At 39.2% G+C, this 61,147-nt stretch overlaps 1 protein-coding gene across 1 annotated transcript; it reads right to left on the bottom strand.

Moving 5' to 3' along the window:
- Window positions 1-8,891: 8,891 nt before the first annotated feature.
- LOC139727140 (exportin-6-like) lies at window positions 8,892-60,746 on the bottom strand. The gene is made up of 25 exons (XM_071638123.1): window positions 60,592-60,746; window positions 50,959-51,049; window positions 41,485-41,597; window positions 40,423-40,620; window positions 38,321-38,480; window positions 37,505-37,639; window positions 36,333-36,789; window positions 35,647-35,773; window positions 31,597-31,709; window positions 30,647-30,755; window positions 28,672-28,764; window positions 26,754-26,823; window positions 25,185-25,344; window positions 23,946-24,038; window positions 23,095-23,248; window positions 22,049-22,195; window positions 20,285-20,477; window positions 19,103-19,258; window positions 18,331-18,445; window positions 17,054-17,113; window positions 14,795-14,906; window positions 14,157-14,318; window positions 13,175-13,273; window positions 11,664-11,894; window positions 8,892-10,393 (listed from the first exon to the last, which is right to left on the bottom strand). Exons 1-25 carry the CDS (start codon window positions 60,592-60,594, stop codon window positions 10,292-10,294), a joined length of 3,453 nt encoding a protein of 1,150 aa, XP_071494224.1. The 5' UTR covers window positions 60,595-60,746; the 3' UTR covers window positions 8,892-10,291.
- Window positions 60,747-61,147: the final 401 nt, after the last annotated feature.

The following is a 61,147-nucleotide window of genomic DNA, read 5'->3' as shown; positions in this document are numbered from 1 at the left end:
TTTTTTGCATCTCTCACACTTATAGAGACTGATATATTCAAACCATGTTCAGATGTATGTTAGCTAGTGTCTTATTACTTAGTATGACCACGATAGGATACATTACTTTAAAAAGGGGCATTCCAGATGATTTTCATAATTTCACATCATGTAGTACATAGTAAATCAACAGCTCCATGTATAAATTTGTGGAATTTACTGTGTAGTAGGGCAGATATGTAGCAAAAATTGGTCGAAATGCTCACTTCCAGTGGAAAGTATGAAATTTTGCATATAGGGGTATTTTGGGGCGCTGATTTCAAATATTGCCGGATCCAAGAGATCTGACCACGGGGTCGGCCACCATTTTGAATTCCAATATGGCCGCCATCACAAGACAAATTCAAAGATCCCTATCACCAGTTCTGAATGACCTGTTGCACCAAAATTTGGTACACATGAGCATTTTGACACATTGAATTTGATGACAGATTGATTTGGAGTGTCTAACAAACATCGAATGGCCACCATTTTGAATTCCAATATGGCCGCCTCGACGAAATATTCAAAATCCCTATCTCAATTTCTAAGTGGTGAGTGACGCTGAAATTAGGTGTAAACAAGTATTTTAACATACCGAGTTAAAATGTTAACTGATGTGATGTGTCTGACAAACGCAATGCCTGTTATTTTGAATTCCAATGTGGTTACGAAGACAAACATCATGACTAACATTCACGGGCATGTCAAAAAGTGCAGCAAAAAGGAAGCATAATGCACCTTTCACTGACGTCACAATGTAAATACAGCAGCGCGCACTCTATCAGCTACAAACGCGCGCTCAATCAGGTAGCCTAATTTAAAAACCCGAGATAGAGATTTTCAACACTCCAACATGGCAACTTTGTATAAAAATTAAAATTGGATGCCGTGCAGCTTGTTAGACATATCAAATAAGTCTGTTATTGAAGTCATCATATCACCACGCTTTTATATATCAAATTCCAATGGCTAATGTCATTCAGAACTGAAGATAGGGATCTTTGACAGCGTCCATATTGAAATTCAAAATGGCGGCCGACCCCGTGGCCAGATCTCTTGGATCTGGCAATTTTTGAAATCAGCGCCTCAAAATATCCCTATATGTAAAATTTCATACTTTACGCCGGATGTGAGCATCTTTTTCACATCTGCCCCACTAGTGGTTCTGAGCAGAGAAACAATGCTTTGAAAAACCTTAAACAAATTACACTGAACAAGGATGGTGACAAAGGAGGCTCATATATTTCAGAAATGTAGCAGTGTACACGTAGTTCCATTACAATACCACTTGCCTACAAGTTCACCTTCTTTTGCCTTGCCTTCTTTTGTTCTGCTTCCTTGAGCCCCAACTCATGCATTCTTATGGTGACCCTGCCATGTCATCATCCTCGCTCAATGCAACTTGTTACCAATTTTCAAAAATATTCTTATTCTTCATCCCAGTTGTCATTAATTCTGAAACTCCGTCCTCAGTATAACTAATTTATAGTTGTTCAAATGTAAAAATCTGAAAATCATCCAGAAGTCTCCTTTATCATTCATAACCTTACTCTTTCACCTTGTTATGAGTGGCAGCATGAAGAGCTATTGTTCTTGTTATTAAATTGTATGTACATCAGTGTTCTTGCAGCAAATTAATGCTCTCTGTTCAAAGTCAATGAACAATTCTTGTTTTTTTCACTGATTTTCAGAGAATATTATGTGTTTTGCATCATATGTCATTAAGTATAAAGTAGAGGTGTGAGTTGCAGTTATAAATGCTGCAATCCAAATTAAAAAGAACTTTAAATGGTGTATGTTCAGGCCAGTAATAAGGTTTATCTTACAATGAACTTGAGATGAATTGCTCAAAAGTGATTTCTGATTAGACAAAGTAGGGCATTGTTTTATGAAGCTGCCTGAATATATGAGAGCAACCCATGATAATGGATTTAATCATTCTTAACAGGATACACACATATACAGCTGTATATGGGACAGGAAAAATGGCAGTTATATGACCTACATGTCCTGTTCACCAAGTGCTAGACACTCTTAGGGGGTGTTGCAAGAAAGTCGAATTGCGATTAATTGCAAGTTTCTTGCAACACCCCCTAAAATTACCTCTACATGTATTATATCACAAATCTCGCTATATCCCATGTTGTTACAACAAGGTTCCTACATAGTGTTTTGCTTTTCATATCCTGATACAAAATTTCAGCATAACAAAGAGATTTCATTGGTCCAAAGTCAACTATTTATCATAAACAGGTCAAATCTCAATATACCCCCATTGTAGACACCCATGTGACCAGCAGTAGACAAGCACATAATAGGCAGAACAAAACATTACCTTCATGAATAGTTTTATTTTATAAGCCATGTACGTTACATGTATATACACTTTACATGAACATAATATTTATACATACAAGCATGTACAAGGGTTTTTACAAATGTGTTTATTTAAACACATCTTCAAATAAACATAGTTCTTAAAACCTCAGGTTTCTTGTGATGAACATAAAATTTTCAAATACAAATTTTCAAATGCAAATTCCCCCTCAACAGGCTCAAAAGACTTTGAAAGTTTGAGTCTAAAACGAATTGTCCACGAAATGAATAAAGTATATGTTTGTTTGCTGGAAAGTGAAGGAAAACAAATGCATTGCAATTTTTTAAGCTACTTACAATTTACTTGTGCCTTGGCAGTTTGGCATGTTACTTCCTTAAATGAATAACTCTATAAATTAGAATCCCTAAATATCTAGTTCACAGCCTTCACACACAAGGCTTTACCTGGTGAAATAAAAAGCATGCTTTTTTCAAAAATGTTTTTAATACTGAATGAAATGAATGTGATGTAACATTCTGTTACCTAATGAAATGTACAACAAAACGTCTGTGTAGACTGTATGTTAAAAACAAAAACCAAAAACATGTCTTGTTCACTTTGCCATTTTTTGCTAGCATGACACGTCTAAAGATGTCAATGCTAATGAACTACATGTAATTACAATACGTAGTACCATGTTTAGGATGGGATGAACTACAACAAAAAAAAGGCTTGTTCTATATCTTCTGTAACCCCCATCATATCAACACTAGTTTCTTGTATGCTAGCGCTGATCATTTGAGGATAATATCTATGACTCACATTGCAATTTCATTGTTGGTAATGTCAGAAGATAGTGTCTGAAAAAAACAAATGCATGCCATCACAAACCAGATGGCTATAAGAACCACAATGGCCAGTACAGTCATAATTCTTATTTCCTGCAAAATATTGACTAACTCTGAGTAAAAGTGACGGGCAGAGAATCTTCATAAATTGACCGGAACCTTCCTTCTTCCTAACTCTGCTACCATAAGTATTCAATGATGATTTTTTACTCTTACAGATTGTCTACAATTATTTTCTTCCTAACTCTGCTTCTGTAAGTATTTAATTACGATTTTTCACTCTTACATGTTATCTACAATTTCTAATAAATTGTCACAGTTTCCAATGTTATGACACCACTGCCTAAGCAAAACTATTTTTGCTAAATGGAGCTTACTGTTTTGTGAACTCCAAAGTAGCCAATTTGAAATCTTGAATCCGAGCTTTAATTCTCAATTTGAATATGCAAGACTATTACAATGCCATATTACTTAGGAGAAGAGAGGAAAAAATATGCAATTTATATTACAGAAAATACATGTGTCAGAGAACTGACCTTTGGGAGAGAAAATGAACTGGGCCCCGTTTTATCAAAAGATAAAATTGATTTTAAATTTCCTTACTACAAAGTCTGCCATAGACTTACAGTTGAAATCAACTATATAATCAATTTTAACTCTTCATAAAACAGGGCCCTGGTCTGGTATTCTGCCAAATAACTTTGATTTCAAAAAGGTGTCCAGTCTGTAAGGACAAACATTGACTTATGAATGCAATTCGTACCCACAAAAACAGAAAATAATACATTAACCTTTCACTACACAGAAGAGCAACAAATACATGGGAGTCACTGTAAAAGTTGAAATTTTTGCGGTGTTGAAATTTTCGCGCATTTCGCACAACCCGAAACTAGCGCGAAAATAAAAGCACACAAATATTTTTGTTTGCCATATGTTCCAGCAGTTGATGACTTGATTCTGCGCAATTAAAAACACGCGGAACTCTTCTTACCCCACCGAGCGCGAAAAATTAGTCGCGGGAAAAAATATCCACTTTTACAGTATGTTGAAATGTCAACTTCAAGTATGATTTCTTCAACTCTGTCCGGTATGCAGTTACCGGAAGCTGATTCAGAAACATGTTATGAGAAATTGTTACATCAGATAGTGTTGTCACATCTCAAAGCATACAAACAGGGTTCGATCTGGTATTTTACCAGTGGGTGCGATCCATCTGCCAGAGAACAGAACATCAGATACTACGGTCATTTGGCCACCTGTGCTACTTAGCGACAGCTTCTATTCTAATCCGGAAGGACTTGGCACCGACACAGCAAAGCGAAGTGTAACAATGGCACTTAAGGTACTAGCTACATATTGGTGGCTATGCCACAGCATCAGGTAAACTCACATTGCTTACATCCACACTAAGTACTGAGTAAAAACATGCTTTTATTTCGTTCATGGATGTTCATTTGAGGAATGTGCCATAATTAATCAGAACAACAAAAATATGAAAATGCATGCATACATCCCACATTGTATAACCTAATTTGCCTTTCTGTAATCACAACTGCACATGCCCCATATATAAGCAGTTCACAGAGAAATCACTGCCAATTGTCAATCATAGTGACACTACTGGTTTCTGCTTGATGTCACAATATGTAAAGACCCTAAAACTGTATAAAGGTGTTTGAAAATTGTAACTTCTATGAGCATCTGACTTTCTCACTGCTAAAAACTACATGTCTATGGATTTTGCTGAGCAGTCAACTTATTTGTTCGCTGTTTCCATTACGATCTTATCTATTGGTACTGTAGACAGGTCCTTAACAAGCTCATAGTGGAAAGGAGAACGGCATTGCAGTTTCATATGGGATGGGCTATTCAAGTACATGAAGTGTTACAATAAGGTTGTTTTCCAAGTCATCAGATGTTGCCATATTGTTCATGATTGCAGTGTTGCAAACATCAACTGCTTTTAGAAACTGATGTATGATATCAATGTTATCAAAAGCTCACTGACAATTTGTGTGAGCTCATGTTAATTAATTTACTATACCTTAGACTGTTTACCATGTTTAATAACATAACACCTTTCATCATTCCTGAAAAAGATCTTCAGCTACAGTATTGACTTGATTTTGTACTAGCTGTGTATTTCTTCCTTATTGTACACTGGTTTGTAAATAAATTGGAACACTAGCCTTTGTCATTACATGAATGAACATTTGCAAGTGTCTCTTTTATTTCATGATTTGAGTTTTGCTACACCCAATTCTTCATAATTTCACCAATGTAATCCTAATTTCTTTGAAATAGTTGTTGAGCAGAAGTCCTTGTACTGGAACTAAGATGGCAAATTCCTATTTAGAGACTATCATGTTAGTCACCAAATACATGTACAATTGTTTATTTTATTTATTTTTTTTTTGTATTAAGATACAAGCACATTCATTAATTTCTCTGAAGAAGCAAAAGTGATTTTGTCACAATTCTAAAATTCTCCTGCAAAATGCAGCCAGGGCACTGTCTCATAAACATTTTACAGAAATGGCTACGGACAATAACTTCACTTATTACGGTAGCAACAAAGCGACAACAAATCAGCACATTTATATTAAGTTTGATTATTGTAAAGTGCAGTAACTGCCTATCTTTCTATCAAAAGGACCTTGGAAAAGAGACTTCACATGATGCTATTAATCCCAGAATGTACCACAACATTTTCTTTTTCATACATGGATATTCACAAATTAATGATAGTTATTTAGCAGCAAGGGAAGCACTCTCTTACCAACAGATACCAATTCTGAATCACATCCAAAATTCCACACACCATGTTTTTCAATGACGTATTCAACTGCATTGGTACTTTCATCACATGCACCAAAATAGAGTTTTGATCCTTGCCCGTATATTTCTTGTTTTCTGTTTTTCACAAACTGGCGATACAGACTGCTACATTTGCACACACATTAACCAACATAAGCTCTGTTTGTATTTCACAACAAGACTTGCAGGAGCTGCTTACTGACAACTAATTACCATGACAACATGCTACAGCCAATCAGCTGAGACGATTCTAATTGCTGCTATGGCAGTCAAAACTCCTGTGAGTCATAAATTGCTACATGTCTTACATGAAACACGTTTTTGGTTGAACAAAGGTATACCAGGACAGATACCTAACACAAGCAAAGACATGACAGAGATACTACAAGTCGTATGGTGTTGGAACAGAGTAGGGAGGTGTTAGAGAAGGAGTGTAATCTCTATCCAACTACTGCAAATTTGTGAGTAGGCCCTATAGCATGACAACTGAATGCTTGGCATTCCATTGGCTTTGATGTTCCATGCTCCAAGCTGCTCTTCCATGAAGTTCTTTTATGGAGACGGTCGGACCAAATAAGAGGTTCTTGTTTTTTTTTTTCCAAGGAAATGTTTACGTCCTGTGTGGAACTTTTTGGTATATGTTACAGAACAAATCCTTTCAGCTTTTCTTCAAATCTTGTTATCAATACCCCAGGACTGAAAAAGTAAACATTAGTATTGTATAAAAAGTAAGGATTTAACCATCTTGTGCACATTTGTGCATAATATTGTTTGCCAGGTTTAGTACCTGAATGTGGAATCTTTCAGATTGAATAATTGGCTAAAGTGTGTTTCCACTTGTTTAATAGCATTTCAAAAGTTTAAAAAGTACAATTTTTTTCTGACCTTTGTTTGCGTGTCCTGTTCTCAACACACTAAATAATTGCAGCCAATAATACTGAAAAGACAGCAAACTGCTGCTTGTTGTGAATGAGGAATGATGCATACTTCAATAGAAGTGCTGTCTTTTGTTGAAGCAATTCATTAACACCTGCGGTGGATTTCTCTGTGGCACGGAGCATGGGTACAAAGGAGAGATTCTCGTTTCTTTTCCTCCTCTATCACCTCCCTAAACAGAGGCTAAAACTTCTGCAACTCTGCCACCAACACTATAGATACTCCAGTATTGCTGCCCTTTAACTTCATCACATGGGCAATTTTCTTTTCTCTTTTTGGCCAGTGAGTTCTTCTTTATGTTTTCTTTACAGACAGTATGGTAATATTGTCGATTCTACCTGTAAAATGTGATGTACTTATGGAAATGTGTATCCACCTGTGCCATATGCAACCAAATACTGTATATGCCAAATATTTTTGCAGGTGTAGTAGTTTCCTTATCAAGAACTGTAAGACATTTTCTTGCCTGGTTACTTGCATGCTCGAAAATGAGAGCAACTGAACGAAAAGCTTCTATCACGGATTCCTTTTAGGCTAGCAAAACTTGGGATTGTCCACCCTTCGGCACGAAAATTTTGTGAATATCAGTTGAAAGGAAGATATTACAGGACCTCGATATCAGTTGATCTGTAAATACTAAACTACTACAATATATATGGCATATACGGTAGACCCCGCAGGGTCGGATACCATGAAGGTCATATATTTGTGTACAACCAATATCTGTTGGAGCGCAGTGAAAGTTACTGAATAAGCTCGTTATCAAACACAGAACAGATACATGACTATGGCCTTCAGGTTACACACAAGCGGATGATATGAAATCGAATGCAGTATATTACCAATATGACACGAGATAGTAGGCATAGTAAGTTCAGAACATACCTGTGGTAAGAGATTTTATGTTTATGCATAAACTGGTATCCCTACCTCAAAGTTTGATACAATATTCCAAGCATCATGAACTCGACGAGCATTCACAATCTACCACCATTTCAAAATGGAGAGTTTGTATTACATACACAAATCCAGTACACTTTGATACCTTTGATACATTCTGCACTAGTCTTATGACAAGTAGCAGAAACAGTAAAGATTTCTGTATATTACTCATCGATGGCATTAAAACAAAAACTAAATTTCAATTAATGAAACACAATACCTCCTCAGTACTAATTTGGGACCGAGGCATAAAAAAATAAAGGATATGACATACGTTCTGCTATCCACAACTCTGGAAGACATCAGTTTCTTTAAAATTTCCTTGGCATAAATCAAGTAAAAACCACTATCTACCCTTGCCACTTCATACAGGGATCAGTGGTTACACCAACAGTCATACTTTCATTCAAAAGACCTCACCCAACTGTCAATGTATTGTGCAATACTGCATGCTTCGACAACATCAAGATGCATAATTATAAAATGCATATTGGACCAATTGTAGAGGGACAATGTTATGTATATTTTTTCATCATCTGTCTAAAACAGAAGAACAGAAAGTGGCGCATCTTACTCATTCTGACCACACATCTCATAAACCAGACATGGAATGCTTCATATGCATCTGGATGACATACACAACACCTCTCCTGGAAAAACAATGGTTGCCATGGTGTCCACATTAATGCTGCCCCAAGGTGTGGATGACTCTGTGGCTGGCCATTTGTGGGTGGTGACATGTAACAGCCAAAACCAACCATGCTTGACAGAATAATCAACTAAACATGAAAACTAACTTCACCTGCTGTCAATGACCTCTTTTTTGCATGTTTAAGATAGTTCTATCCACTTTTTCGCATGTGTAAGATCAGTTGCACAGAACTTGGGCTAACCTAGGGCTGCCTCCACTTCAGGCCACTTCAGGCCTTGTCAACTCTGAGACAGGAACCGTGTATACATGTACCAGCTTCCGAAAATGTACATGAGAGCATCTGGATTTGTGGCCTAAATCAATGTTTATTTTGCAAGCCCAGTGCACGCTCTATTCGCTTGACTGCTTTTGCACAGGCAGATTTCAAAGCTTTCCTTTCTTTGGGGATGGGCAAAAAGAGTCTTGTTTGGGGGCATTGACGGTTCTCAGAGAATTGTAGAAGAAACAGTTTAAGTGAACAATCAGCAGCACATACGTCTCTCCTTTTGGTATATTGGCTCATCATTCACACCAAAAAAAGTACTATTAAGTACAGCCTAGAAGACTACATTGCTCTCGTAATGGTACAAATTAGGTTCAGACACACCAATAGTATTTCCTAGCATCCCACATCCCACAGACGACAAAAGATCATTATGGAATGATGAAGCAGATCCTAATCAAATGATTGCTTGACAGCATGCACATGACTAGGCATTTATTTTGCCTAAAACATAATTTTGTTTATGACCGATCATTACCAAAGTATAATGACCAGTTGTCAGGATGCATAGTAGGTCTACATAAAATGTGTCATTTTCTTGGTAGTTTACTCGCGAAAATGTCTGGTGTGCAGCGAAATTTTATTATATGAGGATCTGCTTCATCATTTTATAAAGCAAACAACACACATCATTTTGTCAGGGCATTAGTATCATTACCCACACTCTGTACCTTTGAAACACTAGAGATGATAGCTGGACTGTTCCAAAGGTATCTTGTGTGGGTAATTCTTACTAATGCCCTCACGGATGGGATTTACTTGTACATTACTCAGTGGGAGATGGGCGCCAATCTGGAATCCACATCATTATTGCCTCGTTTGTCAGTGGGCTATGGAGCACTGCCATATACATGTTGCTGGGCAGACACAAACACTGACAGTCCCCAGTCTCTCATCATCCATCACCACAATACAAGGATCTCTATTTTAGATAGAGAGCACATTCATATGTCTCTCTATGCAGCATTAGTGATATATTAAAGTCTCTTCTCTACCTACAGCAATGGTGCTTCCATCTCTGCTAACACATATGATGCTCCTCAGGTGCTTTGTTTCAACCTTCACAATCCAAAGCAAAAACAAGACAAGAAAAAGAGACCCTTTGATTCCTGGTGAATTTTTGACATAAATGGCAACTGTCCTGCACGGTCAAAAGAAGGTGTTCCTGTTTTGACTTCTACGTCGCTCAGAAAATCAGGTAAAATTGAAATGGCAAAAGGTGGGGAAGTGTTGTTTGGCAATCAGCTTTCCACTTGACAGTCATGTGCATTCATGTGCACTCTTACATACGCACCTGGCGTGGCTTCGGCGCGAAGGTTCAAGCACAGAAGCTATCTGAGTCTACCGCTTTTTGTTTTTGCAGCTCTGGGGAAGGAGGCAACTCATGCCCTACTCTGCAAAACTTGAGCCATCACCTCCCCCCGATGGCTCCTGCGTCATAGTTTGACGGACCCTGCAGGGAGGGCCGAGTTGCACAACCTGTAGTAGCGGAGATCGCTGACAAACCGCTGCATGTTTTGACTGAATGATGGCAGGTCCTGAAAATGAATTGAACAAAAGTGAAGTCAATGCAATTGCGTGTGTAGTGATGCAAACTATGGAAATGATAATGATTTTCTTTTAACCTTAACTAGGCCGGGGGAGGGGGGCCCTCCGAGGCCCCCCCCCCCCAAAGTTCCACGCGATGTATCGCTATCGCGAAAAGCTATCGCCGCGATGTTTCATGACTTTTTTCTTTCGAGTCTCCCGCATCTTGACACAAAATTTGCGATGCCTGGGCGCGCGGTTCCGAAGTTGCGCATAAATATGTACATGTATGTCAGACCAAAAATTGCTAAAAAACGTGAATTTGTGTACAATTGCAATGCAAACTGTGCTCACAGGCAAATTTCATAAAAGCACGATTATTTTAGAGTATTATTGATTAAAATCAATTAGTAACATTTTTTTTTTGTTCGGAACAATGTCACTGACAAATCTCATCAAAAAAACAATGAAAACCATAAAGTCGAAAAAACAACGAAATACATAAGAAATTTAAAAAACAATAAAATACTTAAATCCGATGGCACAATTTTTTTTCTCTTACATTTGCTTAGGACACTAAAAAGAATATTTACACAAAAAATGTGCCTGTTTTCAGGTTTATTAAGTGATTTCAAGCATCATTATGCATAAATTAGCATAATTTAGCATAAATGATAATTTTTTTTTTAAATTAACTTGATGGTACTTTAGATTACGTCATAGGCAATGTGTGTGCCAATTTTCGTCGCGATCGCGCAGTCGACGGCCGAGATCTGGAGGGGAGGCCTGGGAGGCACCCCCCCCCCCAAATAGCCCGGCCTAGTTAGGGTTAAATCATTCTCAGCAAATCACAAAATGTGAAAGCCATTCACAGTAGTGGATTGGAAATCTGATTTTTTAAAAAAAAACAAAAAAAAACCCCAAGAAATAATGATAAAGAGAAGAGAGCATGACCTAACCACAGAGATACCAGTATTCTTATTAAAAATGGTTGCAAATCTTGGTTTTCTGTAAAACTGGAAACTGACTACTTTGCCCTTGTGGCTTTAATATGGTACAATAGGCAAGACCCTATGTGAATACTTGGGCAGTGATTTAAGGAAAGAATTTGCACCTTTTGCAATGCTGCATGAAAGATTTTCACACAAAAAAAGAGACTACTATGGGAAAATATGAAAATATCATCAACTCACTGCCATGGCCTAGGTGGGTCAACAGACAGATTTTGACAAAAGTGCAATCTCAAGAGTTCAAATCAACCAGTATTGTCCCCCCACTCACTTCTGCAATGCTGAAGTTGGTTTTGAGAATGGTCTTCTGGTTGGCGTCCAGGCCCTCCGTGCTGGACAGAAACTCTGGCAGGAAGACGCGGAAGAAGTTGTCGAAGTCGACGGACGCCATGTTGTACACCGTCACCATGGTTTCCTCCTGGAGGAGGTCATGTGACTTGTGGATCAGGGCCTGCAGCAGGACGTTCATGAACGGCGACAGCATCAGGGTCTTGAAGATTTTCTGTGGGAGAAAAATACAGACAAAGCAAAGCACTGGGAGTTAGATGGAACAGTAAAGAAACTGGGGACTGATATTTGTCCTATGGGGTCTAAGGCAATTACCCCTTGGGTACTTACCCCATACCCTTCCCTCTCCTCTGTTAACCCTTTGGCCCGAATTGACGAAGGTGGTACAAATGAAACCATGGTTTAAACCATGGACAAAAACCATGGAGCGCCAAGTGTCGCATGGAATATTTCGTTACGAAATCAGTCATTTGGTCAATGAAATGATTATCTTGTAACGAAATGACAACATCTTGTTACTAAATGAACGATTCGTCCATGAAATGACAATTTCGTTAACGAAACGGTCATTTTCTCGACGAAATGACCAATTCCGTAACGAAATATTCCGTGCGACACTTGGCGCTCCATGGTTTTTGTCCATGGTTTCATTTGTACCACCTTCGTGAATTCGGGCCTTTGTGTGCTTTGAGTGTCGGTTGGCACAACACAACCCATAGCACTGTACACACTGCCATAAGTCCCTGGCACTAAAAGGATTAAGTCTATCTATGTAGGTATACGATTCATAATATGAAAGAAAAAATTTCAGTGATGTGGAAAAGTAAGTTGGACATCAGATCCAACATCTTTATGTTTTAATACATTTAAATGCTGGGTGCCAACCAAGAAGTGGAAGCAGGTCTTCAAGATAATACTGTCCCCGTGATTATATGACCAAATAACGCAAAAAAAAGGAATTCTGTCTTTTTTATTATATTTCTATATAAAGGAAACCCCCCTTGCAAACTCAGAACACCAATGATAAATGGAGTAGCAATTTGTCAAACATTATGGCTGGAAGTCACAAAGCTAGTGAAAATCGAGTCCATGGATTATGCAAATTTCAATTGTGGCGTGTTACATGTCCCGTGTCCAAACAGACATCCAGTGATAAACACGTGTGGATGTGCTCACATGCAAGGCACAAATATAATGGTCGTCTTATGCTTTAAACATCCATTTTATACTTGTTTACCATCTATGGACCAAGGTAAACCATGGATTAGATTTAAACTATGCTTGTGAGTAAAGGCCCAAAACTTGGAAGATGCTGAGTACACTTCTTTTTTTTCTTATCAATTACAATTTAATCGCATTACACAGACAGGCGATTCTTCTCTCAATTCAGAAATGCATTGTTTATTTGTCAATGGGTCGTAGATGCCAACAAAGCTTGGATGCAAATCCATGATCACTGTGACCCAAGGATATAGCGAGGGTAATCTGGCTCACCTTCTGGTAGAGCTTGAGCTTGGCATTGAGAATTTCCAGGGCCTCCAGGTTTTGTCTAAAGACTGAGATGTCAGGCTGGAGGAAGGACTGTCCAAACGCCTGTGGGAGGAGGACAAACAGACAAGAAATAGACGGATAGCTGGACAAACATGGCAAGTGAGGGAGAGATATATAAAGAGACAGGGCAATACAAGCAAAATGGAGTGAAACAGAATGAAAAATTCTCTCACATTAGCATACCTGCCAACATTTCAAGATGAAATATCTTACTCGTGGATTGCAAAAATCTTATTTTATATGCAAACTGAAGTTAAAAATCTTACTTTCAGTCAAATCTTCAGAAAATACACATGAAAGGTATATCTACATTTTTTTTTAAATCTTATTTCTCTGATAGAAAATCTGATTTTGCTATTTTTAATGTAAAAAATCTTACTGAATCTGATAAAATCTTATTAGTTGGCAAGTATGCATTAGCTATCTTTAGTTGGATGAAAGTTGAATGCAAGCAACGAAAAAATATTTGTGCCATTTTATAAAACAATTTGTACTACTAAAACCCCATAGCATGGGATATTTGGAGTGGGAAGGCTGACCCGGTTTGGATATATTAGAGAATCTCCATAATGAATTGTATACAGCTTTATCGCTAATCTCTATGTATGTATACATACAAACACAGTCGCAGAATCTCCACTGGAGTTGACCATCCCCCGATGAGTGTACGCTTCGATGCACATATTCCCTGACCGGTGCTATTTGTGGTATTCTTATGTATCCCGGAGGGGAGCGAATGAATTGCATGACCCATGAATTCCCACAATACCAAGTCTTTAACCCATTGAGGACGAGTCCCGAGTATAATCAGGCAAGTGTCTATGGGAAATAAGTGTTTTGCAAAATCAGCCCGTCCTCAACAGGCTAATCATGTGTATCCTACAAACCCTATGTTACATGTATTCTTTGAAGTCGCCCCACTCACCTGCATGATGGTAATAAATTGCTGTTCGTGCTCCACATTGTCAGTTGGGGGCGCCCCAAGCATGCTGGCCAGGATTGATGTGTTGAAGAAGTACCGCCATTTGCTCTGTAGCATTTCAAACAGCAGCTTGTAGAGGGCGGGCTTGATGTCAGGTGATGCCCTCTATGGGGTGAAATAAAAACATTACACTTAGCAATCAAAACTCTATAAAATACACTATTGAAACATTTTATGTCTAACCATCTTGAGACAAACATCTCACAAAGCCAAAGATGAAGTAGGCAAATGTATTGTGGATATTAACAGAAGAGTAAGCCTGCCTCCGCTATTGGTTGCACATTTGGAAGGTGTTCAATCTCATGCAGGATGAATATCCATCACTGTTTATCCCCAAATGCTACACTGGCTCAATGTTTCTATTCATTTTCAAATAAGGTTGTCTGTCAATGTGCAATCATATACCAATACCAGTACTGCTGTTCTAAAAAAAAAAAAAAAAAAAAAATTGTTTGATGCCCATTCAGTGTATGCGACTCCTACGTGGTGTGACACCCATCCCTTTTCAAGATGCTTTGGTCGTTCAATCCATAATCCATAGGGTGAGTGTTTATCATAAGAGACAGCTGATAATGACATACCTCGGCGATAATGGGGTAGATGTGCTCCATGCATATGGAGATGATGCTGGGCAGAAACGTCTTGAAAGCTGATCCAGGCTCCTGAACAATGATCTCTAGGATCTGAAGAAACCTGGACATAGACAGACAGACAGACAAGACAGACAGACAGGTAGACAGATAGACAGACAGATGGATGGACAGATAGGTAGACAGACATAGAGGAGAGAACAGATAATCAGTGAAAAGACTTTCATGTGATACAGCCACGATGGAATGCTTCTTTATGTAACAATACAAGCAAGACGTTGCAGAAATAAGATGATTTCTCCTGCAGAGACCTTCTAGAGAAAGTAAGCCACTGTTTCTGAGATCCAGTTGAAGTGTATGTAAAGTCTATGAGTAATTGCTTTAAGTAGGATGCAGTGAGTTAATGTAGGTGAAGCTCATGCCTTGTCAAACATGCAAAAGTATCACAGATTACACTTCAAAAAATCAATGATTAATAGATACAATTTATGAAACTACTGCAATAGTAGGAAAACTGCAGTAGGAAAATGTTTGCACATTTCATGTGACATGAAACTAGCACAAAAAATTATAAAATATTCAAATTTTTTTCAACCAAGATCTGTTGCCTTTCACCGTAGTATGTGCTGCTAAAGCCCTTTAAATGTTGTGGCAGCATTGTGCTGTTTGAAAGTGACCATCCATTTCATCTTACCCATGCCGGCAAAAAAATAAAAATAAATAACTAGAAATGTCGCTATGGCGACTGGTATGCCTCCACCATAATGCATGATTCTCCTAATAGGTCCATAGTACATGTGGTCAATGTGTGATTACATTTTCACAAAATTGGCAAAATATTGAAATGACAAGTTTGTCACAAATGTGTTGAATGTTCACCTTCCTTGACCTAGGTTTAATTGGATGAAGAGGAGAGCATGTATTTGGGGATTTAAGGACTTTAACTTGACTTTGACCCATTCATAAGTTTATGCATTGAGTAATTTTTAAAGTATGGAGAAAAAGTGCAATTTCTGTATTGAAAAGTACATTGTTACCATTTTCATCTGGCCTTTGACCCTAAAATTCACAGGATAATAACTGTCAGGCAGAACATGCATAAATATGTAGTAAGTTTCAAGATAACTTGAGCCACTTCCGAGATATGAAGGCAAAAGTTAGTTCAGCACTTTCCCTTGATCTTTGACCTTTTGACCTTTGAGGCAAAAAAGAAAAGAAAAAAAAAGAACGTTTCCAGAGAATCTCTATTAGGTTTACATGCATACACCAAGTGTTAAAAAAAAAATCCTGCTGGCATTGCATAAATATAAGGAAAATAGTAAAATTTTTAAGTGTTGCCCTTGACCTCTGACCCCTGACCTTTGACCCCATGAACCCTAAATTTTCTAGATAATCACTGCCAGTCTGTACATGTACATATATGCTATGTTCCATGAAGATACCTTGAACAATTTCCAAGATACGGAGAAAAAAGTGAAGTTTTGATATTTTTACTTGACCTTTTGACCTTTGACCTCATGACCCAAAACTTTCACCAGAGAATCTTAATTAGGTAATATATGTATACAATAAGTTTCAAGAAAATATCTTCAGGCATTGCATAGATATGGTGGAAATGGTGAAATTTTATGTATTTGACCTTGACCTTTGACCTTGAACATGTGCACCCAAAGTTGATAGGCACAACTTCACCCCCTAATACACATACATGCCAAGTTTCATTAGGATACCTCAAAAGGTTTTTTAGTTACGCTGTCCACAAAATTCATTACGGACGGATGGACGGAAGGACGGACGGAAGGACGGACGGACGGACAACCCAAAAACATAATGCCTCCGGCACCACTTCGTGGCGGAGGCATACAAAATAAATAAATAAATTGCACCAAAATTTCCATTTCTACAGTATCACAAGCATGTCAAAGTGAAATTGAATACCATTTTGAGGGTAAAAAGCATGCTGCACCAATTAAGCACGTACAGGCTAAAAGAAATAGGCTAATTGTATTTGATGGTCACAGATCTTCAATGGAACTAACTACCCTCACTGTAAATTCTAATGAAAACAGTGAGACAGATTCTAATCAAGCTATTCAAAATGTTCATTCACTGAAAGCATTTAACGTTAACCCGTTGAGGATGGACTGATTTTGCTGTAACACGTATTTCCCATAGACACCTGCCCGACTATTCGTGGGACTCATCTTTGACGGTTAAACATGGAGATGATGAAACAAGTGTTCAACTTACTTCTCTACCACACTGATTCCTGATGAACTCTCGTGTGTGATGGTTTCTGCCAGTTGTTCTCTGTAGGGATAAAAGAAGATTACTGATATCATTCAAAGGAAATCCATCCATTTACATAAACTACTCATCATTTTCATCAAAGAAAGAGAGAGTCAGTAATTTTGTATGCATTACTTAGAACACAATTCCTATTCTATATGTTCAGGTGACATAAAAACATTAATTTTCATTTACAGCAAGAAAGTCAGCAAGTCTATGTTTATTAGAAGACAATTCACATTGTGTGTCCATGCAAGGGCCATGATAATTTCCTTTCATAACATTTTACATGACAATCTCTATTTTTGGAAAGATCAAAAAGAAACATTAAGTATTGCATTCATGTTTCAAGGGCCTGCAAAATAGAATAACTGCCTCTCTTTCAAATGGCAAAATGATAAGAAAAGGATATCAGGTATTCAAAATCATCGCAACTCTATTACGATCATTGAACTGTTGATTTTTCTCGTTTGCTTCTTTGACAGGGATTTTTCCATTTTCCAATGGAAATATGTGACCCTGTATCACAAAACGAACAAAAAGTCGCCAGACATGGAATTTTAGTTAAGAGCATATTCTCATAGATCACACTTTAAGCTTTAAATGATGTATAACTCAAGTCAAATGGACTCTCCAAACTTAACTAAATATTGGGAGGAAAGCACAAACTCAGGTAAAGAGTTAACTGAGAAAAGAGGCTCTGTAAACACAAAGTCTACTCAAGTGCTTCATCTTTATCAAGCTGTGCTAGCTGTGCGATGAATGGTTCAAAAAACAGGATGTAAACCACCGGAGTAACAATAATGAAGGGACTATCAGATCACACTGAAATTAAGAATGCTTTGCTAACACATTCTGCCCATGATTAATGCCAACTTTCAAAGCAGTAGCATCATCCTTTATAAAGTTGTGAGTTTAAAGTGAAGAGTGTGTACAGTGTTTTTAAGAAATAAAAAGGGGACTCTACAGACACACCTAATCATACTATTCTAATTTTTAAAAAAAAGTGTTCGAGATAAACTGCTAAAAAACACATTTTCCTGTTCGTTTTATGATCCCCAATTTTAGCATAATTTAGAAGAAGACTTGCTCTTTCAGAAAATACGAAAAAGTCAAGATTGGCTAGGTTGACCCATTTCACCATTAATCAGTCCTCACACAAAATTAGTGTGTGACTTTTTGTTCATTTTGTGATGCACGGTCCACATATGACATAAATCACTAAAACCACAATTTACCTTGTGAAGAGGTCGATGAACATGGACATTGTGTGCTGTATCGTGGGAATTCCCATCTGAACTCTCAGTCCTTGAAACAAGGCTAGGAAAAAGCTCATCATGTCGTCCACAACATCTAGAGAGGAGAAAAGTTTGAAGAAAAGTGTAAAATATGGGCCTATCTAAATCTCCATTTAACAATTTAAAAAAAAATCAAAGAAGTGACATGGTGATAAGAGAATGACAAAAAAAAAATGCACAAAACCTGAAGTGAGAGCTATCTATTCTTTTGCCATCAAATTGTCTTCCTCTCCTTTACTACTTGGCTATTTTCTGGAATACTACAAGAAAAGTTGCATATGTAAATGAATGTTACCCTCCTTCAATGTGAGCTGTGTCACCATTGCAACAGCATTGATGTGTGTCAAATTATTTTCTATTGATCACAATATTTTTATTTCCAACTACAATGGACACGGTCATATTTACTGAAAAGGCACAGTGCTGGCTCAGCCATAATAGGATTAGTTAATATCATAATACTCCCAGCACTTTCTTGAGTTAAAGTTATTGGGAGACATCTAGAAATACAAAAAGCAGTACCAGAAAAAAACAAACAGTACTTCAACAATCCTGAAAAAAAGTGGATTTCACATATTATGCAAGGAATATGCGTAGTCAATTTTATACAGTAAATTTCAAACATTTTTGTTCATAATGACTGTTCACAATCTACTGAACCTAATCAGGGCTTTCAGTTTTGGGATGACCTTGGTGCGAGGCCCAATCTCACCTGGCTGGTGGATGTAGAGAGGGAAGAGAGAGAGGGTGACCTCGATACAATCTCTGACTGAGTGGTAACACAGCTGCTTGGTCTTGGATATCTCTCCTGCTATCGACTCCACCTGGTCAGACAGGACCTGTAGAGTCTTCCTTATGACCGGCTTGGCTGGGTCGACCAAATGAGAGCAAATAACAAGACATGATTAATTCCATCCTGCATGAAGTGCTGCACTTGATCAAATCATTTATTTCCACATTAAAAAAAAAAAACAGTTCTGAGTCGTAATGTAACCTCATTCATTGCGGGGACCAATAAAAGTCCACTGTAAAGCCAAAAATATTTGCATGCATGAAACTTCCATAAATTTTGGAGGAGCCAAGATATGGAAAAGTAAAATGCAGAGGAAAGTTTCTGTCTACATGATGCAGTGAATGCCAGTACAATGCTGTACACTATCACGAATATTCAAGGCAATTTGTAAAAGCTTCATGCTGTGAAAAAGGGCCATCGGTTCCAATTAAAAAAAGAATTTCGTGCCGCGAATGTTTCTAATTTTACACTACACGTATTAGGCTGAATGGGATAAGGCCCTGAAGTGAAAACCAAGACTCTCACAATGTAGACCAGGCACAAAAGTATATAAAATGCAACTAGCATACAGACAATAAGGAGTAGACAAGGAAGAGAATGAAGCACTGGCAGAGTTAACTAGGTTGTTATCTAAAGAAAGTGTGTCTGAAATTACTTTTAACTTACTGCAACGACTTGGAATTTTTCAGACCATTCGGTCAATTATTCCGGAAGTAGGGACCTTGATAGATAATGGATGACTTTGCTAATTCAGTTTGATAGAGTGGTGGGTGAAAGAATCAAAACTTGCCAAGATACTGAACTGGTCCCTCATTTTTCATGTGAAAAAAAAAGTCAGACAATGAAAATTAGACACTCTCACTTGGTAGGAGTGCCATAGGCCTACAGGATTAGTGACACATAAAGAATCTCAGGAGAACTGCAAAATCCCTATATATTGACAATTATTCCAAATATCTGTAAGGATTCAGAAACAAGGTGAAATGAAAGTTTGAAAAAGAAGTATTAACACTTTTGGCACAGAAAGGGTCAAAGGACATTCAGCAGAAGAGAGCTTTGAAAATGAAGGAATATCGAATGAAGGGAGGATTTCTGCCTCACCTCTGTCCTGTAACGCCTTGTTGGTTCTCAGCTCATTGACACCCCCCTTGAGCTCCCTGAACTCCTGGGTCAGCCTCCCAATGAACTGAGAGTGGTGCTCTGAGCGGACCGGCCACTGCTGCTCACTCTCGGGCACGTTGGCCCAGGGCAGGGTGAGGATATTTGACAGCCCTCTGCACACCAGCAGTTGGACCTGACACAAACATATTATGTAATCAAATCATGTGATTTATGTAAAAGCAGAGATGTTTCTTCCATAATATGCAATTTTATTCTGGAAAAAAGTCAATCTTCACCTTCAGACATGTTTCATACCTTGTCACCCAACAGAGGTTAAAAGCTGCTTGTCATTATCATCCTTTAAGCGTAAACTCAGACAGCATGTATTGAATAGCTACAACACACAAGTGCACTAAAATTCCTTTTTATTATGCTGATGGCTGCTCTGTTATACTACTCGGTTGTTGCCATGTGAACAGACTCATGCATATACATTTTAGTTGCATGCTCTCTCAAATTCCTTCCCATCGGTGTTTTTCCTTTCCACTTCTAGTAAGACCATGGTCGTGTCGCATAGTTTCCCCTCCTTTCTTTCTTTCCTTTCTTTTATGCATCATTGCAGCTGGCTGGTATATCACATATAGGAATTGCAATTGATTCATGTTCTCCATTTTTTAAATATGTCCCCGTGTCTATGGAAGCCGGAATGTTTAAACCCTAATAGTACTTAAGTATTCACGTCATTATCACTCCCATGTCTAAATTGCTATGAGAGCAACTGCTATAGTGTGCAGCATGTGGTTACTTGTTCTCATTTTATCACACACATAAATGCATGTGAGAAGAATCTTCTGAGCCCCGAGTAATAGTCATTCTCTTTTGTTTATCATTACTTTTGGTCTTAATTGTACCCGTGCTCCTCATCCTGTTCCCCTTACTAGGCTTTTGTTGGGACCTACACTCAACAAGCTTTGCTTTTTAGTAGGTTCCATCGTATTTCTCTTCGCATCTTTTACTTTGATTGAAAATGACACATCGACCGTTATGTATTACTTTTGTATTCCTATTTCTTCATGTATATATCCAAGCTGGACATTCTGTATTATATTTTGTTATATACCATGTATTTTCCATCGAGAAATACGAAAATAAATTGAAATTGAAATTGAAAATTGTCACTGCTGAGATGTTGCTCAAGTGGAATTTTTGCAGGGTGGAGGTTTTAACTCATTTCGCACAGCATGAAATTAGCACGAAAGTAAATGAGTGTTTCACTTGTTACATAAAACATAATTTTTGCATCTTTAAATTCAAGGTAGGTTACTTTGCAGGGGTACTATTGCTACTGGTATGCAATTTGTAGTTTTCTTCACATTTGCTAATCTTGTAGCCTGAGTGAATTTGCTGTCATAAAGCAGACCAGTTATCAAGTACCCTAGTATGTGTTGCCAAAGCTTGTACTGCAGTAGCAGCAGTGAGCTGTTCTAAGTGATGCTCAATTATGACCATCTGCGAGCTTGTGAAGTCAGCTCACTTTTGTTTTCCTTTCATTTCAACAAACTTTGTTTTACACCATCATCGGTACCACTAAACTGGTACTGGCACAAAGAAAATAAAATAAAATCAAGCTAAATTACTGGTACTTGCCATTAAGGCAGACATGAAAGAAAGGCTGCAAGCCCTCTCAATCAAGCTACTTCAGAGAACATTCAAAAAGAAAACAGTCGAAACAAACCTATATCCACCTGCCTAATTGTCTCTTACCTCTGTCTGGAGACCCGATAGTGACCCTCCACTGACATCGTTGAAGAGCTTCTGAATGGCGGGCATTTCTAGGAGGAATGTGGGTCGTACCGTGCTGGCCACCGACAGGAAGAGATGTGCCGAGGACAGGATGATCTTACACGGGATCTGAGGAGAGACCAAAACATTGCCGAGACTTCACTGGAACCCAACATTTATCACAGACTAGTGGCTGTATTCAGTGATGTCAATTCATGAGGCAGAGTGTCATTGACATCAAACCTCTTTATATATTCAATATGGTCCCATATTTTTTCACATATAGAAACAAGAGCACAATGGAGGACACCCCATACAGCGACCCTGAAGGAGAAAGAAGGAGATTATCATGCTGAAACTCCTCCCTGTAACAACTGAACTGCTGCACAAGTTCAACAAAATGCAGACAGCTAAACAATTATGCACAGAAGCAACAAAATGTAAATAACAACTTCCATTCATAAGCTGCTGTACCTACAACACAATCAAGCTCATGCCTAGTAATCACAGCATAATCCTACCCATCTACTGAAAAAAACAAAACAAAAATGGCATCATGAGCGATGAAAAACTTCAAGGACTCATGAGCATGCCTACCTCCAAGCCGAGCACATCAACGAAAATGCAGTATTCCTAAAATGGCTGTTGAACGACAAACTTTGTGGGACCAGTGAAAATACCCTTGTTATGATCTTCAATATCAAGTGACTCAATGAAGGATTACGAAAAAAATATATCTATATGACTCATTAAAAGATATATGTGATTGCGCTATCATAAATCAGGAGAAAATTGCCTAAGTAAAAGAGTTAATATAACATACATGGGCTGGATTAAAAACCATATCGTCTCATAACAAGTTAGATTGGAAAGAAACATGCTTCCATACTGTCATCATACAATATCTATTTAAGTGAAGAGAGTAAGCTCAGGTGTACGTGTTGATACAAGACACTCTCAAGTCTGATTGGCTGTAAGGCTAAGGCTGAGACTCTGGTGAGATGTAAAGGGTTAAGAGGCACTCATACCTGTTTGGCAAGTTCAGGTGCGATGGCTTCCACCAGGCTGGTCACGAGGGGTACAAACTTCTGGTGGTGTCTGCCCCCCTGCCTGCTGGTTTCATTGTAGAACTGAGCCAGCCAGTGGCTGTAGGCCTTCAGGCCTGCCAGGGCTTGGGCGTGGCTGGTAGAGGAAAGGTAACCAAGGTAACCGAGAGAGAGAGAAAAAGCAGAATTGTGGATTATTTCAACTTAGAGAAATTGATAAGGACGAACATGAAATACACAGCAACATTTACATAATTACAAACATATCCTCTCAACAAAAACAGAGAAAACATCTTGGGTATTCATTTTCTTTTTTCCAGGGGAATGTATGAATAAAAATAAATACACTCAACTCAATGTCAATCTTGATGAGAAAGAGGACGACACATCAACTTATGTGATATTCGACTTGGGCAATATTTGACTTCTGCATGCACAGAGGAATACACACGTATTCAAAGTATCGAAATGTAAATTGGGACTTTTTATTTTCACTGACTTAGCTGACTATTAGACAATGTGCCATTTGACTTATGCATAGTTGCCTGTATTTCACTCATTGAGGCCAACATTCACATAATTTCAAAGACAATCTACATTCAGAAAAAGGGCAAATTTCATGGGTCATTTAGAAAGAAATGAGTTTGACCACACAATATAATCCGCCCTTCATATCAGGGTGAAGTGGTCTTTAACGAGACTAAGATCTTTGTACATTGCTTTCTGACAGACTGGGACTCGTCTGTATACATCATGTATCATCACATATAGCATAGGTGACTTCTGTGTCTTTGCACAGAACAACCTCATACAAAAATATTTGTAACACTTACGTTTCCACAAAGTCGGGCTTGAGTACTGTTGGTGCAGCGGTCTTCATTCTGTACAACTTTGTCTTGGTGCCAAAGACAGCGGCTTGGCAAAACCTTCGGCATCATTAGACAAAGCAAAATATTCATGAAGTGAAAAGCAATGCAAGGCACTGCTCTTACAGAAATACAGCAGAAACACGGAAAACACTCACACATTCTACAATATTTAGAAAGGTGCTTCATTAGCGGAGTACTGCCACTTTAAAGACAAATTTCTTTATTTCTTACAGACAATAAATTTCTTTCTCCCTTACAGATGTTCATCCTAATCTTCACTTTAAAGATCTTCAACTCACATTTAAACAGAATTCTTCGGAACCCTTTCACTTTTTTTTTTCTGTATTTGTAAAACAATGCTTCATACATCTAAAACTCATAGAACTACGGAGACTGTACTTAAGCTAACAAAAAACAAAAACAAAAACAAAAATGTACAGAGAAGATCAGACAGAATCTCCTACAAAGTAGCCTATTGACCGATTCGGGTTCGTTGAGGGCAGCAGACATTTTACGGCACAGGGCGCAGCCATAATGGGTGTATCGGTGTGTATCAGCCGACCCCCCCTGCTCTCCCCCACCCCCGGGCAACATGTTTATCACGCACTTGCAACAAAGGTTCGCGCACTAGCAAGCATTCGCGCACTCAGTACGAGACGCCCATTGGCTAAAGCAGTTTTTCATTCTGCGCGCGTGCTAATGTAGGGAGAGGGGTGGGGGAGTGCGGAGGGGGGGGGGGGGGTCGGATGATACACCCAATATGGCGCTGCCCATGCCAAAAATACACATAGCGCGTCACAGAATCGGTCAATAATCTAGATGGAGGATGCAGCTATTGTCTTTGCTGTTATGCCAAACGTCTGATGTGTCATGACTATTGTTTTTGCTAACCATATGTCTGATGCGGCGAGACTATGAACAGTGGAAGCATCCACCACCTATATCCACTCGACTTGCTTTTGTTTTCCTATTATTGATTATGAATTGGTGGCAGTTTTCATATGAAAAACTGCCATCGATTCATAGTCGATAATAAGAAAACGACTCAAGCATGACGAGTTAATACAGGCAGTAGATGCTTCATGCGCATCCACTGTTCTTAGTCTTGCTGCATCAGACATTTAGCGTGACAGTAAAGACAATAGTTGCATCCTCCACCTAGATTATAGGCTACCTACAAGGTGGCTGCACCAAAATCCTCACCTTTCTATTAATGAGAGGGCATTGTCGAACCTCTCATTGAACTTCTCCCCAATGAAGTGCTCTGCTAGTCTTCCCAGTGCCTGGAACATGGAACAGAGATCCCTCAATGTGCAGTGTAATCTCCTGCACTCATTCTCCTGGTTGATGTTCAGCTTTTGACCTGCAACAAGGGGATGCAAAAATGAAATATGATAATAAAATAAAAATCACAAGATGATAATATTTAGTGAATTCGTTATGAGTATGGTTGTACAAGATTTTGCAGAGGGTGACAGATAAGATACCCCGTTCAATGAGGGGAAGGAAAGTTGAATGAGAGATTCTCATCTTTCACCCTGTGCAAAATCTTGATCAACAGCATACCTTTCATTACTTGTTTTATAATACAACACCTCAGACATAAATGAGCATGGTCCGAGTCACTCGCTGAACATAGCACAGAAATGGCGATCATTTTCCATGACACACAAATGGCTTTTTACGGTACAGTCGCACGAAGAAGTAATTGCTTGAAATTGTTGACAATAAATCAGGGATTGAGCATGTGTTTGTAACTGATTGAGTGCACTCTGCAAAGTACTGTAAAACGAGGAATTTTCGCGTGCATTTTAATTTCGCGAAATTAAAATGCACGCGAAAGCTTTTGTCTACACTGCATGCATTGAATGCCAGTAGCAATTCGCGAAAATTTCATGCCACGAAAAAGGCTGTCGGCTCCAATTCGCGAAAATTTCATGCCGCGAATATATCATGTTTTACAGTACATTTGTATGTGCAGTGATGTCAGAAGAGAGTGATAGTGCAAAACCATGGCCCCATTTCATAAAAGATGTTAGGATGACAACTCTTGCTGGAATGGCAACTTTCCAAAGCAAACAGCCAATCAGGAAGCTGTATTCTTGTCGTTACCATGACAATAGTCATTCCAGCACAAATTTGTCATCAAATAAACTCTTTATGAAATGGGGCCCATAAGTTGACTAATGAGCCTATCATTGAAGTAAATGCTAAGGGATGATGTCAGAGTACAATATCCAAAACTACTTGATAGAATGACAAAACTGGCATACTCAACAGCAACAGCATGCAATGATACTTCATAGTGGATGCCACATTGTGAGATATCGCTTCATCGGATAACAAGAATCTTTGAAATGTTGTATGAATTCTGCTGCTATTCCACTGCATTGTAATACTAAATCTTTTTCACATCAATATTAAATGCATGAGAGTCTTGTCATGTAATGGTGAAAGCTATCATTTGAAAAACAGCGAGGGACCATTCTATAGGATAGACTGGTAGTACTTTAGAGGACTTATCTGGGTCCAATTACATCTTTGAATATGATGATTTTGATCTTCTTTGCAAGATCTTCACCATTACTATTACACTGTTCTTCAAAAAAAACAAACAAACAAACATTACTTTGGTGTAAGTTTTCTGTATAGAAAATGCTTAACTATAATACCCTTGTTAGCATCAGTTTTAGCTCCTGTATCACAAATGATTACAATAAAAAGATGAAAACAAAGAATCTACTTTGGATAAGTACACTTATAGGAGCTCACCTTCTGGAATATTGATGACATACTGGCTGAGACCCAGGTAGATGTCAAGGTACTCTTGGAATGGTGGGTACTGGAGAGAGAGAAAACAAATACCTCAATGTAATGTCCATGTACTTTGTATGTATTATACTTCAATAAAATTGAATGCAAATTTAATGTCTGTCCAGTGTAACTGTAGTGTAATTCAAATGTAATTATTAACCTGTTCAGGATGAGCTGACTTTGCTATAACACGCATTACCCAGTGACACCTGCCCGAGTATAATACTCGGGACTAGTCTTCAACGGGTTAAGTGTATTTTCCTGTACATTTTAGTGTAATCGCAATGAAATTCTAAAGCTATTTTGTTGGGGGATACCTTATAACCTTCACACGCATGAACTGTTTTACACCTTGCTTGCCAAGTGTCACTTTTTGCACAACTGCTCCCTCAGCGAGTTCAACTTTTGGCACAAATATATGTGAATGCTTTGCAAGTGTTTTCTTTGACTGTACTGTAAGAATGCACTGCGAAGCAAACGTATGGTTTCCTAATCCTGTCTTTGATCCATTGACAATTGATGTAAGGATTAGGCAGACTTGATGGAGGCCTGAGCTACAGTTAGGTGCTAATTAAGATTTAGTGATCTAATCTTTGACTAAGCATTGTACTCTGGACTGTGCAAATCTCATCAACTCCTCTATTGCATAACCTCTAATCTCACAAACTCTTTGATCTTGAAATCGCCTCAAATAATACACATGGATAGTCTAGGTCTTAAGAACCTATACTCTACTTAGACTGTTACTATCCAAGAATTCTCACTTTCAGAATGATTTTAAAACAAAAAAAAAGGATTACTGGAAATGATAAGTGTCTATGAAAGTGCAGCATTTCAGAGCAGCCATAACCAAAATACAATTTCCTCTCAATAATTCTGTGTGAGGGAAAGAAGCCCATCAAGTCAGAGCTACTGCAAACTAATTACAATTCTACACACTGTGCTTGCTTGGTGTCCTTAAACCTAATCTGGCAGACTTAGGTTTTCAGTGCATTGTGAGCAATGGCTGAATTCGACACAAAATTTGTTTCACAGATTTAAAGCATCTGAAAAATAGAGATTTAAGTGCGACTGGGCAACTGAAAGGGAATTTTCAAACAAGATGATGTTAAAAGAGATGTAAATGCTTACAGACAGCAACAATCATCATTTTCTGCAATCTTCTCACCACCAGCTAAATACACAAGTCCTTCATCATCAATTCATGCTAACTTTGGAGGACCGCTCTTGCCCCCCCCCCCCCCCCCCCCAAAAAAAACAACAACAACAACTAAAGTGCCTGCCAAATCCCATTTCTCTCTGTTATCTACAGCCTTTCTTCCACATATGGTCTGCCAGCATCCATTCTGCATCAACTTATTCCACCTATGATCTGATTCCTCCTTCTCACCATCAGTCTTCTGCTGTGGTTGTTCTTCTCTCTCATATTTAGTAAATTATAAGAATGAAATGTAATCTCATCACTGGTAGTCTACAAGAAGCTTGTTTTAAAGACCCAGAAGCGTCGGTATTCATGGGTAGTCCTGCCTGCCAGAGTACATTTGAAAACCAGGAATGGCACCGGACAGCGAACATGTGCATAGAAGCACAAACTAATCAGTACCTGTTGACTCCAGTTGAGATTCTTTGGCTGTGTGTGTGCTTACATAGCGATCAGTCGTAAAGATGTGCATGATTCATTACGGGATTCTTGAATATATCTAAGCCGATCTAGCCTTCCCACTCTATGATATCCCATGCTATGGGGTCTTTAAGAAGGAAAAGACTCATCTCATTTTATCTTGTGCCTCTTGACGTGAGGTACTCATTGAAAATTCCAATGGGCAGTCAGTATCATCGCATTTTACCGATCATGTCAATTATCAGAAGGATTTACCAGTAAACTGAATGCTTCCGTTGGCAACAGTTCTGCAATCTTGGCGACCACCTCAAGACACTGCCTCAGGTAGCTCTGCCATTCTGTCTCGGACTGTGTGATGACAAACAAAACACAACAAAAGAAAACTAGAAATGTCGCTATGGCGACTGGTATGCCTCCGCCATAATGCATGATTCTCCTAATAGGTCTTGATAGTACATGTGGACAATGTGTGATTACATTTTCACAAAACTGGCATAATATTGAAATGACAAGTTTGTCACAAATGTGTTGAATGTTCACCTTCCTTGACCTTGGTTTAATTGGATGAATAGGAGAGCATGTATTTGGGGATTTAAGGACTTTAACTTGACTTTGACCCATACATACATTTATGCATTGAGTAATTTTCATGGTACCGGTATGGAGAAAAAGTGCAATTTCTGTACTGAATAGTAAATTGTTACCATGTTCATCAGGCCTTTGACCCTAAAATTCATAAGATTATCACTTTCAGGTAGAACATGCATAGATATGCAGTAAGTTTCACGATAAATTGAGCCACTTCCGAGATATGGAGGAAAAAGTTAGTTCAGCACTTTCACTTGATCTTTGACCTTTTGACCTTCGAGGCAATAAAAAAAGAAAAAGAAAAAAAACTCTCCAGAGAATTTCTATTAGGTTACACATGCATACACCAAGTGTAAAAAAAAAAAAAAATAATCCTGCTGGCATTGCATGAACATGAGGGAAATAGTAAAATTTTGAAGTGTTGCACTTGACCTTTGACCCCTGACCTTTGACCCCATGAACCCTACATTCTCTAGATAATCACTGCCAGTCAGTACATGTATATATACTATGTTCCATGAAGATACCTTGAACAATTTTCCAATTTACAGAGAAAAAAAAGAAGTTTTAATACTTTTACTTGACCTTTTGACCTTTGACCTTTGATCTCATGACCCAAACTTTCACCAGAGAATCTAAATTGGGTAATACATGTATACACTAAGTTTCAAGAAAATATCTTCAGGCATTGCATAGATATGGTGGAAATAGTGAAATTTTATGTATTTGACCTTGACCTTTTGACCTTTGACCTTGAGCACGTGCACCCAAAAGTTGATAGGCACAACTTCACCCCCTAATACACATACATGCCAAGTTTCATTAGGATACCTCAACAGCTTTTGATAGTTACCTTGTCCACAAAATTCATTACGGACGGACGGAAAGACGGACGGACGGAAGGACGGACGGACGGAAGGACGGACGGACGGACGGACGGACGGACGGAAGGACGGACGGACGGACGGACAACCCGAAAACATAATGCCTCCGGCACCACTTTGTGGCGGAGGCATAAAAACCAGTGGTACATGTAGTTAATGTAACGTACAAAACTGATGCCTGAGTGAAAACTGAGTGTATGATAGGCACACAGACAGACATGGGGGGGGGGGGGGGGGGACGAGAGAGAGAGAGAGAAGAAAATTACTTTCTGAGCACTGATTCCTTGTGGTGGTCGGTCACAAACTGTGTTGGGAGGTTTCAGATTAGTGAAAACATATTGGTAATTACACAGTATATGTCTTCCTGTCTAGACAGTCATGCTAACTTAATGAGAAATGGAGGTGAGGGAACTAGCATTTCACTATTAATTACTTGGCTACATTCTCTTCCACTGTTTGGGGGAAACAGACTGTGCTTATAGCTGCCAACCGACAGAATCTTGTAGGGGTCAAAATCTTAAAATAGACATTTTCTACCAGGTATTACTGTGAGCAAATCTTCACAATATGAATGTGGAATTGAATGAGGCTTTACTGTAAAATACACAAATGTTCCTATCACACAGAAACAGTTTGCGGGAAAGCATGCCAAAATCTAGCCTCCTAAGCTTCACAAAGCCTCAGGTAGACCAAGACAAAATGGCTTCTACAGCACCAATCACTTTGCTCCTGAAAAATTGCCTCATCCCATTACTCACATCGTCATCCAACATGTCATCATCCAGTTCCTCCAGCTGAACCTGGTTGAATCTGAACTGCATCTTGCGCAGGATTTCCGTCATCACCGATAGCAACGCATCTTTGTATCTACAGGTGGGTGTAGAGGACATAGCAACTATAATGTTAAACAGGGTAAGGAACACTGGGGGAAAAAAGGGACAAATTATCTGCATATACCTTAAACCGACTCCCTGTTGAAATTTCTGAAATACGGCAAATCATACATCAATAGAAAGCTAAGAGCATGAACAATGTCAATACGGCATTTTAGATACCTGAAGGCTTAATCAGATGCAACCAAAAAGCTGTATTCTTTTTGCTTTCCTAACCGAGAAACAGCTACAATTTCGGCTCCCTTTTGGATGACGTCAGTCGTTGAATGAAGTACGACTGACAGCCCAGCGGCAAACTGCAAAACAAAGATGACAGTGCGCCCGAAGCTCCGCTCTAAACCATCTTTGCTGCGAAATACAGTATCTTGCATGGCGTGCGTGCACGTTAGTGTTTGCGCAGAAATCAACCCAAAGATCAGGTGGCCTTAAGAGGGCATTTTATCCTCACTGAATCAACTCTAGTGGAATGTCCAAGCCTAATTCATCCCTAATCTATGTTTACCTCACCGATTTTATGAATTAATCAAAAAAAAAAAAATCCTGTTTTCTTGTCTTGCACAGATCTCACATCTGCCTTCCAAAACACAGCGTTGTTCAAAACCCTTCGAATCGACTGCTGCTCAACATGGTGTGGCCGCTGTGCATGGGCCTACACATAACCTATGCCGTATACAGCGCACACAGTGACCGCTTGCACAGTGTGCGCTTAGCTTGTGTTGTAAGCATGGGAAGCAGTAACCGCAAACACGTTACTGGTGGTTAAGTATTTTCAACTAATGAACTATTTATACAGAACACGAATGCTATCTGCAAACCTGTCGACAAAGTGGTTCATGTCTGGATTTCTCGATGAGTTGGTCTTGTCGATGAGATAGTCCAGGAATATCGTCCAGATGTCTAGGCAGGAGAAGTACCCTTCATTCTCTGGCTGTTGGACAAGAGTGGTGAAGAACAGTCAGATCACTGGAACATATGTTCACCCTTGTGTTAACCCGCCAAGGACGATGTGGTTTTGCTATAACACGTATTTGTCATAGACACCTGCCTGAGCGTATTTGGAACTAGTCTTCAACAGATTAACATACACTTTATCCTCTTAGATTCCATTACTTGAGCACAGTTATGATGCAAGACTGAAAGAAAATATGAATTATAAACCAGCAAAAATCAAATTTGATATTGGTAGACAATCCCTCTCATATGCGGGTAGTTTAATTTGGACAGGTTTTCCACAAGATCTAAATACTGTAAAAGTGGACATTTTCGCGGTGTTGAAATTTTCTTGCATTTCGCGCAACCAGAAACTAGTGCAACAAGGAAAAGTAGAAATTACGCGGTGCGTAAAATATGTCCCCGTCGGAAGTAGCATTTAGTATCAAAATGTACTATATAGGTCAAAAGATCAAGGTCAAAGGTCAAAGAAGTCAAAGGTCAACATTCTGTGTAGAAGTTTTGAAGCCCTCACCTAGTGCCATCACATAAAGCAAACGGAATAAAAATCCGGTTAGAAATGGCGAAGGAGTAGCATTTTGTAGCCAATGTACAATATAGGTCAAAAATCAAGGTCAAAGGTCAAAGAAGTCAAAGGTCAAAATTCTGTGTAGAAGTTTTGAAGCCCTCACCTAGTGCCATCACATAAAGCAAACGGAATCGAAATCGGGTTAGAAGTGGCGAAGGAGTAGCATTTTGTAGCAAAATGTACAATACAGGTCAAAAAATCAAGGTCAAAGGTCAAAGAAGTCAAAGGTCAAAATTCTGTGTAGAAGTGTTGAAGCCCTCACCTAGTGCCATCACATAAAGCACACGGAATCGAAATCGGGTTAGAAATGGCGAAGGAGTAGCATTTTGTAGCAAAATGTACAATATAGGTCAAAAAATCAAGGTCACAGGTCAAAGAAGTCAAAGGTCAAAATTCTGTGTAGAAGTTTTGAAGCCCTCACCTAGTGCCATCACATAAAGCAAACAGAATGGAAATCGGGTTAGAAATGGCGAAGGAGTAGCATTTTGTAGCAAAATGTACAATATAGGTCAAAAAATCAAGGTCAAAGGTCAAAGAAGTCAAAGGTCAAAATTCTGTGTAGAAGTTTTGAAGCCCTCACCTAGTGCCATCACATAAAGCAAGCGGAATCGAAATCGGGTTAGAAATGGCGAAGGAGTAGCATTTTGTAGCAAAATGTACAATATAGGTCAAAAAATCAAGGCCAAAGGTCAAAGAAGTCAAAGGTCAAAATTCTGTGTAGAAGTTTTGAAGCCCTCACCTAGTGCCATCACATAAAGCAAACGGAATCGAAATCGGGTTAGAAATGGCGAAGGAGTAGCATTTTGTAGCAAAATGTACAATATAGGTCAAAAAATCAAGGTCACAGGTCAAAGAAGTCAAAGGTCAAAATTCTGTGTAGAAGTTTTGAAGCCCTCACCTAGTGCCATCACATAAAGCAAACGGAATCGAAATCGGGTTAGAAATGGCGAAGGAGTAGCATTTTGTAGCAAAATGTACAATATAGGTCAAAAAATCAAGGTCAAAGGTCAAAGAAGTCAAAGGTCAAAATTCTGTGTAGAAGTTTTGAAGCCCTCACCTAGTGCCATCACATAAAGCAAACGGAATCGAAATCGGGTTAGAAATGGCGAAGGAGTAGCATTTTGTAGCAAAATGTACAATATAGGTCAAAAAATCAAGGTCAAAGGTCAAAGAAGTCAAAGGTCAAAATTCTGTGTAAAAGTTTTGAAGCCCTCACCTAGTGCCATCACATAAAGCAAACGGAATCGAAATCGGGTTAGAAATGGCGAAGGAGTAGCATTTTGTAGCAAAATGTACAATATAGGTCAAAGGTCAAGGTCAAAGGTCACGACTGAAATTCTGTGTAGAAGTTTCAAAGCTCCCATGTAGTGCTATCATATAAAGCAAACAGAATCAAAATTGGCTCATAAATGACAGAGAAGTAGCAAATTGAAGATTTTGATCACACACGGACGCACACACGGACACACGGACGGACACACGGACGGACGGACACACGGACGGACGGACGGACGGACACACACACGTACGGAGCCCGTTTCATAGTCCCCTGCTCGAACTCGTTCGGCGGGGACAAAAATATAGCACGTGAATGTTTTTGTTTGCCATATGTTCCAATAGTTGATGTCTTGTTTCCGCAGAATTAAAAACATGCAAAACTCTTCTTACCCGCCTGAGCGCAAGAAAACATAGTCACGAGAAAATACCCACTTTTACAGTAATCAGGGATGCCAGTGGCAAATTGCTCTTGGTCCGGAAATTTTTTTTGTGAACGAAATTGATGTGCGCGAAGCGCGAAGTCCCTTCGGCCGGGGTCCAGGGCCCGCTCAAGGGCCCTGGAAGCTCTTGGGTTCTTAGATGCTCTCTGGTGCAATCTGAGCATTTCTGAGAGCTCTTCTTCCCTCAAATCTAATCCAGAGAAATGAATTCGTAGCAAAAATAAAGAAGTCCTAGTGCCGTAAACTCCGTAGTTTTGCTTCGTTCAGCTGACTCGATCGACTCGCCATACTCTCTTAGCGCTGTAGCTATAGCGAGAGCGCAGCATGATCCATGCACCGCACATATACATGTAGTACATCGCCTAGAAACACCACACGTTGTTCGATCGCGATCGCACGTGCTGGTATAACGCTTTCCAGACAGTAATGTGGTCGTATTCTAGAAAAAAAAAAGGAATTTGTAGCAAAAATAAAGAAGTCCTAGTGCCGTAAAATCCGCAGTTTTGCTTCGTTCAGCTGACTCAATCGACTCACCACACCGTCTCAGCACTGTAGCTATAGCGAGAGCGCAGTATGATTCATGCACCGCGACTGCACATAGTACATCGACATTGCATAGAAACGCCACACACTGTTCGATCGCTATCATCGCACGTGTTGCATGTCCCAGCTAGCAGCAGCAACATCGCACTAGTTTTGCATGACAGTCGTTTTGTGATATTCTCATGCCCAAGTATATGCGAAACATACTACGGAAATCGTGAAAGTGAATGTCCCGTAAGTTTAGATGATCATTTTTTTTCATTTTCCTTTCTTTGTTTCTTTCTTGTGTTTTCCGGCTTTCCCACACAGACGGAAATAATATCACGAAGCCGGAAATTGGACACCAAAATATGAAAAAGCCGGAATTCCGGCTATTGCCGGAAAACTGGCATCCCTGAGTAATATAAATTCATGTAATGCTTTTTGCAAGTCATTATGAAAATACACATATTTTGAATAATATGATTCCCAAGAAAAACCCGTAAATATGTATGTCATCGCTGGGGCGACAAGACCTCGTATCTACAAAATGTCAAATGTTCAGGAGAGCCAAAAAACATGGCGGCCAAAGCACTGTGGCGAATGGGATAGCCTTTCCTTTGACATGCCGTGGTGGCTTCTTTTTTGGAGTAAGACAGTTGGGATTTGGACAGGACATCACTTAACCCATTATTTGACCATTAATCCAAAAAAGTCATTTTCACCAAAATTGCAGATACAAGGTCTTGTCACCCCAGCGACGATATATAACATTACTTCTGTAAATATTGCAAATACGTAATATTCTTTGTATTGTTGAAAGGACTGGCCTCGACTAGCCTGCTTGCTATTGCTGGTTCTTTTTTAACCATAAGTAATGTTCTTTAACTTTTGACTATTTCATGTTTGTTATTCATGTCATTGTTTGGTAAACAAAATTCATTTCAATCACTCACAAAAATGAGGGCTTTTTTTAAATACTTTTTGCATACAGTTTTGTGATAATCTGTCCTATCAAACTTCACTTAAGCAACAAATGATTTTCATTCAATTATACAATGGCATGCCTGCATAAATAATATAAGAACAATAATGCATGGTCTTACCTGTTTGAAAGTGTACTTGAAAAGGAGGGCTAAGAATTCTAGGACTGGAAAATGTGAGTTGCTTTCAAACCGTCTCAAGTGGACACTGACGAATAGACCTAAAAACTCTGTGAATTTCTCTACATAACTGGGAAGAAGGAAGAATGTAAACAGAGGCATTGAGAGATAAATCATGGAAAACTTGACAAAAACTATAACTGGTTTGTGAAAAGATACAAAAACTAAACATCAGTAATTCTGTCTTCCTCGCTGAAAGAGACCAAAACAAATGCAAACATGGTACACTACCATACTTTGTGGCGCTGGAAAAGGAATTCTCTGTTTATGCAAATCCAGTAAAAACGTATATTTCCATAAGTCATGAAGGAGGCATTCAATAACTTAGAGAGAATTATTCCTACAGAGAAAGATATTTGGAAGGAAAGCCGGAAACAGAGGTAAGATTTATATGAAAATAGTTTAGAATACACAAAAAGAACAAGAATAGCAGAAACCACTCAATAATAACAATAATGCTTGTCGTCGCAGTCTATATTAAACCATTCCAAATCATTGAATCTGTTTGAATACTGAAGGCGATAGGAACACATCATCCTTTAAGAAATTGATGGCATACGCCTGGACAAGACATGCTTTCTGAGAGAGGCAAATCCATGCGTGACGCTGCGATCTTCATCTGTTGTTACCTCTCGTCTAGCTCCTCGAGTCTATTTCCTACGGACTGATTCGTATTGTCTTTGGTGAGCTTCTGCAGCAGCTGGAACGTCTGCTGAAACATGCGTAGCAGATAGTCCTCAAAGTCTGCGGGCACGCAGTTCTTGGCCATGATCTCGTTGATGCACGACATGGCGAGGACGCCCAGCGACGAGCTCCCGCTCGAGCTGAAGCTGTCGTTGGCGCGGCCCGGCGACGTGCCGCGGCTGACCGACTGGATGTCGCAGCCGAAGTTGGCAAAGTGGAAGATGACGGTGATGAGGGACGGGGTGATGTTGCCGGAGAGGGGCATCCAGGAGAAGAAGTGGAGGAGGCAACCCAAACACAGGGTGCTCAGGTGCTCACTCTCCTGGTCAAGGGGCGGGAGCGGCTGGACGTTGTGCTTGTTTGGCGGTGATGCCTTGAACATGCTCCGGATGATGTGGCTACCTGAGAAGTCAAGACCAGTAAAATATAACCAGAATTGCACTCAATTGTTCTGCAACCGCTCGAGCTGCAAAGCAACTGCATCCATGTGTAAACCAAGGTAACAACTTTATATCTGAAGTAAGCAATTACCACGTACCCTATACAGCATTTTTATACAAATTCTTTTTTTTCAGAGTCATTGAAAACTGATCTAATTCAAAGTCCTATAAAGGGGAATACAAAACAGTCTGAAAACTGAAGTGCATCATTAATTGATAACAAATGCTTTCCTTTTTTTTTATCACCTTCTTCTCACAAAGAGGAAATTGCAAGATATTATCTGATAGTGCATACATTATATCCATATACAGCCTGATAATAGAATTAATCATGAACATATTTTTCCTGAAGTCACCATCATGTCTTCAAAGAAACGTGAATTCCTGTCATAATCTTAAACAAATATGTTTGCTTCCCAAGGGTGAAATGAAAAGCACTATGCATATAATTACATTGTCATACAAACATAATGATAAATCAAGCCCTTTTACTAGTCATACCATGATTGCAGCCCATAAAGGTTAGTAATGAAATACAATCTGAGCTTTTTTCAACTATTGCTTGAAGTAAAATATGACTGCTATTAGAAAGTCTTAAAGACAAGTTATTTGTCGGTTCTCTCTGCTAGGGTCATCAACTCTGTAAGACCTTATCAAGAACAGATGTCTGAACTAACCTGACTGCAGTGGTGATGACCCATATGCCATATGGGTGGGACTACTGTCATTGGAGTCATCATGCGTTGGAGACGGGGGTGGGGTTGCCGTAGTAACCAATGACCGATGCTTGTCCAGTATCGTCTCAAGTATGTCTAAAATACAACAGTCAAACACGCACATAAAATTGCAAATTTTCATGAAATATTTTGATAAGTATTTGCTAAGAATTTGCTCATCTGAAAGAAAAACAGAAACTTTGATTTCCTACAATATGTTGATAATCTAAGTATCAATAACAAACTAAGCCATTAGGTTCTGAAAATTCTGCAACAAAAACAGTCATATAGGACTCAAAACATATTTTACTCTACTTTATGAAGCACTGGCAATGAATAGTAAAAAGTTATCAATAAAAAGATACAGCATCAAACCACATCAATGTGGTTACTAGGACTTAGTCGACAAACTTTATAATTTGCACACTGCATAAGGAACAAGTCAATACTTTTACGAACAAGTTAATACTGAGGAACAAATGGGTGGTAGAAGGCTTAATGGCGCACCATGTATTCTTTCTTGTGTATGTATGTGGCCCCTTTGTTCTACCACCAAAGAAAACTTCAAAGATTTCACTGAGGAACAAGTTAATCTCAATATTCAAGAAACCCCTTAAACTTAAGGAACAAGTTGATACTTATAGGAACAAGTTGATATCAAAATGGAACAAATAATACTTATAAGGAATGAGTTAATACTAGAAAAGAAAACGTTGATTTACATACTACATAACAAACTAACAAGTTTAAAAGGGAGCCACTGAAGAATCGACTTACGTGTGATGAGACTGAAGATTGTGGGGACTTGATCTAAGAGGAGTTTCTGGACCTCCTCCTTCCTAGCAGCGCTGAGATCCTCCCGAGGGGAGGCCAGCTCCTCTGAAGTGGTCTGCAACATGATGAGACCTAGACTACACGTCTGAGGCTGCTGTATCAGCTGTGTGACAGATCAAAAGCAGTCGATGTCGATAAAATACAGTCTACATTCGTCAATTCAGGGTTCCATTTCATAAAGAGTTGATATGACAGAAAATCTTCAAGACACGGAAATAAATCACCCATATTAGTCATGTTGTATTCACAGTAAATATTAATTATGCAAAGATATATTAATAGGTTGAATGTTTGAATATTGATGTCGTGTTTAAAATGTTGGCAAAAAGATTTTTTTTACGTCTTATATGTAATTTAAATGTTGTTTATGAAATGTATTGTATATCTTCTTCTTTTTTATAAAAAGCATGTGAACAAAACAAATATCCATGATATGGACAATAAATGATTGAAATACATATGCATTCTATGCAGCACTTACCCTGCAATCAAATGCACATTGCTTTCTCTTTTTTTTAATGAAATCATGTTGAGCATGTGAACAATTTCTGTTTATATAAGCTACATTACATACAAATGTTCCATGTGTTTTAATAGAAAATATCTATTATCAAGCTTTGTATTGACTTCTACATTAGGTAAACAACACGTTTAGGTTGTACATACATGCACCTGAAGATGTGATGAAGTGTAATGGGAAAAAAAAAAGAATTACAAATCAAGAGTCAGTGATGGCTTATATGGGATATGGATTTGTAAATCTCTCTTCTGGGATGGTAAGTGTCACAATATGACCAGTTTTAACCCCCTTTTCTTTTCTCCTATCATCAGGATGACACTCACATCTAAATCTAATTAGAATCCATTAGATTGGGACCACTACAAGGAATAGGATAGGTTACCAGTCTTGCCCAGCAAGCCAAAAACATACAGCCCAGGGTTTTCGCATACTTCACACAGATGTGCTGAATTGTTTCGGATGCAAAATCTTTTGTGTTTGAGTACGCAAGTGAGTATGAGAGTGCCCTGATATGAGAGAGAAAATGTGAGAGTGAACAGAAGACACCCAGGAGCTCCACCCAGAAGGATGTGAAGCTGAGGAGCTGCAATAGGCTCCTATGTATGTGTGTGTGGTGACAGGGAATTTGGAGGCACTGAGGTTGAGGCACACGCCCAAACTTGGAGGTTGGTTTTGCATGGCAGGCATAACCACGGCATCGCATTCAGCGTAACTTCTGGCGGCACAGGTCAGGAGAAACCCCATATTCAGTGCGACTTTTGGCAGCACAGGCCAGAAGAAGCCCCATTTTCCCCCAGCTTGATGCATCCCTTCAAGAAGTGGACGAGCTGGGCTCATGACGTAATATTCAGCCCGCATTGCTCATAGCGTGACATTCAGCAGGCATCGCTCATGACGTGCTATTCAGCGCGCAGCACTCGCTACGTGTCACTCAGCATATGTCATACGTCACTCATCACGCGCCATTCACCATTCGTCATTATTCAGCATCAGTCAGCATCGTTCGTCGCTCATCGGGTCTTGTATCAATTCGGAGTCCCGCCACCTCATCCTACAGTGACGCATCTGTTGTCTGTCCATGCGTATGACCCAGGGACACCGTCATGTTGTGAGCATCACAAGAGTGGACTGAAGGACTGATGATCGGTTGCTCTGTTCATCATCCTTCCCCCCGTCTCAGGTGCTACATAACCATTAAATCCTATGTTCATAATTATCTCTGCCACCACGTTGAAGTAGTTTATTTTTTGCAGTGACATGATTATCACCTTGTATACCTAGCGCACTTATTTGTTGATTTATATACCGTACCAGTTGATTTTCATCTTATTTCCAAGAGCCGGAAAGCACCAAGCTTCGTTCTTAATAAAAGGTTTATATTTCTTGGTATACACTTGTGTGTAGCCACCCTTTTTTGCAGTTCATGTATTACCATATTACTATTAACAGGACTTAATCAATCTATCGTCATCTAGGCTATTCAGGGCCAAGAGCTGACAGTAAGCGTGCATCAACGTCACCGTACCTGGAGAATGGTGGTGAAGAAGTCTGGGTAGAAATGGGGCCAGTCGAGTCGGGCGATGCAGACGATGACCTTGATGAGCTTGTTCCTGATGTAACTTGGGACTACCTTGTGCTGGCCCAGGAGGAACTTGGTCAGGCTGGTCCTGATCTCCATCCGGTCCTGAGGGGGCAGCCCCACCCACTGGCGATTGATCACATTCTGGGGGAGAGTGAAGGAAGTGAGGTAAAATGCATTGCTCCTTTTTCGTGACAGGAAATGATAATGATAACTACTGTAACTATTACTACTGATAATGATAATAACGATAACAATGATAATGATGATAATAATAATAATAATAATAATAATAATAATAATAATAATAATGATGAATAACAATAATAATAATAATAATAACAATACAAGTAAAAATGATAAAAATGATAATAATAATAATAATAATAATAATAGTAACAGCAACAACTACTATTATTAGTAGTAAGTAGTAGTAGCAATCTAATGACTTTGAAAAATTCTGAAACCTAATAAAAAATGGTATATGACCAAAATTGGGCTAAAATGAAAAAAAAAGTCTTTGTTATACCTTACAATTTAAGAAAGTCTACTTACAAGATAGGGCACTATACCAGGCTTGCTGTCAGGTGGATGTACTGGCAGACACTATTTATAAGGATCCATGAATAATCATAGCATTACAGTTGCTTATCTCAGTGAAATTAAAAACCAACTTGTCTCTCGGTACAAATGACCTTTTTCTGCTCATGCTCAAACTGGAACTCCGAACTGGCTTATTGATGAAGTATAAAGACTAAAGTTTACCATACTGCTTAAGTGGATATTTTCACATGATATTTTTTTTCTTTTTTTTTTGCGCTTGGCCAGGTAACATGAATTTGACATGTTTTTGATTCCACAGATTCCAACATTTAAGCAAACATTTTCACTATTTTCCCGCTAGGTGCACGTCATGCAGAGTACAAACTTGTAAGTGAACATATCCACTTTTACAGTATTGTACGGTATGTATTTATGATTCACAACTTTGATGGTTAAAATCCATACCTCAAACACACTCAGGCAGTACATCATCACATACTCGTTGCGAGTGCGCATCAAAAAGAAGAAGCAGTGTCTCCATGAACCACTCTGGGCACTGAAGTTATTCAGAAGTTCCTCTGCAGGTATTAAGAAGGAGAAGAGAGGAAAAAGAAAGAAATGGAAAGATGTAACAAATACAATGTACATTTGTAGTATCCCATGGCAAATTTAGTAATTGAAGTTTCCATTCTATTCTATCAGGCACACTGCTGTGGAGGTAAAATTCGAGGACATCACGATTTATTTCACATGGTGCAAACTAGTGCAGGCAGAATTTTTGACATACTATAGAAACTTAGCAAAAATAGAACAAGTGTCACTGAGACTTTTATGTACAATTCAAATATTAAAAAGAAAATGCATCGATCACTATGACTATTGTACAGACAATGAACAAAATTACTCACAATACAGATAGAAATGCTAATCACAGTTTCAACATAAAATTTGAAATGCCAACACAGTGTACACAGTCAATCACATCAAAATTAATGAATCATCTTCACTTAAAAATTAGATCATTCATATTTAATATAATGCACTGTTACAGCATACTGTACATGTAATATCCTCCATTCCAGGGGCGTCACCAGCTTTTTTTCAAGGGGGGTGCGTTTTGACACTTAATGTTTACGAGATTTTTTGGACAGACATTTGGAATATAGGAAGCTCTCAATCCCTAGACTTTTACTGTTTTTGAGGGAAACCAAGCGGGGAAAGGGCACCGGCGTAGCTAGGATTTCATCTTGGGGGTGGGTGGGGGTGGGGGTGGGTGAGGTGGGGGGGGGGGGGGGGTTAGTATGCGAGGGAGCGAGCAAGGGTGTGGAAGTGCCGGAGGGGGTTGTACCCCCTATAAATGGATTATGGAATGACGGTGTGAAACGACAAATTACTGGCAGCGATATCAGGAGAATGGCATAACGACTACATGCGAGCGAGCGGAGCTGGCAAGCTTGAAAATTTTGACATTTTACAGTCCGAAAACTGCCGTTTGAAGCCATATTTTTTTGCTTTGTAAATTAAGGGGGGCGCACCGGGCGCAACTGCTGGCAATTACTGGCAGCAACATCAGGTGAATGGCATGATAATTAAAGGCGTGCGAGCGAAGAGAGCGAGCTTGGAAATTTTGACATTTTACAGTCCAAAAACTGCCATTTGGAGCCATATTTTTTACGCTTTGGAAATAAAGGACGGATGGGGGGCGCAACGGGCGCAACTGCCGGTAATTACTGGCAGCAACATCAGGAGAATTGCATAACAATTAAATGTGAGCGAGCGAGCGAGCGAGCTTGAAAATTTTGACATTTTACAGTCCCAAAACTGCCGTTTGTAGCCATATCTTTTTGCTTTGGAAATTAAAGGGGGCGCACCGAGCGCAACTGCTGGCAATTACTGGCAGCAACATCAGGTGAATGGCATAACAATTAAATGCAAGCGAGCGAGCGAGCGAGCTTGAAAATTTTGACATTTTACAGTCCAAAAACTGCCATTTGGAGCCATATTTTTTCGCTTTGGAAATAAAGGAGGGGTGGGGGTGCAACGGGCGCAACTGCCGGTAATTACTGGCAGCAACATCAGGAGAATTGCACAACAATTAAATGGGAGCGAGCGAGCAAGCGAGCTTGAAAAATTTGACATTTTACAGTCACAAAACTGCCGTTTGTAGCCATATTTTTTTTTTTTTTTGGAAATTAAGGGGGGGGGGGGCCACCGGGCGCAACTGCCGGCAATTACTGGCAGCAACATCAGGTGAATGGCATAACAATCAAATGCGAGCGAGCGAGCGAGCAAGCTTGAAAATTTTGACATTTTACAGTCCCAAAACTGCCATTTGGGGCCATATCTTTTCGCTTTGGAAATAAAGGAGGGGGGGGGGCGCACCGGACGCAACTGCCAGCAATTACTGGCAGCAACATCAGGAGAATTGCGTAACAATTAAATGCGAGCGAGCGAGCGAGCGAGCGAGCTTGAAAATATTGACATTTTACAGTAAAAAAACAAACTGCCGTTTGTAGCTATGTTTCTTCGTTTTAGAATTTAAGATGGCGCATCGGGCGCAACTGCGGGCAAATACTGGCAGCAATATCAGGAGAGCATAATGATTACATTCGAGCGAGCGGAACGAGCGAGCTTGTAAATTTTACATTTTACAGTCCAAAAATTGCTGTTCTTAGCCATATTTTTCGCTTTGGAAATTAAGGGGGGAGGGGCACCGGGCGGAACTGCTGGCAATTACTGGCAGCAACATCAGGTGAATTGCATAACGATTAAATGCGAGCGAGCGAAGAGAGCGAGCTTGAAAATTTTACATTTTACAGTCCAAAAACTGCCGTTCTTAGCCATATTTTTTCGCTTTGGAAATTAAGGGGGGAGGGGCACCAGGCGGAACTGCTGGCAATTACTGGCAGCAACATCAGGTGAATTGCATAACGATTAAATGCGAGCGAGCGAAGAGAGCGAGCTTGAAAATTTTACATTTTACAGTCCCAAAACTGCCGTTCTTAGCCATATTTCTTCGCTTTGGAAATTAAGGGGGGGCGCACCGGGCGCAACTGCAGGCAATTACTGGCAGCAACATCAGAAGAATGGCATAAAGATTAAATGCAAGGGAACGGAGCGAGCGAGCTTGAAAATTTTGACATTTTACAGTCCCCAAACTGCCGTTTGTAGCTATATTTTTTCGCTTTGGAAATCAAGGGGGGGGGGCGCACCAGGCGCATCTGCCGGCAATTACTGGCAGCAACTTCAGGAAAATGACATTACGACTAAATGCGAGCGAGAGGAGCGAGCGAGCTTGAAAATTTTGACATTTTACTGTCCAAAAACTGCCGTTTGAAGCTATATTATTTTTTTTTTTTCGCTTTGGAAATTTTGGAAATTCATTCAAAAGCAGTTTACTAACACTTGAACTACTATTTCGGTAAGTCTTCTTCTTTTTTTTTTTTACCAGCGGATTGGGAGGGGGCGCACCCCCCTCCGTAGTTACCCCACTGCTTTTGGGTGAAATGATTGGACAGATTTCTTGAATTCTAACAAAAAAGCAAGACAATCTTTTCATCGCGGGAATTATGATTATGTGGGGTGGGGTAAATGGTGCGCTTGCCCTCCAATATTTTAATGGGGGCAACATTTTTGTTTTCTTTCAAAAGCAAGAAAATCTTCTCATTTCGGGAATTATTAATTATGAGGGGGGGGGCAAAATTAAAATATGCTTGCCCCTCCAATATTTTTATGGTGGTAACTTTTTGTTTTTCTGTCAAAAAAAAAAAGATAAGACAATCTTCTCGTCTCTGGAATTATGGAGAGGGGGGGGGGTGGGCAAAATGATATGCTTGCCCCTCCATTTTTTTTTTCATTTCTTTTTTTAATGAGGCTAAGGCTCGCTCTTGGGCTGGCAATATGGATTGGTCAGAAGTAACGTACATAGTCCCTACATACTTGTAAGTAGCACACGTACATGCAAACGTGTATAAGTGCTCCGTATCGTACGGATGTACAGTACGGTCGATAAATAGTAAACACTGTAGAATACTAATAGATACAGTGTATGTAAAAAATCAGTGCTGCCAGAACCAGGGGTGCGAACTGTTTTTGCCGACGATTTTGTGTGTGTGTGTGTGTGTGTGTGTGTGTGTGTGTGTCCCTGGTGCAAAATATAAAAAAAAAATAGAAAAGAATAATTATTTAGCGTCCGGCGTTGAGGTCGCTCGCAGACTGATTTTTTTTTTTTTTTTTTTTTTAAGGATCTGAAGGGGGGTGCGTTCGCACCCAACGCACCCCCCCTGGTGACGCCCATGCATTCGTGTAGCAAGTGTTTTCTCTACCATATGTACTTACCATACATCTACCACATTTCATGTGAGATTAGCATTCCATATGAGATTATGCATCAGCTCTGCTTACATATTACATAATATAAAACAATTCAAACAATAAATTCCTAGCTCTTATCTGATCTTCGAAAGAAGCCCTTTCCTTAAATGTTATAACCTTCATAATATCGTTAACTCAGGACTAAAATCCTTCACTCCAGGATCTCCCTTGGTCCCCTTTCTCTCTTGATTTCCCAGCCCTGTACTGTGGATGTACATGTATGTATATGACACCTTTGGGACTAAAACATATTGCTGCTGCCATCTCTTGCAGACTCTTAAAGGAATCGTATAGTTTTAGTTGAGACCTTATTTCAGGTTTCTAACACTTTTTGGTGATATACAGTTGAACCTCTCTTATCCGGCCTCCCTTTATCCGGATCTCTCTATTATACGGACGCAATCTCGCCGTGATTTTTTAAAAAATAATTACGGGAGGAAAGGGGGATTCCCAACTCCTTGAGAACTCCTACACAAACACACATGAATTACATATTACTTGCAACATGATTAACATGTACATTACATCAAATTTCCTTCCAAATTGCTTACCTTCAGACATTTTAACATCCCCAAACAATACCCATCCCAAAATCATCGCAAGAACATGGACAGATTATGCCCTCGAGTCCTCTCATATCGCATTGCCACATATAGGTCCATACACAGCCGTCGATATGACTAGATAGACATACAGTACATTGTTTCGAGTCATTGGCTGAGCAACGAATGATATTGAACACTCAAAAATTGATCACATACAGTACACACACAAAGAGAGAGAGGGAGACCATCTAACAATGGCGACCTACAGTCAACTCTGCCGAGCCGTGATGATCGAATTTTGAAGCGTAGTTTCGTCGACTCGTACTGTTTATTTTCAAGATCTACTTGATACATTTCTTAATGATTATTTAGGTAAATCATCCCAAGAATTTATAAAAGAAAATGATTTCATTCTTGCAAACACGAACCTCTATTTTGGGGTCTGTTACTGAGTGTAACAATGAAAAGGTTGCAGTATACACATTACTACATGTGGTACTACAATGGGCTACATCAGTACATGTGTATGTATTATGAATGTATAAAGCATTGAGTCTCCCTTATCCGGCCAAATCCCTTATCCGGATGAGCCCCGGTCCCGACTTGTCCGGATACGAGAGGTTCAACTGTAATGAGAAACCTCTTATGAAATATGAAAGAGCATGCAATGTTATGAGGAATTCAATGTTAATTTGATGAAAATTGGTTTTGAAATGGCTGAGATATCCACAAAAGGAATGTTTCTAATAAAGTGTGGGACCCACACTTTATTACAATCGCTTTGTTTTACTTAGTTTTTGGATATTTCAGTAATTCCAAACCCGATTTTCATCAAATAAACTTTGAATTCCTCTTAAAATGGTATTTTATGTACTATATCATAAGTGTTTTCTTGGTACCTCGCAAAAAGTTTAAAGCCCAATTCTCATCTCCACCAATACTGTACCATCCCTTTAACCCTCTGAATGTTTCTACAGATAAATGGCACTAGATATAAATGCTGTTTCATCATCATCATCATCTTTGTGTGCTATGAGTACCCAATGGTACAGAAAACCCCATAGCATTGTATACACTGTCCAAATTCCCTTGCACATAAAGGGTTAACCCAATTATGGAAAGTAATGAGAATCAGATATTCAGAGGATATTCTGAAAACTGCCTACCATGAACAATCTACTTTGTACAAGTATTAGAATGCACGCAAACATTCCTCGTTTTACAGTACACTGTGGATACGTACTGTAGGCTATTAAAGGTCCTGTTTTCCTTTGGGAGCAGTGAATTAAAAAAGTTCAAGATATCACTTTTGATGCATATGTGTAGGTCAGATGTATCACAAAACATCCTACCATATAACATTTTTGCAATAAAGCCTAAAATATGAGGAGATATCACTATTTTTGTCATTAAACCATAAGTGTAGATGGTTTAGTCTGGAAACATTTTTATTATATATTGTTCACATTTTGTACAGTTTGGTATTCAAAAATAATTAACATCGATTATACTGGTTCAAATTTTTACATTGGTTGTTTCTATCCCTAACTCACATTATAGAACTATTTTGAAGCAATAATGATGGGTTTTTGTTTCATCTGCAAATGGTAAATTACGCCTTTAAACAGATTTGGAGACATATTTTAGACAGTAGCACTGAAACACATCATGGCCTTCTCTTGAACCAAGCACCTTGAAATACACACCCAAAGCAGTGTAAATATCTCCAACTTTGGCACTTACGACATTGAGCCAACAATGACCTCAGTATCCATTATCATCCTGTGTACATGTAGTTTGCTGCATGGCTATTGACTTAATGGATACAATCGTCCACATACATATGTACTTATAGTCGAGGCATTCTGTCCCTAGGCAAACACATGCAAGAAGCCACAAAGAACTTCAAGGAAGGCTCATATATCAAGATCTGAGATATACACATAATCTGATGTTACACAGAGTAAAGATCACATATATATGTGTGTAATGTCGCCATGTAGAATGCACAGGAAATACACATACTAGTAAGCCATGAAGAAAGAAGAGGCAAGCATTACACAATATCATCACTCACACACTTCATGTGTAGTCCCATATACTGAAAAATGTGTTTGTACGCTTGAGTACATGCAAGGGCATACCAATCCATACTGAATTTACTCAAGAATCCACTCAGCAGCTGGAACTACAAAACCCTAACTATTGTAGTACTTACACATCACTGCTGCATTTCAAAGAAATACCAGATGTCATTTGTACAGTGATGAGTTAAATGACAGAACAGAAATGTATGGCACTTCACCTTTAATAGCCAATTTGATATTTGTCAACTTGTGCAAATAATATACAAATTATATATGTGCTGTGTATTTGAAATGATACTTTAGTGACAACTTTGTTTTGGGTGTCCCCCCCCCCCCCCCCCCCCCCCCCCCCCCCTTTGGACAGTGTTTTCAGTTCACCTGCAGTATTCCTAATCAAGGGTAAATCCAGGTAAGGACACTGTTTTTTAGTTTACTTTTTTTTTGGGGGGGAGGGGTTGCTACATGACAGACACACCACTCATTATATCACAACTATTTATGTCACAACTATTATGTTTATCATATTTATATCACAACTATTTTCAGCTAAAACATGCTGACTTTACATGACATGCAAAAACTTAGACCCACATTAAAGCTATAATGTGCAAGCTATTAGAGCTACATGTATCAAGTTTGCTGGTTATTTAGGGAAAAGCCTCCTCTATACCACTAAATTATATAAAAATTTTTGAACACTTGTACATGTACATGCATATGTATGTTAAATCCAAACACAAGATGGCACTCAAGAGAAGAATAGCAAATTTAGGCACTAAAGGTCCACTAAAGTGGGTCCTTTCTTCTGCTGTGACACCTATAACAAGATTACTTCCTCATCAGTAATATCCATACACTGAAACTACTGCCCATGATGCAATATCAATCTCGCAGGAAATCTGTACACGCATGCTTTATAATTTCATTTGTAATTACTTCTGGTTGTGTTATAGATACCATGGATGACTGCCGACACAATGTGACTGTTCGTTCCCCTACTGCTTTCACACTGACATGAAGCAGGGCCGAGCTTAGCCTAGTCAATGTGACTAACAGGTCACCATGGACTGGAAGTTGCCTCGATGGCAAATCATCACAGTGCCCCTAGCTGGAAAGTTCATTCACTTAGACTCGAACACACAGCCTTGGCATAACTGTGAATGCACAGACATCATAAGAACAGATCTATCCACAACAGATCTATCCACAATACATGGAAAAATTGACATTGACATGCTGATAGTGTAAATATACCATATACTCCTTTTCGCCAAAAAGCAATACCACTAATTTGATAGTTCACATTGTAACTTCCAATGCAATAAACATTTAGTAATAGCTGAAAAAAGCAAGATGGATCTCATATGCCCTTGCCCATCCATGCCTGTAATCAAGCTAGCATTGCATAGCATCCGCTGTCCAGCTGAAATGCTAAATTTTCAATACAGTGCACATTTGCTGGTCAATGCTGCTATGACATACAATAAATATTAAGTCACTTCACTAACATGGCTGGAATCCTGATGCATTCAAATACTGTAAAACCAGAAATATTTCTTTGTGACATGAAAATTCTGCAAATTAGAGCCAACAGCCTTTTTGCGACATGAGATTTTTTTCGCACTACCATTGGCAATCAATGCATATAGTGTAGACAACAAACTTCACATGCAGCATATTAATTTCGGGAATCTTGGCTCCTCACAAAATTTGTTTAAAATTTCTGCGTTAACAGTATAAGAACCTCTCTGCCCCTTAATACTCCCCGCCTCCCCCGAACCTGGCAACAAGCTATTTAATGTAGGAAGTTTGGGGGGGGGGGGGGGGGGAAGACATTTACCTTACATGTGTACTTTGAAAATCAGGGTAACTTATGTACTGTGGGCGTTATGTCATAAAGCTGAAACAATACAACATATTGGGCAAAATGCATTGAAAGTGAGTTTACTGTGAACTATAAACTCCTTTGCAGCTCTATAGCTATCACGTTTTGCAGTGTTATTGTACTTTGTCTTGATTACAATGAACTGTAAAAATTTGCTCTATACTTCCTGGCTGACAATACTGCATGAAGTTGTTCCAAAAAAAAGCCATCATATAAAGCAAACGGAATCGAAATCGGGTTAAAAATGGCGAAGGAGTAGCATTTCGTAGCAAAATGTACAATATGGGTCAAAAATCAAGGTCAAAGGTCAAAGAAGTCAAAGGTCAAAATTCTGTGTAGAAGTTTTGAAGCCCTCACATAGTGCCATCACATAAAGCAAACGGAATCGAAATCGGGTTAGAAATGGCGAAGGAGTAGCATTTTGTAGCAAAATGTACAATATAGGTCAAAAAATCAAGGTCAAAGGTCAAAGAAGTCAAAGGTCAAAATTCTGTGTAGAAGTTTTGAAGCCCTCACCTAGTGCCATCACATAAAGCAAACGGAATCGAAATCGGGTTAGAAATGGCGAAGGAGTAGCATTTTGTAGCAAAATGTACAATATAGGTCAAAGGTCAAGGTCAAAGGTCACGACTGAAATTCTGTGTAGAAGTTTCAAAGCTCCCATGTAGTGCTATCATATAAAGCAAACAGAGTCAAAATTGGCTCAAAAAAAATATTTAATAACAAATTTGAAAAATGACTGACAAATAAAAAATCTTCTGGTGACATAAACCAGCCACTTCCACACTTTGCTAACAGAATCTTTAGACCAGCAATTCACCTTTTTATATTCAATCTTCCTCTCTGGACAAGTTCCAGTCAGGACAAGTTCCAGCATGACAGTACAAGCAAAGGTAGTCTATTTTAAAACAGACAAAGCCCCCCCCCCCCCCCCCCCTCATTTCTCTGCAGAAAAAGAGACTGCTGGATATGAATGCAAGCCTGGAAAACTGTGAAGAAAACACAATATGACACATATACATCATTCTAATTTTCAAATTTGACTCACCAATGTCTCTCTTGCGCTGATTTGTGGTTGAGACTGCAAAGAACTCTGACATGAGCCCCTCCAGGGCCCGTAAAGAGGACTCCTCCGTACTCTAAAGAGAGAAAAAAAAAAAAGAGAGAAAAAAACAGAACGAAGTAGAAGACTGAAGAAAAGACTGAATGTTGAAAACACTACAAGTTGTAATCTAATACACAAATATTTGCAGCAGGCACTGGAAATTCAGTCAGACCTGTCTTAGTGACCACCTGCTCTATAGAGGCCACCTGCCAGATACGACCACTAACAACAATTCCCTCCGAGAGAAAAAGCATGTTAAAGAACCTGTCTATCGCCGCCACCTGCCGATAACGACCACTTTTTTCATCTCCCTTGAGTGGCCCCTATCGATACATGTAGGTGTGACTGTACCTGAATTGTAGTGAGGTATCTATTGAGTTCTTATGCATCATGTCTAAGTTTGAGTTTTTATGCATGTCTAATACCGGTACCCCAGGCCCATTTATAAACAAAATTGGGCCCAGGAGTACTCCTGAAGCTACTCGACTTACAATGTATGTCTCTCTGCCCTATGAGTTTGCTCGTACAGAGAATTACTGCTCACAAAGACAATACTGCTGCTCTACACCCAGGAGTACCAATGGGTACCTGGGAGAATAAGCAAGTTTATGTTGTTTGATCAGCATGGGCACGCCTGTAAAATGGCTGCCACTGGCTGGAATGCTCTCCAGGGAGTGAAAAGTGAGCACTGTCAGTGCTGGTTGGAAATAATGTATCCAGTGACAGGGGTAATAATACAGTTTGTAGTCTGAAGCGCATTGAGATACTTAACAAGTGTGAAATGTGCTATATAAAACTAGCTATCAATATTATTACATCAAGAAATGGCTGAGAGGGGCATAAATGTCATGGCTGCTGACCTTAGACTGAGCAGGAACTTCTAACACATAAAGTGTATGCACAGCGCGCACAGCATATCACTTTCACAGTGCTCTAAACGTTAGTGGCCATAGAGCGCTTCTGGTGTGTTCTTGAATCTAGCATCAATGCAAGAGGGGCAAAACTTTAGAGCGCTGTCTGTTAATATGGAATTTCAAGAGGGCTTGCAGATCAGAAGCGCTCCTCGAGCGCTCTACATGTATGTACACTGTAAGTGCTCTGTATGAATGGGGTATTGAGGGTGTGTGCAAGGCTTCCAGCGAATTTAGCATTTTTAAAAGCAGATTTCCATGCTCATTTTCTCTATTCTTACATTACTCTGACAGTTCACTTCTACAAAAAAAAAGATAATAAGACTTCAAATCCTACAAATTCAAAAATTGTGCACAAGTACAATGATTGTTTGTACAGATATGTTGAAATAATCACTGAGATTAAGTCATTTCTATGCTACAGTCAGAGTAAAAACAGTAGGGGTGCACATCTCACTCTGAAAACCTTATTTCAATACCAGAGACAAATTCCAACATATCTGAAAAAAATTTTGTATTTTGGTGACAAAGTTGGCTTATCTACATTGATAGAGAAGAAAAATGGCAATCACATGTCCCATGGGTAAATGACGCACTCATGTACATGGATGTGAAGGCTGTTCTCCCTCTGAAGCAGTGTCAAATGGTTGCTATCTACTCAGCCATCAAAAAATAAGAAATGCCCTTCAACATCCATTGCTGTTTCTTTTCTTTCTTTCTTTCTTTTTTTGCATTCTTGCATTTTATTTTTAGTTCAGAGCACTCTGACATGACTTACACAGTTTTAACTACTTTAAAGTGGAAATCTTCACAGCGTTAAAATTTTTGCGCATTTCGCACAACAAGAAACTAGCTTGAAAATATAGGCACACAAATATTTTTGCTTCCAATTTGTTTCGGTTGTATTCTGCAGAACTGAAAACAAGTGAAACTCTTCTTACCTGGATGAGCGTGAAAAATTAACTTTTAAAGTATTCAGGTCATCAGGACATCTTAAATCCAGCTGTTAAGTGTACCAGGACATTGCTAGAGATCTTATCTATATAGCTCAATATATGCCCACATTGCAGCTTACAATGCTGTTTTCCTCTTAATTTCACTCCCTTACGCCAACAAACATTCAGTATCGAAAGGCAAAGCACATTGTGTATCCCTGTGGAACACTTCTACAAACTCTAACCTAAATTTGGTGAGAGTAACAGAACCAAGAGGGACCACAAAGTGAGAGCTACATCTATGTGTAAAGTATCTGATCAGATCACTTCCATCTTAAAGGAGACCTCCAGATGATTTGAAGATTTTTATACTTGAACAACTTTAAATTAGCTAAACTGAGGACAGGGTTTCAGAATTTATGATAGTTGGGATGAAGAATAAGAATATTTTCAAAATTTAGAACAAATTGCAATGAACAAGGATGATGACATGGCAGAATCACCATAAGAATGCATGAGTTGGGGCTCAAGGAAGCAGAACAAAAGAAGAAGGCATGCATACATTATACACAGGTGAACTTGCAAGCAAGCGGTATTGTAATAGAATTACACTGCTACATTTTTGAAATATGTGAACCTCCTATGTCATCATCCTTGTTCAGTGTAATTTGTTCAAGGTTTTTTCAAACTATTGTTTCTCTGTTCAAGAACCACAATAAATTTCACAAATCTATACATGGAATTGTCGATTTATGTACTACATGATGTGAAATTATGAAAATCGTCTGGAATGTCCCTTTAAGTTGTGACTTGGAGCAGTAGCAGATGAAAGGCATGAATAATTAGCTGATACAACGGACAAAGGAACCCATGCTGCACAACTGTTTGGCGAGGCACATACTGCTCTCCAGGTAAATGATATGTCAAGCTACCATTACATATCACCAACACATCGCAGCTGCCTCATCTAGCAGATGCAGCAAATTGGCAAGGTTGCAAGCCCACAATTGTCTCTGGTCATTTGCCTTCTCGGGTACAACCCTGTATACCGACCCTTCGCAGAGAGTGAATTCCATCTCATATTAGGGGGAAAATTAAATGCCCCAGCAAATTGTGACTTGAATCTTGAATCTTAAATGAGTTCTCTCCCAAAAGCGAAGATGCTGTCCTGGAGAGGACTGTGCTGTGCAGTGTGCCGTAGCATGTGCCTGTGGTGATGTGAGCTCCAGTACGTCTGTACATTGTACATACAGGTGCACGTGCTCGGTGCAGGTGTGCCTCTCATTACATCATCTTGAGGGTAGGGGGCGGCGCCATCTGTCTAATGACAGGCATTGGCTGCACCCCGGAAGGTCATCAAAGTACCCGATATCACTACTTAAATGGCTGGAAGAGTGTTCCAGATTCTTACGTCTCTGGAGCAAAAACTGTAAAGATGGCAGTTAGCTCTGGAGTATGGTTGGTGACATGACAGGTTGTGGTTCCTTGTGTTGCTTTATACTATGGTGATTTCCTCTGACATGGCTATGTTGACAAAACCATAATGGATCGTGTACAACATCTCACACTGTTGTAGTGTATCCCACAAAGATCATAAAGCTAATTCATATAAAGAATGACTAGAAGTCCAGATTTCCCCACAATTACTCCTTTCACCGGAAGGGAGAAATAATCACTTAAAATCTAGATAGAGTCAGACTCTGCATTTGGTATGATGCTGCAATCTTGTTTCCAATATTTATATAATATTGGATGGCCTTGAGATTAATACAAGGAAATATTGGACGAGCTATGCACAAATATTGGACGAGTCGAAGACGAGTCCAATATTTTGCTTAGCGAGTCCTATATTTCCTTGTATTAATCGAAAATAGGACATCTAATATTATCATTATTATCCTACAGAGGATTTTAGCAAAGAATATTTTCACTTACCCTTTCTGTTTCAGAGTGCTGTATGGTCTCCTACTTAGCTACTATACTTGATCCTGACATGGGGCATGGTACACTCCTCAGTGTTAGTTAATCTACATTGTACTTCATTCCCTGATAAAACAGTGATATACTGTAAACGTCAATATTTTCGCGCGATTAATTTTTCGCGCTGAGCGGCTCGAAAACGTATTCGCGGGTTCTTAAATTCGCGCTCCGCAGCAGGTTACTTTACTGTAGTACACATTCACTGCTTTCATCCAAAGCCTCTGCTACATAGCTTGCTATGCCAGCGTACGACAAGCGACGTAGCGAGCGGCTCGACTGCGAGAACAAGCACTCAAATACGTAGTACTGCTGTGACTGTAGGAGGGCAAGTCCAAGATAAGGTCCCCTCAGAAGGCAAAATTTCATCTTTGCTCAATATTGACATGTTTGGTATCATTTTGAAGCATATGAGTTGAAGTTTTGATTTCCATGGAGGAAAAAATTACATTACGTAAATTTATGCAAATTTCAAGGGCTTCATTTGCATAAATGTGAAACACAGTGTTACGTATGGGACATTTATAAAAATTCATATTAATTCAAAGGAAAGCAAATGATATTTGATTAATATGTGGACATAAGAAGTTCATCAAATAGTTTAACTTGGTATGAAAATTTAGGGATTATGCAAATGATTATGCAAATTAGCTCGTGTCTTATCATGAGATGTCCCATACGTAACAAATTGAGGTCATTTTTTTAGGTTTTTTCTAAAATTGCTAAGGTTATATTAATGCCCTTTTGGAAAGTTCTAATTTATTGTTTAGAGAAATTAAATACCACAGAAAAAAGAAAAAACAGTATAAGGAATATTTTTTATAAGGCATTGAAATAATGTTACGTATGGGACAAATGCGTTACGTATGGGACATCCTCATACATGTGAATGCATGTAGCTAGCTGGGAAGGTCTCTCAGTACACAAATGGTCAATCATCCTGAAGAAAGCATCCCAACATTGTCGCTACTTTTTGAGTTATAGACACTTTAAACAATACATGTACTTGACTGAACAATTTTCAGAAAGGGGGAGGGGAAAATGGCAAAATACACAATAAAAAAACAGCATTAAAGGGATGGTATAGTTTTTTTGTAGAAATGGGGATTCAGTTTTCAACATTTAATGAGATGATTGGAAACCAATTATATGAATTACTAAAGAGCATACAATCCCAAGACTAGAGGAATTCAAACTTTAGTGCTGGAGGTCCAATTTGAAATGGTTGTGATATAAATATTTAAAAAGAATATAAAGTAAAATGATTTTTTTTTTATTGCAAGTGATACACAAATTGTCCTTATTCAGGTTTCAATAATAGCCACAACAAAATTCATGGGTATACATACTGAGGTGACTCGAATCAATGACCTGACTGCTAGACAGACATCATATATCTACTCGATCACTGGGGTTCCACGCAGCAGGTATCGCTTATTTATAAAAATTAATATTTCATGTGTCAAATTGTTTTTTATTGAAACGAAATGGCAAACTGCCCTTCATCAATGGAAGTAAACACTTTAAACTATTCAATTTTTCAGTAGTAACTATCCTGATAAAAATAGGGCATACCTCATACTCAGGTTGGTCATGAAAATATAGAATATGATTAAATATGATTATGATGGTAAATATTAGGGGAATATTGTTCCCTTGTCAATCTGGATCAGTATTTGAGTAGTTTCAACTGATTCCATTTCAATAATTATGCAAAAATTTGTTTATGGGTATTTTGCAAAATTATTTTGCAAAATACCAATAAATGTGTCTCTCCACACACTAAACGAATGGGGGACAAAGGGCATGCATACTCAGGTTGGTCATAAAAATATAAAAATATGATTGAATATGATTAGGATGGTGAATATTTGGGGAATATTGTTTCCTTGACAATCTGGATCAGTATTTGAGTAGTTTCAACTGATTTTACTTCAATAATTATGCAAAATACTCATAAACATGGTTCTTCACACACTAAATGAATGGGGGACAAACTGTACCATACGTAACTGTCCCATACGAAACACGTCGTGTCTGTCTTTAATTAGAACCTGTAATTAGAGCTTTTTACCTAATGACACGAAACTTACCTATGATAATCTTGAGTGTTGTGACTTTCATCACAGTGAGTTACAGGTTGTAGAATGAAATACTTTCAGAGAGTTTTGAGGTTGAAAAAAATGTTCAAAAAAAACAAAATTTTTCTGGTCCCATACGTAACGGCACATATTTTCTCTTCTAGAATATAATTGTGAAGGTCATTTTTCTCCATTTTTTCCATGATTATACTTCTCCTAGATATCAATCACCATGATAAAGTTTGATATGATCAAAAGCCATTAACACTATTTTTCAGGTCATAAAAGTCTCTGAATGTCCCATACGTAACGCGCGTGTTATCTTGGACTTGCCCAGTACTTACCGTAGTCACGGGGGAATGTAGCATCGGTGCGTGCGGTGCACACATGCATATTATACAGTACACAGCAATCTATCGTCTCTTCGCACAGTACTAGTAGCGTAAACATGCCTGTACATTGTACTACGTAGCAGTATCATCGATGAAGCGCACACAATTCATCCCGTTCAAAATGTGCATAGAAAATCGTGAAGATATATTCGCGCGTTTTTGAATTCGCGCTAGCCGAACGTAGCGCGAAATCCGCGAAAATTAATGTACCGGGAAAATTTCCACGTTTACAGTATGTATCCATGGTAGCAGTCATGTTACTGTTAGGCCGAGATCTTGCTAATTTACACCAGAATTAGATGTTCTTGTATCCGAGATCTGAGACACAATTCACGCCACATCTTCCGTAGATCGTGAAAGATCGGATTACTCGTACACTGTACTGTAGTCCTATGGCCTACTGTACTTAGTATACACATAACGCACTAAGTAACATGCATGCAAATGCAAGCGGCGGTGGCTGGCTACATGTATTTGTATATCGCGCGCGGGCTATCTAGCAGTAGCACTGAGCTGATCAGTCGTCGCCTTTGTTTTCATCAAACCTAAATTTAATTTCCTGGTATGAAAGTGATATTTTGAAAAATTGTATGCAAAACAATTTCAACTAATTGATATATGAAATTTGTCTGTATAAACACAGAATTTTAGAAAAAAATGATGTTTTAGTTAATTCGCGATTGACCAATCACAGACGTTTTTACTTCATATTTCAGGTCATCTCGTATATATCTCAGCCAATCACGGTGCAGTTTATAAAAAACTGTGGGGAATCCCCCTCTTGCCGTCCAATATTTTAAATATTGGTCGCCTCGGCAAAAAAATATTGGTCGAGTTCAACAAACTTTCTAAGTGGGTAGGAGGTTATGATGTTCGTCGACAAAATAACACTTGTATTTGGGCTCTAAAAATCCTCTGTATGGATAATAATCAGTGATATTGGATTTGGAGACTGTTTTTTATGTATACACCCACAACAAAAAATTTCTCTAAAATTGGGCTTTTTGACAATATATTACTGCACACTTGACAGTTAGTTCGGCAGGGGACAATTCCAGAAATTAAACATAATTCATATATTGGTATCCCTCTCTGTAGACTACGATTTTAGTATTAAGATGACTACACATTGCATCAACATGCAGTGAACCGTTGTCTAGGCAAATTAGGGACTTTCTGATTGTGTGAACAGTGACGCCGTTCTCATACTAGAGTGGTTCCAAATGGCTGCAGTCCAATCGTTACATCTGCGTTGTTATCATCCACTTCCATTTTTGTGCATGCCGTTCACGACGTACTGTTATGACGTCATGGATCCCGTCTCCTCCTGCTGGCTGTCTATTGGCGCGCCAAGCCAAGCGATGATATCATTCCCATCTTGAATCTAAGACACAAAATCCTTAGAAAACGCATTCTAAATTCTTGCGTTGGACATGCTGGAAAACTTGGAGCATTCTCGGAGTCGGCAAGACGTCACAGTCACGTGATTTCCCTAACGACCCGATCCGCCACTTTGCCGAAGGTGCAAACAAACGGCGTCGCGAGCAGAGTATAGTTCTAAGCTCACGCAGTGCGCTTCTCTGCTCTTTGGTCGCGAGTGTGTGGCCTTCGTATATCGGAGATCAGCTAGGGCAACGGATTTCAAAAGACATTCCCAATTCACCTTTTTCCTCCGTAAAAACACAAATTAATTGTAATCCAAATGTATTTTACAATATGTAACAGGAGACAAAACCATTTTTAATGCGAGAATGCTTTTAATTTCGAATGGATTTCAGGTGGCAGATTAACAAAGTTTTTCAAACGCGATGATGCACAACGCATCTTACATTGAAGTGTATGCATAACAACACACACGTTAATAATACCTGGCGCGCTATGCCATGGGCGGCGAACGACTAGAAATTCAGTGTCTATCGTTAGTTCACCATTCCGGGAGTGCAGAGGAAATAGTAAATACACGCAAGTGGCTACTATACGGTAATTAATGTTAGTTACTGGTATTTAAACTGTTTTTTCATCCTTTTGTCAGATTTGTCATTTTTACATGCTCCCCAGCCGAGTCATGGAGCCAGCGAGACGCCAAGCTTGGTTGACCGCGATAAGCCGGGCACAGCCATCAGCCGGCTGCTTGTAGGCCTACGCCTACGGGCAATTCGATGAATCCAGTCCGATTAAAGCTAATTTTTGGTTGTACCTCCTCAGTGAATCACCTTAGAGGCCATCCGAGTTTATATGACATCTTCCTTCCTTGAAAACACGTCAAAAAGGATGTAAAATGCGCAGAAAAGGTAATAACGATTTGGGGTTCACAGTATGTAACGGCACGCAATAGGCACCCTAAGGCAAGTTGGCTTTTGTTTGCACCTTCGCAATTGGTTGCTATGCGGAAGTTGCGCTCGCCGAGTGAAAATACCCGGATGTCCGACCCTGAGAATGCACAGTTCCTTAAAATGACATCATTACGTCGCCGTCCACGTCCAGGACATGACATGAAATTGAAAAGTCCCTGACTTGCTGACAATATGTTCTGTAAGTGTAACCCTCACCACATTTAGTATAGTGCAGGGTGCAGCGTAGACAGAAAGATCCGTCTGTCCAGAGGACTCTTTTATATTTTGCTATTAACGCTGTCCTCAGGAGGGGATCTATGAAGCCAGACGCAGTCTCCGCGGAACATTCCCTGACGGACAGATACAGACCGATCTTTCGGTCAAGGTGCAGCGCAGCACTGTGTCCTGTACCTGGATGGTGTGTATTTACCGCAATGAATAATTCTCTGTTTCATATAAGCGAACATTCCATTTGTTTCAAGAATGCCCATGACTTCAATATGACGTGGTTACCACTGAACACAGAATTCATCCCATCCATCATCCCATTTTCTCTCTTCCCCTTTTCTCTCTTCCCCGGTTAGGCGTTAGCAATCTGTTGAGATAGAGAAGGAAGTTTCAACTGCACCGTGTCTTAATTCAAATTGCACCTTTATCATATTGCCATCATATTCATGTACAAATGTTATTTTGATAAAGAAGATTTATAGTAATTCTGCATATTTGATCCTACTCCATCTATTCTGGCATTATTAGGCTACGAATCGCCACATACGAGCTACTGCACACTGGGGTCCACATGAGCGCAATGCCACACACCCACCCACACAAACTCACGTCACGCGCTTCCCCATTCATTGACATCAACGTAGTTCTGGCAGGGGTAAGCGTACGGTTACCTCTCGCTGCGTCAAACGAAAGAAGGTGCGGCAAGCAAGCAGTCTTACCATGATTTCTCTGTAGTTTACATCTGCTTCACGAAACGGATACCTCTACATAAATACGATATAACGTAGTTATCAGTCTGCAAAAGGTGGGAAAATTTCCCGAAGCAGAAATTGTTAAAACTGGAGTTTTCTGGCGTCACTCGGGATGTCCTCAGTTTCTGCACGATGTGATAATTCGTCAGTGCGCATGCCTAGCATACTTCAACTGTTTGTTCGCATTTGATCGCTCACTCCACTGGGCAGTTGTAATACAGCTGTATGCGGAAATGCCCGTTAAATTCCTCCAAGGAAACACGATTATGAGAAAGGAACCAAACGGAAAAGGAAATGACATTTGCTGACGGATCGGGAATTCAAGGAAAAACTTATCTAAAAAGAACGAAAAGCTGCATTTTCTTTGAACAGGAAGAACGTTGTCTAAATTTATGATTTCTCTTGCTAAGTGAATAATGATGCGACAATGCTGTTTCCTAGACATCATAATACGTAAAGACATCGGTATAGTTTCGGTAGAATACAGTTTTAGTTCTTGTATTTTCGAGAGACTACTACTGGT

Source organism: Diadema antillarum, unplaced genomic scaffold, assembly GCF_040938485.1.
Source record: "Diadema antillarum isolate AM-2024a unplaced genomic scaffold, OU_Dant_1.0 scf00000017, whole genome shotgun sequence".
In the NCBI taxonomy this organism is placed as follows: Eukaryota; Metazoa; Echinodermata; class Echinoidea; order Diadematoida; family Diadematidae; genus Diadema; species Diadema antillarum.
This window is presented reverse-complemented; position numbering and strand designations above follow the sequence as displayed.

Coding starts and splice junctions, on each gene's coding strand:
- LOC139727140 (XM_071638123.1), bottom strand. Junction 37,640..38,320: donor AATCTTCAGTCTCATCACAC/GTAAGTCGATTC, acceptor GTTGTATTTTAG/ACATACTTGAGACGATACTG. Junction 14,907..17,053: donor GGAATCAGTGTGGTAGAGAA/GTAAGTTGAACA, acceptor GTCTATGTCCAG/GTTTCTTCAGATCCTAGAGA.